This window comes from Nicotiana tomentosiformis, chromosome 7, assembly GCF_000390325.3.
Source record: "Nicotiana tomentosiformis chromosome 7, ASM39032v3, whole genome shotgun sequence".
NCBI lineage: Eukaryota > Viridiplantae > Streptophyta > Magnoliopsida > Solanales > Solanaceae > Nicotiana > Nicotiana tomentosiformis.
In genome coordinates, this window is record NC_090818.1 from 43,071,989 (window position 1) to 43,144,077 (window position 72,089).

Genomic DNA, 72,089 nt, shown 5'->3' on the forward strand with positions numbered 1-72,089 from the left:
AATCCCTAAAAAAGGGGATAACTTAGAATGTGTGTAGATTATAAGGATTTAAACAAGTCGTGCCCCCAAAGATTCTTTTCCACTGCCTAACATCGATCGCATGATCGATGCCACGACCGTCCACGAGATCCTTACTTTTCTCGATGCCTATTCTGGGTACAATCAAATCCAAATGAACCCGGAAGACCAAGAAAAGACTTCATTTATCACCAAGTATGGAACATATTGTTATAATGTAATACCCTTCGGGCTAAAAAATGCAGGAGCTACTTACCAACACCTAGTGAATAGAATATTCGAATAACAAATAGGTAAATCAATGGAGGTTTATATTGATAACATGCTGGTTAAGTCCCTGCGCGTAGAGGACCATTTGGCTCATTTGCAGGAAACGTTCGAGATTTTAAGGAAATACAACATGAAGCTCAACCCCGAGAAATGTGCTTTCGGGGTTGGTTCGGGCAAGTTCCTTGGCTATATGGTATCGAATCGGGGAATCAAGATCAACCCCGATAAAATCAAGGCCATCGAAGGCATCGCCGTCGTGGATAGTGTAAAAGCCGTACAGAGGCTAACTGGGCGGATAACTGCCTTAGGCCGATTCATTTCTATGTCATCGGATCGAAGCCACAGATTTTTCTCTTTATTCAAAAAGAAGAACAATTTCGTCTGGACCGCGGAATGCCAACAGGAATTGGAAGAGTTGAAGAGATACTTATCGAGCCCACCACTGCTTCACACTCCAAAGGCAGATAAGAAGCTTTACTTGTACATGGAAGTATCGGAAATCACGGTAAGTGGTGTCCTAGTTCGAGAAGAGCAAGGTACGCAATTTCCCGTTTATTATGTAAGTCGAACCTTAGGAGAAGCAGAAACTAGATATCCACACCTAGAAAAATTAGCACTTGCACTGATAAGCGCCGCCAAAAAGTTAAGACCATACTTTCAATGTTACCCAGTATGCGTATTAACCACTTACCCACTTCGTAATATTTTGCACAAGCCCGAACTGTCGGGCCGATTGGCCAAATGGGCCATCAAACTTAGTGGGTACGATATCGAATATCAACCTCGGACGACCATCAAGTCTCAAATTTTAGCGGACTTCGTCACCGATTTCACGCCAACCCTCGTACCCGAAGTTGAAAAGGAACTCTTGTTAAAATCGGGTACGTCATCGGGGGTATGGACCCTTTTCACAGACGGTGCTTCAAATGTGAAGGGAGCCGGGCTAGGCATCGTTTTGAAGCCGCCCACGGGTAGCACTATTAGGCAATCTATCAAAACTTCTAGGTTGACTAACAATGAGACCGAGTACGAGGCCATGATTGCAGGTCTCGAGCTAGATAAAAGTTTGGGGGCAGAAGTCATTGAAGCCAAGTGTGACTCTTTACTGGTGGTGAACCAAGTAAATAAAACCTTCGAAGTTCAAGAGGATAGAATGCAAAGGTATTTGGACAAGCTGCAGGTAACTTTGCACCGTTTCAAGGAATGGACTTTACAGCATGTACCTCGAGAACAAAACAGTAAGGTCGATGCACTTGCAAACTTGGGGTCATCGGTCGAGGAAGATGAGATCAGCTCGGGGACTGCTTCAACTCTCGAGCTCTGTGATCGAGAAAGGTCATGCCGAGATAAATTCTACAAGCTTAACCTGGGATTGGAGGAATAAATAAATTGAATACTTGAAGAATGGAAAGCTCCCATTGGACCCTAAAGAGTCGAGAACCCTATAAACCAAAGTTACCTGATTCACATTGGCTGAAGATGGAACATTATACAGAAGAACATTCGATGGACCATTGGCAATGTGCTTAGGACCAGGAGGCACCGATTATGTTTTACGAGAGGTCCATGAAGGCACTTGTGGGAACCACTCCGGCGCTAAATCACTATTTCACAAAATCATTAGAGCAGGATACTACTAGGATATCATGGATAAAGATACTAAGAAGTTTGTTCAAAAATGTGGTAAATGTCAAAGGTTTGCACCGATGATACATCAGCCTGGAGAACAACTCTATTCAGTCCTATCCTCATGGCCATTCATGAAATAAGGGATGGATATCGTCGACCCTCTTCCATCGACCCCAGGTAAAGCTAAGTTCATTTTATTTATGATTGACTATTTCTCTAAATGGGTTGGAGCAGATGCGTTCGAGAAAGTGAGAGAATAAGAGGTTATAGACTTCATCTGGGATCACATCGTGTGTCGATTTGGGATACCCGCAGAAATAGTATGCGACAATGGTAAACAATTTATCAGCAGTAAAGTGATGAAATTTCTCGAAGACCATAAAATAAAAAGGATATTTTCAACACCGTATCACCCTAGTGGGAACGGACAGACCGAATCGACGAACAAGACTATCATCCAAAACCTAAAGAAAAGGTTGAACGAAGCTAAAGGGAAGTGGAGAGAAATTCTACCCGAAGTCCTTTGGGCATATCGAACAAGATCGAAGTCCAGTATAAGGGCAACTCCATTTTTCTTAGTATATGACTCCGAAGCTTTGATTCCATTCGAAGTCGGAGAACCCAGTGCCAGGTTTCGACATGAAATGGAGGAATCTAACCATGAGGCTACGAATACTAACCTCAAATTATTAGATGAAAAACGAGAAGCGACACTCATTCGAATGGCTGCAAAAAAGCAACAAATCAAAAGGTACTACAATAGAAGAACCAACCTTCGCCACTTCAGGGTCGGGGACTTAGTCCTAAGGAAGGTCACCATCAACACTCGAGATCCTAATAAAGGGAAGCTCGGCCTGAATTGGGAAGGACCCTATCAAGTCCTCAATATAGTCAGAAAAGGGTCTTATAAACTCGGAACGATAGAAGGCGAACCACTATCAAGCAACTAGAACATATCACTTCTCAAACGATATTATTGTTAAGGTACGACTTTATCCTTTCTTTCGTTTATATATATTCGACGCTAACTCATTGCAGGAGTTCGACCAAAGACATCGAGACATCGGGTTTTAAAGTACACATTTCGCTCTTTTTCCCTTAGATCGGTTTTGATCCCAAATGGGTTTTTCCGGTGAGGTTTTTAACGAGGCAACAATTATGTGCTACCTAAGGACAATTCAACAGTATCCAAGACTTCTTTTCAATTAACCTCGAATACTGGAGGGCATCATCCTCGGATGTTATATTCTCGAGAATAGTACTTCATGTCAAATGGCCTCGATAGGGAAGCTTTGTAATGAGCCAAACTGTCAAGTGAACCGTGTCCATATAAATTAGTCGAACCCCGATGGCAAAACATGTGCACATGTGTAAACTATTCAAAGAAGCATTCTCTCTTCATTTAAACATTAAGTGTCTCAAAGAAAATCCTCTACTATAGAAACCTCATGCTTATGATATTGTGAGAAACGGCTCAAGAGCCAAAGTGCAAATATACACTCGGGGACTACCATCGATGATAGGCATATTCAAGTTATCTAAACTCAAATTCATAAGACCTCAAAGAGGCACCCCTCGATCTATAGGCCAAGTCCACCATTCTCGAGGACTGACATTTCTAATTAGTTCAAAATGTTATTGAGAAATAAGCTCAAGAGGCATACCCGGAGGCTACGGCCAAAATATATACCCGAAGGCTATGACCTAAATAATGTGGCTCAGAGACATCCGAATTTCGCAATAACGACATGCCTTCAAATTCTCTGAAAAATCGGTTAAAAAAGGCTACCCTCGGCAAATAATCAAAAGGGCTCCGATAAAATTAGCCCTCGAAAAACCTTAAGAGGTATCAAATTATCTTTAACATAAATGTGCTAAGGCACAAAAAGCAAAAGGGTTTCAACCGACATCGGACCCTCAAAAAACCCAATGGGTAAAAAAAATACATGCTAAGGCATAAAGAAATTTTTACTTATTCTTTTAAGCCGAAAGGGGGAAATAATAGCCGTCTTTTAGAGGCCATATGGTCCCAACCTAAAAGGGACTAAAGGCCAATACATTTAGAGTTCGAGACTTTGTTCTCACTCAACTCGGACCTAAGGGTTCCACTATTCCGAGTTCAAATAAAGTTGACTTGAATTTAGCCCAAGCATCTGCCATAAAATCTTAAGGGGTATGTTACTATAAGTTCGAAAATTACCCATTATAAGATAAAAACCTAAGGGTTTGCTCTATTCTAAATTCGAAACATACTCGAACTTAGTTATAAAAATAATGCAGTCATGGCATCGATCAAGCCATCCGAAATCTCGAGCAAATTATTGAGCTCGGGGACTCGCATTTGCGCGTCTAAAAAACTTAAGGGTTTATTCTAAAGTTCGAATTAGTGTTCACTTGATTACAGAGGTTGCAACAACAAAATTTTCATAAGGCAAAAACACAAAACACGTTTGAACATAAAACTGAGAAGACATTCAAAAGAAGTTTTTCTATTATATATTGGTAAAAAAGGTTATGTACAAAAAACCTATCAAGGTCTTACAAAAAGATAAATTAAGCCCTAACTACGGCCAGTTTCGACCACTTCTTCGGGAGCAACTTCCCCTTCAGGCCCCTCATCGGATCTGCCTCGACTGCTTTCTTCATCATCGTCTTCGTCATCGAATGAGGCAAGCTGGCTGGCTTCAGCTTTAAGCACTTTGGCTCGGGCTATCTCCTCGGAGAGGTCAAAACCTCGAGTATGGATTTCCTCGAGGGGTTCCCTCTAGGATTGACACTTGGCTGAGTCAATGATCCATTGCTCTCGGTCAGAAGCCTCACTTAGCTGCATTTGAGCAGCCTCAGCATCAGCCCGGTACATGATAATGGACTTGTCCGCCATGACTTTTGTCTTCTCGATATCCGCCTTGGCCTCAGCAAGACCGGTTTCAAGCTCCTCGATCCTCTTGGCTTGGGCCGAACTTTTCTCTTTGACGCCCCGAAGTTGAACCTCGGTCGATGATAGTTTGACCAAGGTAGTTTCTTTTTCCGCAGCCAGGCGATCCATATTTTCCTTCCACCGATCACAATCGGCCTTTACCTGATCGACTTCTCCCCGAAGCAGCTTAATCCTTTCAACCTTTTGTTGCAGCTGAGATAATGAAGTATTAGCCTCCACAATTGGGTTGAGTCCGTACTTTATCAAAAGGATGCTCCCTGCTTATCTAGCTCGGCCTCTTCCTCACGAGCCTTGGCCAAATCCACTTGAAGGTCCTTTATAGTTTCATTTTTTTAGCCACAAAGAAACTTCAGAGCGTTCCTCTCCTCCGAGACCTTTTGGAGCTCGGTTTCACACCGGCTGAGGTCAGCTCGAAACTTGGCGAAGGCTTATACAAAAAAGTAAAACACAAGTCAGATTTAGAGAAAACGAAAAAAAAATAGTAAAGAAAAGAAGTGCAGTAAACTGATTCTTACCCAAGATAAGAGACGTTACGCCTCTTCTAAAAGAATAGAAGCGTCACTGATCTCAGAGACATTATTGACTCCAGTAAAGTAATCCCGAAAGGGATCCCCTACACTAGAGCCTTCGCCTATATCATGGGTCTTCAACTCTCGAGCTTCCCTTAGTGCCTCCTCAGAAAAAGTCGGAAGAGAAGGCAAGTGACCTGCTGTCATGGTCCCGAGCAAGTCGCTCGAGACGCTCTGATCGATCTTTGGGGTCTCAGAACCGGCCCCATCCGGTGTAGTTGCAGATGACTGAGAAACGATCTCGACCTCTGGTAATTCGGGATCCTCACCCGATTTCTTTTTGGAAGCCTCCTCGACACGGGGCTTGATTTTAGCAGCCGCCGTCGGCTCAGAAGGTTTGGTGACCTCGACGGCCTTCCTAGGTCGGACCGTCAGTGCTGAGGCATTTTCCTCTTCTTCCTCTTCTTCGTCTCTCAGTTTTTGAACCTAGTCCATCGTGAGAGCACTAACTTTCCTCCTCACGCTTCGAAGTTTGGGCTTGGGGTCTTCGGACTGCGTGGAAGTTTTCCTCTTCTTGACTTCCCCCGGCTTCGGAACCGGGGACTTGGTTTCTTCCTCGCCACTTGAAGGCCTCAAAATGGCATCCTTGGTCAGGCCTGCATAAAAGAAAATTAGTGATGAATGAAGTATAAAAAGTGTTTTAGAACATGAAAAAGGAGATCCTTACCATGATTCTTGGCCTCCCATTTGCCCTTTGCCAAATCACTCCATGCGCGTTCGGTATAAGTGAAAGTTAAGGCTAACTTCCGAACCCAATCTTCCAGGTTAGGTACCGCTTGAGGCATCCAAGGAATAGCTGCATGTCGAAAGGGAATATTAGGCGAAATCGAAGAAGGTACGAAGAACAAAGTTTAAAAGATTACTTAATGTCGAAGTTCCACTCCTTAGAGAACGACATCTTCTCTTCCGGGATAATGTCGCGGGTCCTCACCCGTATAAAACGGCTTATCCAACCCCGATCCTTATCCTCATCGATGCTCGAGATCAAGTCCTCCGTTGCCCAGCGTTGGAGCCTAATTAGTCCTCGGTAGATTCGAGGCCGGTACAACCGCATGAGGTGATTTAGAGTAAACTCTACCCCCTCGGCCTTGCTAGAGAAGAAGCACAACATGATTACTATGCGTCATAGAGAGGGGTGGATTTGGCCGAGTGTGACCTGATATCTTTTACAGAGATCAATAATCACTGAGTCGAGGGGACCCAATGTGAAGGGGTAAGTGTAAACACTTAGGAACCCCTCCACATAAGCGGTGATGCTCTCTTCGGGAGTAGGAATTTGCACCACGACCTCGGGACCCCAGTTGCAGTCCCTCTTCACGGCCTCGAGGCGGCTCTTCTATATCGAACACATGTACGTCGACACATGCTCACATCGGCCCGGGATCGATGAAGGGTTTTTAACCTTGAAGTCAGATTTTAGAGTACATAGGCTGGGAACATATTCGTGGGAAAGCAGCTCCACCGGCGGTAAGGCGCCGGACGGCCGGGAAGAGGAGCAAGAAGCTTTCTCATTCTGCGGTACGGTCTTTGAGATTTTTTCCATTTGTATAAGTAAAGAAGAGCGACGGAAGATGAAAAACTTGTGGTTTCGGTGCTAACGAAGGTGGCTCTACAGACGGCGAAAAGGAAGAGACGAAAAGAGTGAGAATACTTAGAGGTTTGATTAGAGCAAAAGTAAAGTTTGATTCAATGAAGGAGCGGGTATTTATAGGTTCACAGCGACGGTTCGGTGGCATTAGTGGCCGACCGGTAACTGGCAGGCATTAATGATTTGGAGAACTGAACTGACGGGACGTTTCGATCACATCTGTCACTTACGTCATAAGAACGACGTCATGATCGAGGTTTCGAAATATCAAGGCTCAAACCGTTTCTTATCATTTTATTCCAAGAAATGCGAGGACTATCTGTATACGGTCGAAATCGGGCATGTCAAATTTTATAGGCACGAGGAGCTGCCTCGAGAGTAAACTCGTAATAGACCTGGCTCGAGCTCAATGGTAGAGTATGGAGCATGAAGATCGAAGTGCTCGCTGAAAATCGAGACCGAGCATGACCGACTTCGAGTAAGGCATAATAATGGAATGGCGAAATATTAGCAACCGACCGAAGATCTCGGTGGAAATCCCGGAACAGATCAAATCAAGCAATTATTGACATCAATCATGAGATTTGTTTCCGTTATTAGAATTGTACCTTATTTAGGATTCCTCTACTGTATAAAGAGGGACCCATTCATTTGTATGGGGGATTGGTTCACTGAAAAACATATACAAAAACGCTGCTCTCTATTTCACTTACTATCTATTACTGTTCATCATTGTTTATTTTCTGTTCTTTACTGTTCTTCTTACCCAACCTCGAGACCATCCCGAATCGAGGTCGAAAGCACGGCTAGAATACTGGTTTGATTTATTTTACTATTCAGATTATCTATTCAATTCTTTGTTTATCAATTTATATTGGATTAAATCACGTATCCTTAAAACCACTAAATAAATTTAATTGTTACTCGAATTTTAGGGTAATCAATATAGTAAGCACAATTACACGATGAATCTAATAGATGAAAATTCTAGGTTCTTTGTAGCTTGAATTATTAACTGTTCTGCGTGTTTCACCCATCCACTCCCGCCTAGAAGCACCACAAACTCTGGAAAAGAAAAACCGATTTATGTGTTTGTCGTTCTGTTGTTGAAAGATGGTCCTTCCCGCTTGAGTTTATAAAATTTTACATGTTTACTTTTCTGTTAAAAAAAAGAAAAAGAAATACTACTATACAGTAACTCTTGACTATTCTTTATTGTTTTCAGTAATGCCTTCAATTCTCTGAAACCTTCCCTCGATTAGAAGATGTTTTGCGAGTTTGAAAAACATGGGTAAAATTAACTCCTAACAAACAGAAAATTTTAGTGTTTGGCAACTAGAATCTTAATATGATTACATTTGTGTGAATGTACGATGTTTTAAACTTGAAATAAAAAACATATCATAATATTTGCGTGACTGTAAAAAAATTTTATTGAAAAAATAAATAAACGTGCCATTCTATTTAAACGAAATAATACAAAAATAGAAATATATTTGAACACAGGATGAATCTACATCATTAGTTATGGATTCAACAGAGTCCAATAGTTTTACCCCCAAATTGTGTATTTCTTAAAAACTCACTTGATATGTACTAATAAATAATCTATTACACACCGGATAGGTTGTCTCGTGCGAGAATCTCGTACCCATAAATTTAAACTTAATTAAAATCTTGACTCGGCCCGTGTTTGAATAACACGTGTAGGGCCGTGCATAATTTGGTTAATACCGAATTACCGTATCGAAATCGAAAATTTTGGTATTTGGTTTAAGGTTTTAAAAATTTTGGTATTAGGTATGGTATTAATTTGGTATTTAAAAAAATAATACTGAAATATTGATACCGTACCAAAATATATACCAAATTACATAAAACATATATTATTGATTATAAATACTAAGTTGCATAATACTATTATTCGACTCTTATTCTTGAGGCTGCCAAGATTCTTATTCTTTAGGCTGCCAAGTAGGTTAATGTGATGTTTCTATGATTTTGGGATGTTTCTTACTCGTTTACTAATGCTGCATATGTTGGATTAGTCCTTGTTATATTCTTTAAGGTCAGCAATTAGCTCTAAGTAAATAACAAGACATTTTCAATAATCAGATTTATTCTTTTATGTACTTTTTTTGCTGATTTTTGGACAAAGATTTTGTCAAGATTAGGTAAACTTAGAACGTTTTTATTTTTGTATTTGTGACTACTTTAATTAAGAATATTACAATTTGACTTTATGCACTAGTTAATATTCAAGCCGAATAAACCGAAGTTATCGTACCGAATAAACTGAAACCAAAAGAAGATAAGTTGAACCATACCGAATCTAATTAGGTATGATTTGGTAAAACATTTTAAAAAATCGAATACCAAATCAAAATATCTAAATATCATATCATACCAACCGATGAACACCCTGAACACGTGAACGGATCACCAAACACTGCCACCTTCTGATAGCAAAACATGATTTATAGCTCTTGCAAACGTGTTCCTAGCTAAGCCAAAAATACATTTGGGAGATGTTAATGTATCCAACTAATTAACACAAGCCTAGAAGGCAAATTAAGATTGACTTCAAAGAAAGAGAGAAATAAAAACAAGAAAAACGAAAGGACAGACGTTAATGGCTTATATAATTAAATCCAACTCAATCTGCGAGCAGGGCCGGCTCTAATGCTTTGGGCAGTGAGGTTATTATCTTAGACCTCAAATTTTGAAGGCCCCAAATTTATTTTAAATTATTATTATTATTATTATTATTATTATTATTATTATTATATATTATATAATTTATATAAATAATTAGAATAAAAAAAATATTACAGTATATTTTTTATTACTTGATTGAGGTTATTTTATACAATAAATTTATAAATTATGATAATTTTCTTCCCTCATTAATTAGTATATTTGACAAGAGTTGGTTGCTCTAGTGGTGAGCACCCTCCACTTCCAACCAAGAGGTTGTGAGTTCGAGTCATCCCAAGAGCAAGGTGGGAGTTCTTGGAGGGAGGGAGCCGAGGGTTTAAAAAAAACAGGCTCTCTACTCCAGGGTAGGGGTAAGGTCTGCGTACAAACAACCCTCTCTAAATCCCACTAATAAGATTATACTGGAATTAAGGACCTCCGAATATGATTTCGCCTTAGACCCCAACCCTCTCTAAATCCCACTAATAAGATTATACTGGAATTAAGGACCTCCGAATATGATTTCGCCTTAGACCCCGAGATCTGTTGAGCCGCCCCTATCTGCACGTCATCTTTTCTCTCTATCTTTTCAAAAGAAGTAAATTCGTCATAAAGAAGTGATGTTTTCGTTGTGGCCTTGTGGGCACAGCTGGATCAAAAGGTCATCGCGGCGTGCTGCATGTGTTAAATTTTTAATCCCTACTACAAGAAATAGCCTCTCCAGAAAAATAAAATAAATACTACAATAACAATAATTACGATTCAACCCAAACAAGTTGGGATCGTATCAGCGATATAAATCATCAATTCATTCTCTATGCTCAGCTCATTTCATCATCATTACTAAAATAATATAAAGTAAAAGTAAAATATTATTTATATATGTATATATATATATATATGAGAAGAAAGAAGAAAATTGGTGATCTTCTTGGATCGTTTGGTATGATAGAATTTATTTTTTCATATAAATATATTTTATGAAATATTCACTCCATTAATAGAGGTGGATCCAAAATTTATGAGTTCCTACAACGATTTTAAATTAATATACAATAATAAATGATCGTTTACGGTCTAATAGTTATAGATATTTAGTAAAAAAATTAATATATATATATATATATATAAGGATTAAGCAAAAGCAACTGAAGTCACATAAACCCAAATTTTACATGCTAGCTCCAATCTTTCATTAAACTTTAGTATTTGACTACCGAAAATGTTATTCAATGAAATGATTTTCCACCTATAGAGGAAAATGGCTATTTATTTTGACTATGGAATGTTTAGTTGAGAAGTAGTGGCAATGAGGTTACAGAAAAATAAAATGAGAATTATATATATATGTTCCAATTGATAACTCAAAGATACGAGAATTGCCTTCTTAAAGTGGACTTTGTACCCCTCGAGTTGCCAAATTGGTTTGGAGTGTGGTTAATCATACGGATGATTTGGGATCGATTCCCCCCTTAATACCTTCTGGGTTGAGTATGTCGCACAAGGTTTGCCTAGTGCGGTTTATATTCTCTGTGTGGTTTGCAGACTATTACACAGAGGGAGGTTTACCTAGTGCGCACAAAGTGCTCACCAGAGAGTACTCACCCGAAGGGTAAAGACTGTGCCAGAGATTGTAGCGGCTGCGAATTTTCCTCTTACCAAAAACAAAAAGTGGACCTTAGCGGCTGCGGGTTTCCCTCTCACCAAAAACAAGCCTTACATTTGTACTTCATCCATTATCATTCCAATAATTTATTAATTTGGAGCTTTCTGTACTCGTTATATTTTGTCAATAATGTTCATCCAATAATTTTCTGTATCTTCATTAAGATGTAGATCAATTTGAGTTGCTAATGGTAGACCTCAGTACTGTAACAGGTGAATAAAAGCTTCTGCTAATTAACAGTACAACTTTTAACTTGCACGACCAGCCTAATTAATCCTCATTATAATTAATTGGTTCTCTTTAAATCTCATTTGTCTGGCACTGTTATTTAAGCTATCATATCTCCTTAAATTTTAGGTACACCTACGTTGTAAATTTGTTCCATTCAATCTTTATAGACGCAAATCAAATTTAAAATGAATTTAACTCACATACACGTACACTGTAGAGAATTTTTATTCTATCAACTTAATTTAATTTGTTTTAACAAATTGTTTGACTTATTTTCAAGGTTATTATTCCACTTATTATGTACAATTAGTTACCTATAGTTACTTGTTTACCCTTAAAATCGGATAACAATTAAATTTATAAGTGATTTTAAGGATATGTGATTTCACTTGACACAAACTGAGAAATATAAAAATTGAAGTTAGAAATTAACTATAAAATGAAGCAAACCAATGTAACGCGCAACTTTAGCCCTCGAGCTAGGTCGCCCTCGAACCAACTGAGTATATTATTGAAAAACAAGAACTGAACAACTGAATAAAAGAGTTTAAGAGAGAAAACGTAATATATTGCTTTGTTATGCGTGTATCCCCGTACAAAATGATTGGAACCCCCTTTATATAGTGGAGGAGTTTTATATATGGTACAATTCTAAATACAGAAGAAAATTTTCTGATTGGCTAATCAACCGGTCTTGACTTGATATATGCCGAGATCTCCGCCACAATCCTCGCCCGGTCACGGATTTCTCGGCCTTTTGTTATTCGACCTAGCAGGCTTCCTTCGATCTCGCTAGATCCCTTTCCTTTTCGGTCTCGACCTTAGCTGCTCTCGATCTCGATCGATCCCCGAATAACGTGCTAAGCAATATTTATTCATGTAAAGATCCAATATAACGTGGGATTGAACTTCGGTCTGCCAACCCGGTTTTGATTAACCATACAAAATTGGGCAAGCACGATTTTGACCATATACAGATAGTCCCCTCGTTTTTTAGAGAGTAATGACAAGAAACGATTTGAGCCTTCGATCATGACGTAATCGCCGTGACATAAGCAGTAGAAGTGACAGAACTGTCTCGTCGGTACAGTTTCCCAGGTATGTAATACGCGTCAGTCGACAATCGGCCACTACCAGTTTTGAACCGTCGTTGTGAAAACGATAAATAGCCCCTTTCTTCATTATTTCAAACTTTACTTTCAAATCTTTTTCATTCCAATCTCCATAGTTTTTTGCCTTCTTCAAAGCTTCCTATCTTCAAATCTTTGAGTTTCTTTGCTTGTTTTTCTTAAAATACCAAATACTTCAGCCTCCAATCTTCTTTGCCCACAAAAATGAAATGGCTAAAACATCTAAAACTGTTTCACAGAAAGAGGTTGCTTCCTCATCTTGGCCGACCGGCGAGAAACCAGTGGTGGAGTGAAGAAGTTATTCTCGGGGTGTGTGTCATAGATTCCGATTTTAAGGTCGAGAAAACCTCATCGGTTCCTGGCCGATGCGAGCCAATATCGAGAAACATGTGCTCAATACCCGAAAGCCTCCTCGACCAGGTGAAGAAAGATTACAATTGGGGAAACAAAGAGGTTGTGATACCGGCACCAGAAGAAGCGATCACCACACAGGAGGAAGGGTTCCTTAGTGTTTACACTTATCCTTTCACGTTGGGTCCCCTCGATCTGACCAGGTGACCCTCGACCAAATTCACCCCTTTTTCTGGAGGATCGTGATACTGCTCTGTTTCTTCGTGAGCAAAATCGACGAGTTTCCCTTCACCCTTGACTACCTCATAAGATTATATAGCCCTCGACTCTATCGAGGTGGGCTAATAAAGCTTCAATGCCAGGCCATCAAGGCGCTCATCTCTAGTATAGATGAAGACAAAGATCGGGGCTGGATAGGCCGATTCGTTCGGGTGAAGATCACACACCTAATCCCGGCTGAGAGCATGCCATTTCCTGAGAAATGGAATATGAAGCGTAAGTATGATTCCGTCTTTCATTTTTGTTCGTTGTTTTTACTTCTTTATCCTTCTTTATCAGTGTTTTTCTCGATGCAGCAAATTTTTGGATGCCGGGTACGGTTCCCCACCTCGAAAACTAGGTTTAGAGCCTGGTTTCAACGTCAACATACGCCGAGCACGCAATGGCGCGATTTGTCAAAGGGCTGGTGGGAGGCTCGTACTAATGGTAAGCCTTCTTCTGACTTACCGATTTGCCTATCGTTCAAGTATCTTTTCAAACATGAGTTTACTTACTTTCTCCTTTTGTAGGTCTCGGAAAGGATACGACTACGAGACCCCTACCTGGTGATGAAGAAGTTTCACCACCTATTTCAAAACCGGCAAAGGAGAATAAGAGTAAAAGGGCCTCAAACTCCGAGAGTCAAAAACCCAAGAAGAGAACAGCCTGTAAACCCAATGGGAACACAATCCCGCTGACTATGGAGTCAGTCAAAAGACTAAGGGAATAAGAAGAAGAAGAAGAAGAAGGAGAATAATAATAATAATAAGAAGAAGAAGAAGAAGAAGAAGAAGAAGAAGAGAAAGAAGAAGAGAAAGAAGATGATTCTGGGCTGGTGGCATGTGCGCGAGCTAGCACCGAGATTCGGAGATCTTCGGAACCGGTGGAAGTTGATAGTGCTCCGTCTAAGCTTGATGAGGTCGATGAGGAGACTTCTGCCTAAGTCCCCAATCTGAGAGGAACCGAAGATGTTTTATCTCGAGGCGAAGAGACCGTTGAAGAGGCGGTGGATGCTGGTGCACAAACCAGGCTTGAGGCTCCCCAAGACGGAGGCGGCGCCCCAAAAGACCCACTTGGGTCAATAGAGATCGGAGACTCCCCCTCGTTTCCTTCATTTTTCGAGTTGATGATACGTGACGCTCAGGCCGTGGAGACTTGTCACAAGGAGGGAGCCCACGGAGAGGAAGATCCTTTCTGTGGTTATTTTGTTGGGGTAGAAGATGTCACCGATTTGAATGACTTGGATTCTCTGAAGAAGAGCTCGGGCGAAGCTTCCTCGAGTTTTAAACTGACCAATCAGTTTTCGGCCACTAGTGCCGATCTCGGGCGTAAGCGAATAATCGCTATCACGATTTCGGAGGATGCCTGAGTTCTTGCTGCACCCGTAAGGGTGGCTAGCTACCTCCGATCTTTGGTCACGGAAGAAGACCAAGCCCAGATGGACGAGGTGGGAGCGCCTTGTCTTTTCAACGAAGCCCAACATGCCCTGAACCGGGTAAGTTCATATTTTCTTTGTCAATTTTCATATTTGTACTTTTCTCCCCTTGTATAATTCCTTCTTTCTATTTTTGTAGGCTTCTGTGCTTCATCACGAGGCTTTCTTCCGATCCCGTGGGGAGCTGAGCCGCTACGTAGCCAAAAATCGAGGGCTTACTGAGGAGAGAGATGACTTCAAGCTTCTCAATGAGTAGAGAGAAAGGGAAGAAAAAGGACTTCGGGCTGAGCTGGAAGCATCTCAGAAAGAACAAGCTGATATGGCCGAGTAGGTAAAAAAGAATCTTTAAAGTTAATGACACTGACTCGGGCGTGGTGGCTAACAGATCGGTCCTACAGGTCCAGCGAAAGCTCGATGTGATCGGGCAGCTTCGTCAGGAAGTGGACGGAGTGAAAGCGGAGGCCGAGGAGTGGAAAAAGAACAAGGACCACCTTGCCTCAGAAAAAGGAAGCTGCCCGAGCTCAACTGGCCTCGGTTGAGACCCAACTCCGAAGCTTGAAAGAGAAAGCCTTGGTTCAAGCCAAGAAAATTGAGGAGTTCCAGTCTCGGTTGGGTTCATCAACTTCCGATCGAGAGAGGCTGGCCATAGAAGTTGCATCGGCCAAATCGGAGGTCGAAACTGCCAAGGCTAATGCTGGTGCAATAGTGGTCATCTATCGGTGATAAGTAGGGATTTTAGCCTATTAATTGCTCTCTTTTACTTGTGTTTTAGGCCAAAAATGCGTGAAGGTATTCCCAGAAACTAACTTAATATGCTTGCTTGCAAGATTGTTCAAAATGAGCCAAAGGAGCCATAATCAACTCATAAAGGAGTCAAAACTTGAACAAAACCCAAGACTGGGCCAAGAGGTATGGAACGCGGACCGCAACAAAAACGTGCGCCGCGAAAGTATCAACGCGGATGCGGCCATTATTTCGAGGTCCGCGATATGAAGAATCAGAGAGATGGTTTTTTGGGCACAAACATGAACGCGGACCGCGACAAGAAGATGCGGCCGCAAATGTACCACCACAGTCGCGATGGGAATTCCGCGGACCGCGGTTACTAAGGTTCATAGAGTGCATAATTCAAGTAAAAATGAGAAGGGCGGTCCGCGTCAAAGTTACACGGCCGCGGAAGTCTCTCACGCGGACGCGGTGGAAATTACGCGGTCTGTGAAATAAGGTTTAACCCAGGTCCAGATATGAAGAAACACAGACCGTGATCAGAATTACGCGGCCGTGAAAGCAAGTGTGCGGCCGCAGTCAGAATTACGCGGCCGCAAAACTTCCGCAGGGGTATTTTTATCTGAAAATTTCAACTTAGTATAAATAGATCTTTTTGTCAATTTTAGGTTATGTTATATTTTTGCTAAGTACGTGAGACGGCTAGGTTTTCCCTTTTGGGCAATTTTGTACAAGATTTACCTTATAACATTAGATTTCCATCTTTTAATTTAGTATTATGGATTATATCTTCTCTTTATCTTTGATTTCTGCTATTATTATGAGTAGCTAGACCCAAAGCTAGGGTTGTGAACCAACCCTAGTGTGGGTATTTAGCGGGTCTTGAATTTTAGGGTTTGATTGTTTATGGGTTAGTGATATTTAACCTAGTTTATGCTAGAATTGTAGAATTAGTGGTTGCAAACACTGATTCATGCCTTTGTGACTTAGGCTCTTCTTGAGAAAGAGGGACTAAGTCTAGGAAAACTAGGCTAACAAGGAATTAGGGTGAACTCAAGAAATTGATAGCCCCAATAAAAAGGTTAAACCTAGAGATAGTAATGCTCGACTTGAGCTAATATCACTTGTATTGCATGAATACCCATTTGGACTTGAGAAAGCCAAATTGGGCAAAATCACTCAAACTACCGAGAGATATAGAGTGAGTACTTGGGTGTGATAGCTATATTATGACCCCATTCAAATCAAACTCGCCCTAGATTCTTGATACCCGTTAGATATCCACCTAGGCGGAAGTCACTACCCTAGTCCTTTTAAACACTTGAAAGCTATCATCAAAAATATTGTACTTACCTTTAATATTAGCATACAATAGAAATAGAAGTAGAATCAACACAATCATGTTTGGAAGTGCAATTAGGAACAACACACATATCTAGATTTAGATAAATACCTAATTACAAATCAATTAACTCCCTGTGGAAATCGATCCCGACCTTGTTGGGTAAAACTGCATCGACCATCCTCACTACTCAATAGTGGTGTAGGTTTGGCACCGATTAACATTTGGCGCCGCTGCCGGGGAGTTAGATGGTTTTAGCTATCTATCTAACTATTTGTGTGTTTTATCTTTCTTTCCTTCCATTTTCTAATTTTTATGTGTCAATTGCTTTAGGTACCAAATGGCTTATAATGAAGCTCTCGGACATATTCCTCAGGGGGAGGAGGTAGATAAAAATGATGTGAATGAGGTCAACCTAGAACCTCAAGTACGAAGAAGAGGCCGCCCGCCTCAAGACAATATGCCAAACCCTCCCCCACCTCCTCCAAGGGCAGCACACCGGGTGCTACCTAATGAAGGCTACGCAAGTGCAATTGTCCCGCCCCGGATTCGGGCGGGCAATTTTCAAATAACCAATGTCATGCTGACTCTATTGGAGCAAAGAGGTTTCTTCACCGGAGCTCCACATCAGAACGCATATAAGCATCTCAAAGGTTTTGTAGACACATCCTGGGGGAGCAAGCAGACGAATGTATCTGAGGACGCTTTGAGATTGAGGCTTTTCCCATTTTCACTTAGAGGGAAGGCTTTGAATTGAATTGAGAAGCTTCCCAACCACTCCATCACCACATGGGATGAGTTGGCTAAGAAGTTTATTGCAAAGATTTTCTCTCCGGGTCATATGGGAACATTGAGGGATGAGATCTTAGCCTTTAAACAAGAGCCAAATAAACCCTTACATGAAATCTGGGAGTGGTACCGGACAATGATAAAAGAATGCCCCAACAATGATATGACTGAAGCAATGATCCAGCAAACATTTTATAGGTGTATCAACACAACCAACCAATGTGTGGTGAATCAGCTGGCAGGGGGTAACTTCATGAACACGCCATATTCAGAAGCATGTGAAATTCTAAATGAGATGGCGGACACCTCCTCAGCTTGGCAAAGTCGGGCAAACATTCCTCAGGGTGACCCTAATGTCATCCAACTTCACAAGGAACTTCATGATCACGGATAAGCCATATCAGAATTGACAACTACTATGAACTAGTTAGCAAAGGCTCAGTTTCAGCAGGTTCAGGGGCCAAAGCAAGTAAACGCCATGGAAGGAGTGAATGTAATGGTCAACAAGAGAAGACAGTGTGGTCAACAAGTGCAAAGCAATCAACAACAATTTGAGCAGAGTGGTAGTGGCTACAATCAAGACGATTCTTATGATGATCAAAGTGAGGAAGTTTTATATGCCAATAATTACCAAGGTCAAGGGAGCAATGCTCCAAATCAATAATGGAGATCACAAGGAAACAATCAAAATTGGGGCAACCAAAGCCAAGGGAATTGGAATAGTGGCAACAACAACAATCCGAACAATTGGGGGAACAACAACCAAAATTGGGGTAATTAACAAGGCAATTTGGGAGGAAACAATAATAGCAATTGGAGTGGCAACAATAATAACAATTGGGGAGGCAATGGAAACCAAGGGGGTTGGAGCAACAACAACCAAGAAAATCGGGGGTCGGGCTTTTAAAGGCCCCTGATGTATCAACAATCCAATAACCCGCCTCCATATCCGTATCAAGGGCAAAGTTCTTCAAACAATGAGATGGGGCGGATAGAAAGTATATTCAAGCAAATGATGGAAAGAAATACCGACTTCGATGCCCAAATAGCCTCCCACAATACTTCTATCCGCAACTTGGAAGTACAAATGGGTCAAATTTCTCAAGCATTGAATACTCGCCCTAAGGGGCACTACCAAGTGATACGGTAGTAAACTCGAAGGGTGGTAACAATACATGCCATGCTATGGCGGTGACCACAAGAAGCGGTAAAGGTGGAGATGCAAGTACCTCCAATCCAAGAAAGATTGTGAATGATGATTTGGTTGTGCAAGAAGATGATGAGATCCAAGCTAATGATGAGAATGTGAATGATGAAGTAAGGATAGATGTTGATGACAACGTGGAGGAGACACAAAATGATGTGAACCCGTCTAGGGAACACGTGATAGACATACCGAAACGGTAGTGCCCAAAGCCAAGGCCCCTTTGCCAAGGCCTCCTCCACCGTATCCTCAAAGGCTTGCAAAGCAAAACAATGAAAACCAATTCAAGAAATTCATTGATATGATGAAGAGTTTGTCCATCAATGTGCCATTAGTTGAAGCTCTAGAACAAATGCCGGGATATGCCAAGTTCATGAAGGACTTGGTAACAAAGAAGAGGTCAATGAATTGTGAGACGATCAAAATGACACATCAAGTGAGTGCCATTGTGCATTCCATGGCTCCAAATCTAGAAGATCCCTGTGCCTTTACAATTCCATGCACTATTGGTAGTGCCGATTTCGCCAAAGCCTTGTGTGATTTGGGAGCGAGCATTAATTTGATGCCATATTCCGTGTTCAAGACATTGGGTGTTGGGAAACCAAGACCTACTTCCATGAGGTTGTAAATGGCGGATCGGACAATGAAGAGGCCGCTGGGGATTATTGATGATGTTCTAGTTCGGGTCAACAAGTTCATTCTTCCCACAGATTTTGTGATTCTCGACTGTGAAGTTGACTATGGGGTGCCAATAATATTGGGGAGACCTTTCCTAGCAACAGGGAAGGCATTGGTCTATGTGGAAGCTGTGGAGCTCACCTTCCGAGTGGGTGATGAAAAAGTTGTGTTCCATGTGTGCAAGTCAATGACGCAGCCTAATAGCAACCAAGTATGCTCTTTTGTGGATCTTGTGACAGAGGTGATTATTGATGACACGAGTGCTATAATCAATGTGGAAGACCCTCTGGAAGCTGTGTTGTTGAATCATGAGGATGATGAGAAGGCAGGCTTGATAGAATGTGCAAATGCTTTGCAAGAAATGGGATCCTACACATATGGACCCCGTAAACTTTCCTTGGACCTTAAGAACCGGAAGACTATGCCAACAAAGCCCTCAATCGAGGAGCCACCAACATTAGAGTTAAAGCCTTTGCCTTCACACCTCAGGTATGGGTTCTTAGGCCATTATTCCACATTACCTGCTATTTTTTCTTCGTGCTTAACTAACATGCAAGTAGAATCCACCTTTGCGGTGCTTCAAAGAAGGAAGAAGGCAATAGGATGGACTTTGGCTGACATTCAGGGTATAAGCCCCTCCTTTTGCATGCACAAAATCATACTCGAGGAAGATGCCAAACCATCCGTGGAACATCAACGGAGGTTGAATGAGGCCATGCAAGACGTTGTCAAGAAAGAGATAATCACATGGCTAGATGCAGGGGTTGTGTACCCCATTTCGTATAGTTCATGGACTTCACCGGTACAATGTGTCCCGAAGAAGGGGGTATGACTGTGATCACAAATGAGAAAAATGAGTTGGTCCCCACCAGAACTGTTACCGGTTGGAGGGTATGCATGGATTATAGAAAGCTTAACAAAGTGACCCACAAAGACCATTTTCCATTCCCATTTCTTGACCAAATGTTGGATAGACTTGCCGGGCGTACTTATTATTACTTTTTGGATGGGTAATCTGTTACAACCAGATTCTCATTGCACCTGAAGACCAATAGAAAACCACTTTCACTTGTATGTATGGCACATTTGCATTCTCACAGATGTCGTTTGGTTTGTGTAATGCACCGGCTACCTTTCAGCAGTGTATGATGGCAATATTTACGGATATAGTGAAGGACTTCCTCGAAGTGTTCATGGATGATTTTAGTGTTGTGGGGGATTCATTTGAAGAATGCTTGGATAATCTTGACAAAGTGTTGGCCCGATGTGAAGAGACCAACTTAGTGCTTAATTGGGAAAAGTGCCATTTTATGGTCGAGGAGGGCATTGTCCTCGGCAATAAGATCTCAAAGAACGGTATTGAAGTGGATAAAGCAAAAATTGAAGTGATTTCAAAACTCCCTCCTCCTACTTCCGTCAAGGGGGTGAGGAGCTTTCTTGGTCACACGGGGTTTTACCGAAGGTTCATCAAGGATTTCTCAAAAGTGGTAAACCCCTTGTGCAAGTTGTTAGAAAAAGATGCAAAGCTTGTGTTCAATGATGATTGCATGAAAGCTTTTGAGCTTCTCAAGTATAGATTGACTACCACTCCCATCATTACCGCACCCAATTGGAGCTTACCATTTGAGCTCATGTTCGATGCTAGCGACATTGCGATAGGAGCGGTTTTAGGTCAAAGGATCAACAAGATATTTTATCCGATTTATTATGCAAGCAAAACAATGAACGACGCCCAAGTCAACTATACGGTGACCGAGAAAAAGTTATTAGCCATTGTCTTTGCCATGGAAAAGTTCAGGCCGTACCTCATGGGTGCCAAAGTGATTGCGCACACCGATCACATGACACTTCGTTACTTGATGACCAAAAAAGATTCTAAGGCTAGGTTGATGAGATGGGTTCTTCTTCTATAAGAGTTTGACCTTGAAATCATAGACCGAAAAGGGAGTGAGAATAAAGTGGCGGACCACTTGTCCTTCTTGGAAGAGGAGGGGAGGCCCCATGATGGCCTCGAGATTAATGATTCATTTCTGGATGAACAACTCCTCTTCGTTTCTTTGAATGGGATGCCTTGGTTCATCGATGTGGCTAACTTTCTTGTGACCGACATTGTCCCGAGTGAGCTCTTTTCTAACCAAAGGAGGAAGCTCAAACATGATAGCTTGGATTATTATTGGGACGAGCCATATCTTTTCAAGATTTGCAATGATGGTGTTATCCGGAGATGTGTTCTGGAAGAAGAGCAATTGAGTATTCTTGAAGCTTGCCATTCCTCGCCTTATGGTGGGCATCATGGTGGGGCGAGAACTGCTACAAAGGTCCTAAGCTGTGGATTCTATTGGCCTACCTTGTACAAAGACGCTAGCGAGCTTGTTAGGCGTTATGACGAGTGCCAAAGAGCTGGTGGAATTTCCAAGAAGAATGAAATGCCCCTCACCACTATTCTTGAGATTGATATTTTCGATGTGTGGGGCATCGACTTTATGGGGCCATTTGTGAGTTCATGTGGGAACACTTATATTCTGGTTGCTATTGATTATATTTCCAAATGGGTTAAAGCTGTGTCTTTGCCCAACAATGAGGCACAAAGTGTGGTGGCTTTCTTAAAGAAAAATATCTTCATAAGGTTCGGCACCCTAAGGGCTATCATTAGTGATGTGGGTTCTTATGTTTCAACAAAGCCTTCTACACTTTATTTTCTAAGTATGGTGCCAATCATAAGGTGTCAACCCCTTATCACCCACAGGCTAGTGGACAAGTTGAGGTCTCCAACAGGGAGATTAAGAGAATATTATCCAAGATTGTCAGTGCAAACCGGACTGATTGGTCAAGGAAACTTGATGATGCTTTATGGGCCTATCGTACAGCTTACAAGACGCCAATTGGTATGTCTCCGTACTGATTGGTATTTGGGAAAGCATGCCATATTCTGATTGAATTAGATCACAAGGCCATGTGGGTGCTGAATGTTGAACCTTGAATGGGATGTAGCTGCCAATCTCCGTGTAGAGCAACTAAATGAACTTCATGAGTTCTGGTTCCATGCTTATTCCAGCTCGTCCTTGTATAAGGACAAGATGAAGTACTTATATGACAAATATATCCGAAACAAATAATTCAAGGAGGGTGACTTGGTTTTTATATTCAACTCTCGGTTACGGATGTTTTCGGAAAAGCTCAAGTCAAAGTGGAGTGGCCCTTTTGAAGTGGTGCATGTAACTCCATTTGGTGATCTCGATTTGAAAAACAAAAATGGTGAAATCTTTAGAGTCAATGGGCACCGAGTGAAGCATTACTTTGGCAAGATTGATGATAGCCATGTAGTGGCCTTGATCCATTTCAAATGATGATGGTAACATGCGTCGTACCGCGACGTTAAATCAGGCGCTTCTTGGGAGGAAACCCATGTGTTTTTCTTTCTTTTGATTTTCTTCTTTGATTAGGCATTGTTTTGGCTAACTGGTTGTGAAGTGTATGTAGGAAGTGGTTGTGCAGTGCAGGATTTTGACTGGGTGTTGGAAGTTTGTGGACCGCGCCCAAAATTTCGTGGTCCGCATGAGCATTTCGCGACTTCACTTTTTTGTCCGCGGACGCGTACTCGAAAAGAGCAAAATGCCAACTCTTTGAAGTTGGACAGTCAAATAAATCCTTCAGAGATCGCGGCCGCGTTCCAATTTTTGCGGACCGCATTGAATTTCACGGTCGCGGCCAATATTCTGCAGGCCGCGCGCATGTGCTTGAAGCTGGTCTACATAAGGTAACATAGCGTGGACCGCGATAGAATTTCGCGGCCGCGCTCAGGTAAGGCGGTGGGTTCCATAGTTGATTAGTATAAATAAAGGTTCCTTAAACATTTTATACTTTTCGAACCCTAACGGTTCACCGCACAAAAAGCACTGTTCATCTCATCATGCTCTCAATTTTCATCTCATTCACATTAAGAGTTCATTTCCTACTACAATTTTACAACTGGTATGTTCAATTTCATGATGTGATTTTACCTTTTTCTTTTCTTTTCTCTTTGTTTTAATTTTTCTTTTTAGTTAGGGTTAGATGCATACCATGATCTTAAATTAATGCTTAATTGATACTTAAATACATGTGGGTAGTGTTTATATGCCTAATGGGGGATGGGGTTAGTAACTTTGCATGGTTAATTGAACTAATTTTTGCACACTTAGTGAAAACCCTAGTTATAAGTGTTCTTAGTACCGATCTTATTTGAATTTTGCGGTCGCGGTCCGCGATAGGGTAGGCGGCCGCGCTCATTTTTTTCACGGTTCGCGCTACCCCAGCTTTTTGTTACTAAGTGATTGCTAAGAGTTCACGACTGCGGTCACTTTTACGCTGTTCGCGGTTGGTCCTTCGCGGCTGCGTTCAAGTTTTCGCGGTTCGCGCTTGTGAACTTCAAAGAGTCTGTTAATTGCTTTCGCGGCCGCGTTCATATTTTTGCGGTCCGCGATTGGTCATTCGCGGGCACGTCTAATTTTTTACGGTCCGCGTGTGTCCAAGATCAGAGATTCAGTAGTCTGAACCTGACCTCTTCGCGGCTGCGTTCACTTTTTTGGGTTCGCGATGGGCATTCCATGGCCGCGTCCACTTTTTTGCGGTCCGTGTTGCCCTGTTTTGAGAAGCATTGTTATTCATTTCATCTATACTCCTTTAAGGCATGATTGAACCCCAATTCTAATTATCTTTCACTAATTGTGTGTTGTAGAAAATGGTGCGATCTCGTGAAGGAGCAGACAAATAAAAAGGGAGGGTAGAATCCTCCTGAGGCCGGGGCAAAGAAAGCAGTCTTTGCCCTTAGCAGCTCAAAGAATCATAAGCAAAAAGGCAAACGCTCACTAGACCTCCTGCCGAATCATTAGACACAAGTGAATATCTCCCATCCCGAGAGATTTCTGAGGGGGAATCTACACAACCTCAACAAGAGGCCCAATCACAAGCCTACCGCCTAATCAATGAAGCTACCTCCTCTTCTGGGTCGTCTGATGGCTCAGAGGGAGGTAGTGAGGCATCAGAGCCATCTTCCCTACCTGCTGCAACTCCGGCCTCAACAGCTGCTCCTATCAATGTAGATGAGGATGACGAGGTCCCGGATGACGGGAGAGGGGGTAATACCAATGTGGGTGGTCTTGCTAAATCAAGGAAGCCTGAGGTGTGGGCGGATAGATTCGTGAGAGAGAAAGCATACCTCAAATTCCGGGAATGGTGGCCCCAAAGGTTGCTCACCCTTGAGCGATAGTTTATAGAAAGAGATCTCCTACCTCACAATCCAAATGTCAAGAGACAGTTTGAGGAGAGAAAAGGGTGGAAGTACTTCACGAGCAAGGTTCCGGATGCCAATGAGTACCTTGTCAAGGAATTCTACGCAAATGTTGCCCACATCAAAAAGGGCACCACTGTGACAAAGGTAGGAACTTGAAGATACGGTTTAATGGCGACACCTTGAACAAATATGCCGGTTTTGAGGATGTGGAAGCTGTACAGTATTTGGAAAAGATGTCCCTAGATGAAGCAGCCCGACCTTGGCTAGCGGAAGTAATATCCATCCCTGGGACAACACCGGCCTGGCTCGCAGCTGGAGTCCCAATCGCCAGAAACACCCTCAGCTTTGAAGCCAAAGAGTGGTGCATATTTGTATGCAGTCGGCTTGATCCTAGCCAGCATGATAGTGTCATCCCACTCTCCCAGGCAATCCTAATAGCTTCCATCATGGCGGGTTATCCAATCAATGTGGGGAACCTTATATCCCACCACATCTCCAAAGCAACTGGAAAAGAAGAAAGGTCCTACCCCTACCCCAACTTCATCACTATGTATCTCAAGGTTCAAGGGGTAGAGGGGAGGCACTATGACACGAAGGTGAAGCCGAAGAAACCTTTCTCCTGGTATAGCCTCCAAGGACCGGACAACCCTAAAGCAAAGGGTAAAGATACTACCTCCACTGGCCAGTCTGAAGAGCCAAGGGTAGTGGTCACCGGGTCAAAGCCTTCCATAGCAGAGGGACCTTCAACTGCATTGCCTCCTCCTTCATCCAGGCCATCCATCACTGTGCCATTATCTGTGCTCTCATCTTCTACTTACCCCCAGACTACACTACGGATTTTCTCAGACCTTATCCAGCATCAACAACTGGATGCAGGCAGCAACATCAAAGTTGTTTGTCGTATCCAGTGCATTAGCAGCACAGTCAGCCCCAGCACAGCTTCAGGTACCTCTATCAGTGGAGGATTCATTGAAGGAGTTTCTGGACAACCAAAAGAAGCTCCTGGACAGCCAAAAGAAGATCCCGGAGACTTTGGATACTCATGGCAAGGTGATCAAGGATCTGGGCAAGTAGGTAAAGATGATGAGAAAGACTCAGGCCTCAAAGGAGTTAGTGGAGAAGCTGAAGAGGGAGGTTGAGAAGTTCACTTCTATTGGAGATATCCCACTTGAATTGCTTATGGAGGAGAGTGCCCTAGCAGCACAGGCAGACAGAGCTCTAGTTAGAGGATTTGTGGTCCCCCAGTCAGAGGATTTAGAGATCCAGTTAGAGGACCCGGAGGGAGCTGATGATCCTATGCAGTCCGAGGACCCCACTCATATTCCTGACCCCATGCAGACAGAGACCACATAGGGAGTTTTCTTTACTCTCTAACCCTTCCCTGATCTTATTTTGATATTAGCATTGAGGACAATGCTATCTTTTATTTGGGGGGTGGTCCATTTTGATTTGGTTATGATTTGATGACATTGGTATGTAATAACTATGATACTATTTTTCTTTACCTTTATTTATCGTTATTTTCACTTTCGTTATTTTTCACTTTTGGTATGTATATAACTGTACCATTCGATGTATATATTCATTTCCATTTTGTATATATTCGTTCACTCTATTATTGTGCATATTCATTTTACTTTCCTTAGTTTACTTCATAACTTCTTTCGAATTTTTCTTAATAACTTAGCTTTTTATTTCCTTTAGTAGCTTATTTTTGAGTTTTTAGCTTCTTTTTACATTTTGCGTGATCAGTAAGCCTTTGGTTTTCTTAATGCCACGGTTCTTTCCAAAGGTGGATGTTATATGAACCGGGTGGCCCTTCCCAATGATAGATGGCGTGACAACCTTCTTAAGGGATTGAGTCCGTTTTCTTTTTGCTTTGATATATAGTATTAATGAATAAAAGTGTTCAAGCAGGCTTCACTTGATACTAACACATTTACCTTCGACCTCATGGTTAGAGACAAGTTGATTGACAAAGAATAGCTCTAGTTGTGTCCTTTAGACTCTTGAGTTGACTAAAACAATCATCGAGTGGTTTCTTTGAGCCATTTGTGATCTTCAATCTTAGCTAGGGTTGTTGTGGGCCCTCGACTCTGTTCTCTTTAACAATCCAGTATCTTGAGAGGTGAGGTATTGAATTGCAAGTCCAAGTCCCGTGCCAATAAGTCTAGAACTTGCCCTAAATGTTTGTCTAGGCGAAATTCTAAGTGTAGCTTGACTTGAGAAGTGATTGTAGGCTCTCCTTGGTCCAATTTGAACTTTGAAAGCTTCCGTAGCCTACCATTATGATATCCCTAGTCAAACCCTTTGAGCCTAAGCCTTTTTCATTCAATAGCCACATTACAAGCCTTTATCCGTTTTATAATGACCCTCTCTTGGCACCCAATCTTTTTTTAGCATTCATGATGAACAATTGCCAAAAGCATAAGTTTGGAAGAGAGACGAGAAAATTGAAAGTGATAAAAGGTTAAAAAAAAAAGAATTAATGAAAAGGAAAGGCAAAGAAAAGGAAGAAAAGCCAAAAAGAAATATGTCAAAAAGAAATAGAAGCTTGAAGGGATTCAAAGAACATAATGATGAAAGGCAAGGAATGATGAGAAAAGGAGAAAAATGATTGTCATGAGTAAGAAAGAGTAATGGTTTGTCTCTCTAGTTCCCCTAAGGAAGAAGAAACATGACTCAAAGAGTCAATAAAGTATGAGCCGAAATAAGAAAATGGAGTGCTTAAGGAAAGATGAAACCATCATAGTTTGTTATGTCCTACCTTGATCCAAAAGCCTTCATTACATCCCTGCTAAATCCCTATATGATTTCAAGTTGAGTGAGCTTACATTAGTGGTGATTTACATAAGGGGCAAGCTTAGGGTACTTAGAGCCGGACTTGTGGCATTCTTTTGAGAGTGATGAGCACACTTCTTCACAATCCTTGTTTTGAGTGTTACATTCTAAAAAGTGAGATTTGCTCATGGAGAGTAGAGGAGGAGGAGTTTGGGATCTACAATGACCTACGTGAGAGAGCGAGCTTCCTTGATGAATTGAGTCAACTCTTGATGCTCTAGTGTCACATTAGAACTATGGAACTCAAAAGGTCATAACATGACGTTGTTGATAATTCATTTGTGTTGAGGGTAATTGTTAGTCCCAGTTGATGCTTGATGAAGTCACCTTAGGCCAGCTGAAATATCCTTTTCTTTTTCTTGTGGATGTGGGAATTACCTTATTTGCTTGAGGACAAACAAAAGCTTAAGTTTGGGGGAGTTGATAAGTATGAATTTTAGCCTATTAATTGCTCTCTTTTACTTGTGTTTTGGGCCAAAAATGCGTGAAGGTATTCCTGGAAACTACCTTAATAAGCATGCTTGCAGGGATTATTCAAAATGAGCTAAAGGAGCCATAATCAACTCATAAAGGAGTCAAAACTTGAACAAAAACCAAGACTGGGCCAAGAGGTGTGGAACGCTGACGCGACAAAAAAGTGCGGCCGCAAAAGTATCAACGCGGATGTGGCCATTATTTCAAGGTCCGCGATATGAAGAATCAGAGAGATGGTTTTTTGGGCACAAACATGAACGCGGACCGCGATAAGAAAATGCGGCCGCGAAAGTACCAGCATGGCCGCGATGGGAATTCCGCGGACCACGGTTGCTAAGGTTCAGAGAGTGCATAATTCAAGCAAAAATGAGAAGGGCGGTCCGCGTCAAAGTTGCGTGGCCGTGGAAGTCTCTCACGCGGACGCGGTGGAAATTATGCGGTCCGCGAAACAAGGTTCAACCCAGGTCCTGATGTGAAGAAACGCATACCGCGGTCAGAATAACGCGGCCGCGAAAGCAAGTGTGCGGCCGCGGTTAGAATTACGCGGCCACAAAACATCCGCAGGGGTATTTTTATCCGGAAATTTCAACTTAGTATAAATAGATATTTTTTTTAATTTTAGGTTATCTTATGTTTTTGCTAAGTACGTGAGGCGGCTAGGTTTTCCCTTTTGGGCAATTTTGTACAAGATTTACCTTATAACATTAGATTTTCATCTTTTAATTTAGTATTATGGATTATATCTTCTCTTTATCTTTGAGTTTTGCTATTATTATGAGTAACTAGACCCATAGTTAAGGTTGTGACCCAACCCTAGTGTGGGTATTAAATGGGTCTTGAATTTTAGGGTTTGATTGTTTATGAGTTAGTGATATTTAGCCTAGTTCATGCTAGAATTGTAGAATTAGTGGTTGCAAATACTGATTCATGCCTTTGTGACTTAGGCTCTTCTTGAGAAAGAGGGACTAAGTCTAGGAATACTAGGCTAACAAGGAATTGGGGTGAACTCAAGAAATTGATAGCCCCAATAAAAGGGTTAAACCTAGAGATAGTAATACCCGACTTGAGCTAATATAACTTGTATTGCATGAATACCCATTGGGACTTGAGAAAGCCAAATTGGGCAAAATCACTCAAACTACCGAGAGGTATAGTGCGAATACTTGGGTGTGATAGCTATATTACGACCCCAATACAAATCAAACTCTCCCTAGATTCTTGATACCCGTTAGATATCCACCTAGGCAGAAGTCACTACCCTAGTCCCTTTAAACACTTGAAAGCTATCATAAAAAATATTGTACTTAGCTTTAATCTTAGCATACAATAGAAATAGAAATAGAAGTAGAATCAACACCATCATGTTTGGAAATGCAATTAGGAACAACACACACATCTAGATTTAGATAAATACCTAATTCCAAATCAATTAACTCCCTGTGGAAATCGATCCCGACCTTGTTGGGTAAAACTGCATCGACATCCTCGCTACTCAATAGTGGTGTAGGTTTGACACCGATCAATCGGGCTGACGCTGAAGCTGCTCAGGTTCGAGTAAAGAAGGTTGTCGGAGCTGCTCAGGCTTTAGCAAACAGGGTTGCCGAGCATGCTAAATGCCAGTCTCGAAGGGAGACTCTCAAGGTCCATGCTCGTGGCTTCGATCTTACAGCCAAGATCGAGAATGCTAAGGAGCTCAAAGTTAAATCCAGAGTGTTGGCCTTTCCTAATGATGATGATTTTGGGAGTATGAGCGGATCTGAAAGCGGAGAAGGCCTCGAGAGCGAAGATGCTGCTAGCGGAGAAGACTAAGTCCTTTAGGATTAGCATTTTTTGTGTTTCTTTTAAGACCGTTTTGGTCTTTTGTAGAGAAATTTGATCGGGCCATGTTGCCTTTGTAAATTATTTTTAACGTGTGTATATATATATATATATATATATATATAAACTTTCTTCCTTTCTGCCTTATAAAATTATGAAGTTGTATTCTAAGGTCTGAGGTTTAGATAATTTGATTGAAACCGAACTAGTATAGCTCTTAGGCTTTACGATCGAGTGAGTGCTTGCTCAAACTCTAAGTAAGGTAACCTTTCGGTTTTTTTATTTGAGTGAGGATGGTCTCTCGAACTCAAAGCAAAAACAGCCCTTAGATTTTGGAATTAGGCCGATATAGCCTTTGTAAAAAGATTGTTTATGGCTTTCTCCCATTTTCGGTTTGAAAAGGTTTTTTATCATTTGTATTTGCAAAACTTTTAATGCCTTAACATGCAATAAGGAACTGTTCGGGAGTTCGAACAATTTTGTACTCATTAGAGTTTTCGAGGCTTGATATTATCAAAGCCTTTTATGATTTTGCCGGGGGTAGCCCTTTTAACCGATTTATGAGGGAATTTGAAGGCCTATTTTGTTACGGAATTCGGACGTTTCTGAATCGTGTTAATTCGGCCGTAGCCTTTTTAGTTCGGGATTTGCCCCTTGGGCTTATTTTTCCGTTTTACTTCGAGCTTGCCTGAAGTGTCAGTCCCCGAGTGGGGTGGTCGTGGCCTATAAATATCGAGGGTTGCCTAAAAGGTCTTATGATCTCGGAGTTTTAATGATTCGATCTCGTTTATTTTTCGGACGGCAGTCCCCGAGCGTGGGGTTAATTATCCGAACTCTAGTTATGGTCGGCCCTTAAGCCTGTTTACATAATAGATCGAGAGTATAAAATTGTAGAGTAGAAAACTTTTTCTAAGGCATGAGATATCGGCAAAGAAAAATACTTCTCTTTATAAATGATTATACATGCGTACATGTTCTGTGCCAAGGCTCGAACAAACTACGCGGGCACGGTTCGTTTGACTGTTTGGCCCTAACAAATTTTCCTATCGAGACCCTACTGCTATGAAGTAATTTCTTCGCATCAAAGTTGACATTCGAAGGCAATGCCCCCTAGTATTCGAGGTTGATTGTAAAGAAACCTTGGATACTGTTGAATTATTCTAAGTTAGCACGATCAATGGTTGCCTCATTAAAAACCTCACCGAAAAACCCATTTGGGATAAAACCGGTCTAAGAGAAAAAGAGTGTAACGCGTGCTTTCAGACTTAAAGGCTTCTTGTCGAAGAATCTATCGTTGTTTCTGGTCGAACACCTGCAAGGTTAGTTTAAAATATAAATGGAAATGGAAGGAGTCGTACCTTAGCAGTAGTATCATTTTAGGTGCGATACGTTCCAATTGTTCAGCAGTTGTTCGCCATTTATCGTGCCGAGCTTGTAGGATCCTTTTCCGACGATTTCCAGAACCTGGTACGGTCCTTCCCAGTTTGGACCCAGTTTCCCTTCATTCGAATTTCGGGTGTTGAGGGTAACTTTTATTAGCACCAAGTCTCCGATGCTAAAATGTTGAAGATTGGCTCTTCGATTGTAGTATCTTTCGATCCGCTATTTTTGGGTGGCCAATTGGATGAGAGTGACTTCGCGTCTTTCGTCCAACAATTCTAAGCTCGTATGTATGGCTTCGTTATTTAACTCCTCTGTTGCATATCAAAACCTGATGCTAGGTTCTCCGACCTCGATCGGGATCAGAGCTTCGGCGCCGTAAACTAACGAGAACAGTGTTTCTCCGGTACAGGATTTCGATGTTGTGCGGTATGCCCATAGATTCTCGGGTAGTATTTCTCTCCATTTTCCTTTGGCGTTGGTCAATCTCTTCTTAAGATTTTGGATGATGGTTTTGTTGGTCGATTCGGCTTGTCCATTCCCGCTGGGATGATAATGTGTTGATAGGATCCTTTTGATCTTATGATCCTCGAGAAATTTAGTTACTTTGCTGCCGATGAATTGTTTTCCATTATCACATAAAATCTCGGAGGGCATCCCGAATTGACATATGATGTGGTCCCAAATGAAGTCTATGACTTCTTTTTCTCTGACTTTCTCAAAAGCATGTACTTCAACCCATTTAGAGAAATAGTCAGTCATAAATAAAATAAACTGAACTTTACCTGGGGCTGACGGGAGAGGGCCAACGATGTCCATTCCCAATTTTCATGAAGGGCCATGGGGAGAGGACCGAGTGGAGTAGTTCCCCAGGTTGATGAATCATGGGCGCATGCCTTTGACATTTGTCACATTTTCGAACGAACTCCCTTGCATCCTTTTCCATATCGGTCCAATAGTACTCTGCTCTGATTACTTTGTGGACCAGCGATTTGGCACCAGAATGATTTTCACAAGTGCCCTCGTAAATGTCTCGTAAGATGTAGTCGGTATCTCCCGATCCTAAACATATTGCCAACGGTCCATCGAACGACCTTCTAAATAGCGTTCCATCTTCGGACAAAGTGAACGGTGCTGACTTTGTGTGCAGAGTTCTCGATTCCTTTGGATCCTATGGAAGTTTCCCGTTCTTTAAGTACTCTATGTACTTGTTTCTCCAATCCCAGGTTAAACTCGTGTAGTTTATCTCAACTTGCCCTTCTTCGATTACCAATCTCATGAGTTGTACGACAGTCCCCGAGTTGAGTTTGTCATCCTCGACCGACGAACCTAAGTTTGCAAGAGCATCAGTCTCGCTGTTCTGCTCTCTACATGTTGCAAGGTCCATTCCTTAAATCGATGTAGAGTCATCTGTAGTTTATACAGGTACCTTTGCATTTGGTCTTCTCGGACTTCAAAGGTCCCGTTCACTTGGTTTACCACGAGGAGGGAATCACACTTAGCCTCTATGACCTCTGCCCCAAGCTTCTAGCTAGTTTGAGACCTGCAATCATGGCCTCATATTCGGCCTCATTGTTAGTCAATTTTGTAGTTCTGATAGACTGTCTAACTACATTACCTGTGGGTGATTTTAGTACGATGCCTAATCTGGACCACTTTGCGTTCGAAGCACCATCTGTAAAGAGGGTCCAGACTCCCGAAGATGTACCCAATTTATCAGTAGTTCTTTTTCAACCTCGGGTACAAGGGCCGACGTAAAGTCAACCACGAAATCTGCCAAGATTTGAGACTTGATGGCGGTTCGGGGTCGATACTCAATATCGTACCCACTAATTTATACGGCCCATTTGGCCAATCGACCTGAAAGCTCAGGTTTGTGCAAAATATTTCAAAGAGGATAAGTTGTTACAACACATATTGGATGACATTGGAAATATGGTTTTAGTTTCCTTGAGGCGCTTATTAAAGCAAGAGCTAATTTTTCTAAGTGTGGATATCTAGTTTCGGCCTCACCTAAGGTCCGACTAACATAATAGACAAGGAATTGCATACCTTATTCTTCTCAGACCAGGACTCCGTTACTACTATCTCTGAGACTGCCAAGTACAGGTAAAGCTGTTCGTCCACTTTTGGGGTGTGAAGCAGCGGCGGGCTCGATAAATACCACTTTAGTTCCTTAAATGCCTGTTGGCATTCCGGAGTCCATGCAAAATTTCTCTTCTTCTTAAGCAGCGAGAAGAATCGGTGGCTCCTATATGAGGATCTCGAAATGAATTGTCCTAGGGTGGCTATCCGCCCCGTCAGCCTCTGCACGACCTTTACATTATCCACTACCATGATATCCTCGATAGTACACCATGAAACCAAAAAACTTGCCTGAGCCAACCCCGAATGCACACTTTCAGGGTTGAGCTTCATACTATACTTCCTCAGTATATCGAAAGTCTCATGCAAATGCTTTAAATGGTCATCTGCTCACAGGGACTTAACTAACATATCATCAATGTAAACTTCCATTGATTTTCCTATTTGTTCTTCGAACATTCGTATTACTAGGCATTGATAAGTTGCACCAGCAGTTTTTAGACCGAATGGCATTACATTATAACAGTAGGTACCGTACTTAGTGATAAACGAGGTCTTTTCCTGATTCTCCGGGTTCATCTGTATCTGGTTCTACCCGGAGTAGGCATCGATAAAACTGAGAGTCTCGTGGTCGGTCGTGGCATCGATCATAAGATCGATATTAGGTAAAGGAAAAAAATCCTCGGGGCATGCTTTATTCAGGTCTTTATAATCTACACACATTCTAAGTTTGTTTCCCTTTTTAGGGACTACCACTACATTTGCTAACCATTTGAGATACTTTAATTCCCGAATGGATCCTATTTTGAGAAGTTTGGTTACCTCGTCCGTGATGAAGGCATGTTTAACCTCAGACTGGGGCCTTCATTTTTGCTTCACCGGGTGGAATTAAGGGTTCAGGCTCAGTTTGTGAGTGGTAATTTCTAGTGGGAACCCTGTCATATCGAGGTGGGACCAAGCAAAGCAATCCATGTTAGCTTTAAGGAAATGAATAAGTTTTTTCCTAAGCTCTGAGGTTAGCCCTGTGCCCAGGTATACCTTTCGTTCGGGCTGATGCTTGGCCAGTCTGACTTGTTCCAATTCTTCGTCCATCGATTTGGTGGCGTCGGAGTCATCGAGAATTATGAAGGATCGAGGGATCGTTGTGGGGTTGTAAGATCCCCTCTGCATCCTCGTCATTGAAAGACAAGGTCCCTTCCGGTACGTAGTCTCGAATCTGCTTTTTCCTCGTGTTCGACACCTTGGTGCGTTTGAATACGAGCCCCTGAGGAATATCGATCCCTGCAACAATCATGTGTATCACGTGCTATGGCTCTTCTTGCTCAATCAGTCTGTTTGAATCTCTGTTCTTGAAGTGGTTTTTAGCCCGATCGCTTAAGAATTCTCGAAGATGCCCTTCGTTGAACAAACGGGCTACCTCCTCCCTCAGATGTATGCAATCTTCTATTCTATGACCATGGGTGCCATGATATTTGCACATTTAATTAGTATTTCTCTAGGACGGATCAATCTACAGAGGTTGGGGCCACCTGTTGTCTTTGATGCGCCCAATGGGTGATACAATAGGTGATGTATCAATGTTGAAGTTGTATTCCGATAGTCATGGTGCTTCTTTGGGTTAGACATTTCTGTCAAAACCGCTCTTATTCATGAGCCCTTGAGAGCTCTATCCTCGATTATTTCTTCTATCAATTCGAACGGGGTTGCATCCAGGCCCGTTGTTTTTTTGATCTCCACCGTATGGCTGATCGATCTTTGTTTGACCGTGGTTCCAGGTCAATATCCCTTTTAACTCTGTCGATGGTCGTGTTTGGATAAACGGACCCGGAAGGAGCCCTCAACTGGTCATCCTCGACCCTAATATTTGATTGGTACCGATTGTGCACATCAGCCCAGGTTACAGCTGGATATTCGATCAGGTTCTGCTTTAACTGTTGTAAGGCTATCGAACTTCGTATGTTTAGGCCTTGAGTGAAAGCCTGAATGGACCAATCATCGGTGACTGGGGGAATATCCATACGCTCCATTTGGAACCGAGATACGAACTCTTTGAGCATCTTGTTGTCTTTCTGTTTTACTTTGAAGAGGTCCGATTTTCTAGTCTCGACCTTTATCGCTCCGACGTGTGCTTTGACGAAGGAATCTGCGAGCATTTTAAAAGAATCAATGGAGTTAGGTGGCAAATTATTGTACCATAGCATCGCCCCCTTTGATAAAGTTTCTCCGAATTTCTTCAGCAGTACAGATTCAATCTCATCGTCCTCTAGATCGTTCCCCTTTATTGCGCATCTGTAATAAGTGACATGCTCGTTGGGGTCGGTAGTTCCATTATACTTGGAAATTTCTGGCATGCGAAATTTCTTTGGAATGAGCTTAGGAGCCGCGCTCGGGGGGAAGGGCTTTTTTACGAACTTCTTTGAATCCAGACCCTTCAAAATCGGTGGTGCCCCCGGAATTTGATCAACTCGGGAGTTATATGTTTTCACTTTTTTTGTCATTCGCTTCAATCTTCTTCTCCCCCGATTTAATTTTCTTTGTCAGCTCCTCGAACATTTTCAAGATAGCGGGGTCGGTCCCTGACTCATTCACATTTGACCTCCTCGGCACTGGTTCGGCCCTGTGAACAACTTCATGTGATGGCTCGGGTTCGACCAGACCCTACTCGGTGCGTGGTTCTGATTTTGAAGTTATGTTATTGCAACTTGTTGAGCCTGCAACATTTCGAATATTATTCGAAGGCTGATTCCGCCTTCTTCATCGCCCTGTGCGTTCTGACCGGCTGATCGAACGTCTCTGCGGATGCTATTTTCGGGGTCGACGCCCAGATTTGTATTCAGGGCAACATAGGAACTGGCGTCGATGGGGTCTGCAACTGGTACTCCCTCGAGATCAACTGGAGGCACTTCATTTCCTGGGGAGGCTACGTTGTGGTTTTCACCATGAAAACCAAGACCATTGTCGATGTGTGTGGGTACTGCTTGAGAGTTCGACATGCTGATCCTGGAATCAAAAACGTTAACAAGAACATGTGTAAAGTAGTGTGTGTTATGAAAATTAGCACCAGGCTATCAATATTATCCTTAGCCACACGGTGGGCGCCAAACTGTTTACCCTTAAAATCGGATAACAATTAAATTTGTAAGTGATTTTAAGGATATGTGATTTCACTTGGCACAAACTGAGAAATATAAGAATTGAAGTTAGAAATTAACTGTAAAATGAAGCAAACCAATGTAACGCGCAACTTTGGCCCTCGAGCTAGGTCGCCCTTGAATAAACTAAGTATATTATTGAAAAGCAAGAACTGAACAACTGAATAAGAGAGATTAAGAGAGAAAACGTAATATATTGCTTTGTTATGCATGTATCCCCGTACAAAATGATTGGAACCCCCTTTATATAGTAGAGGAGTTCTACATATGGTGCAATTCTAAATACAGAAGAAAATCTTCTGATTGGCTAATCAACCGGTCTTGACTTGATATATGCCGAGATCTCCGCCACAATCCTCGTCCGGTCACAGATTCCTCGGCTTTTTATTATTCGACCTAGCAGGCTTCCTTCGATCTCGCTAGATCCCTATCCTTTTCGGTCTCGACCTTAGCTGATCTCGATCTCGATCGATCCCTGAATCACGAGCAAGGCAATATTTATTCATGTAACGATCCAATATAACTTGGGATTGAACCTCGGTCTGCCACCCCGGTCTCGATTAACCATACAAAATCGGGCAAGCACAATTTTGACCGTATACATTACTATTTTCTAGATAACTTGATACTTGATAGTATGAATTAAATTATTTTACACTACTAGTTAATACAATTAAACTCATTAAGAATTAGTGTAATTGTGCCTTTTCGTGGTATACTAGCGTTGGTCTCCTCTCACATGGAGAGATAAGTATTTGTTAGAATCGGAAACCCGGGTAGTGCGGAATATAACCAAACAACGGTATAATGGCAATAACAAAGACAATGGAAGTTGATAACAACGACAATTAAAGTAGATAAAGAAGACACAAATTTAACGTGGTTCTGTCAAAGTGACCTACGTCCACAAGCGGAGAGGAGCAATTTACTATAATAATAAGAGTACAAAAGAGAGTATAAAATTAGAGTAAACACTCTAATTAATCCCAAATACCCTAAGAGAATAACCTCACAAGATCACTCCAAAGAAAGGGTTCACACAAGTGCTTCCCAATACTAACTCTCATACAAAATACTCTTAATAAAGGAGGAAAGGAAGAAACAAGAATTGAAGACAAGTCTTGTTGGTGTGTCTAAAATGAACTAATTGCCTTCCCTTTTATAGTCAAAAAAGTCATGATTTGGTAGCTAGCTGACAAAAAATCCGTAATAATATAACAATTACACCATTAAAAAAAGATATAAAACTTGCATCACGTATTAATCGCGTGATATCTCCTTCTCTCCTCTCACCTTAAAGCTAAAACTTCATGCTAATATAGCATGAAGTTGTTTCACATTGAAGCTAAAACTTCATGCTAATGCATGCTGAAGTTATTTATCCTACAGTCTACAGTTTTGTCATGAGTTTTATCCGAAACTTCAGTCTAAACTTGATGAAGTTATTTAGTTCATTTGCTAAAACTTCAGACTAAACATGCTTAAGTTATTTAGTTCATTTGCTAAAATTTCAGACTAAACATGCTTAAATTTTTGTCCTGCAGTATGTAATTTTCTAATGAGTTTTTGCTAATGCATGCTGAAGTTATTTAGTTCATTTGCTAAAATTTCATACCAAAACATGCTGAAATTTTGTCATGCAATCTATAGTTTTGTCATGAGTTTTATCCGAAACTTCAGTCTAAACAAGCTGAAGTTTTTTAATTCATTTGCTAAAACTTAAGACTAAACATGCTTAAATTTTTGTCTTGCAGTATGTAATTTTTTAATTAGTTTTTTTTAATGCATGCTGAAATTATTTAGTTCATTTGCTAAAATTTCATACCAAAACATGCTGAAGTTTTGCCCTGCAATCTACAGTTTTGTCAATAGTCTTTTATTAAAGAAGGGCAAAATCGTCTTTTTAAAACGCTTTTAACAAAAAAATAAATACGAATGCAAACAGAAAAACAAAATGAATATAAGTTAAAAAGGGGCGATTAAACAAGGCGCCCCGTGCAATTTTTACTTGAATCTATTGGACCCCTTAATTGTATTCTCGTTAAAACTAACTTTAGTTTAAATGAACCTCTAGTATATTCCTTTTGTTAGGTAAACAAATACAACTAGTGTAAGCCATTTTTCCATTTTCTTTTTTCTTTCTGTTTCTTTATTTTTTATTTTTTATTTTTTTAAATACTTTGCCTTTCGAATCTAATAGATGGAGTATGAACCAAGAAGGAGAACTGACGGTAAAGGAAAATAAATTCGCATACATCAAACATATTTTATTTGGTTCTAAGAAGAAAAGAAAAAGACCTTTGAATTTGCAAGGGTTTAAACGCACTAGCAGCGGTTCTTTTTGAAAATCTTTTAACTCACTCGTTAAGGCGATTCATTAGCCAAGATTCACGCAGGAGAAAGAGACCAGCCCCTTTGTTCCCTTGATTGACTTCAATCGACAAATGTTTTGGCAAACTTAAAGATATATGTACCGATATAGTTCCTATTGTTCAATATTAAAGAAATAATAACAAGATAGATTTCAAAAAATTATAAATTATAATTTGGATTGATATAAACTAAAATTTCTTATTTTTTTCGACATTTAGCAACAACGAAACATGCTTATTACTTAATAGAAATTATTACACCCTTATGTAAATGGGAGGTCAAAGCTTATGAGACCTAATACACATATGGTAGAGATTAAATTTGTAGTTTAATGGTTGCAATTGCATCCTACATCACTTTAGTATAAGAGTCTAATTTCGGCTAAGGTCCTTTCTTTCAGTTCCTTTACTCTGCTCTGCTTATTAAAATTATAGTTTACTATTTGCAACTCTACCTTATATCACTTAGCTAGATATAAGGTTCAAATCTCAATTGTTGAGGGTGTTTCTTTGTTCTTTTTGCCCCTTCTCCTTCTTCATGAGCCTACTCTTTAAAAAAAGTTAAAGAAAAGGAACAGAAAAAAAAATGTAAAATTTGTTGGGTAATGTCTGACTAAATATGGATTAATAACATTAGAAAAAGGATAGAAATCGATTAACAATTACTCCACCATATATACTAAAAACCCAATAACTTCAAGCAGCAAGCATAGTCTGTTAGTAAATTTACTATTATCCATTATCAACTTCCATTTGTTCCTCAAACAAAGACAGATAACGCCACCTAAACCCAATAAAAATAGTTACGGTTGTTTCCGGCATTAGTTTTCTACTCGCTAAATAAGAAAAGCATCTTCCCCAAAAACCCCGCACCCCCCCCCCCCCCCTAAACATTACACAGCTACTTCACAACTCACCACACGACATCATCTCCATTCTTCTTCCTCTTTCCCCAACAATCCTACCGCTTCTTTAACACACTCTGTAGACCCATAATCATCAGATCTGAAGTTCCCAAAGTTTAAGCCCCACATTTCAATACTGTCTGATCTCTTCCCCCATTTCCCCAAATACCCACCAGATGTTTGTGTAATTGACTCTAAGAAAAAAAAAACGGTTATTTGTGGGGCATTTTCATATCCCAGATGGGAATGCCTGCAAAACGATGAGCAAAACCAGAGACGAAGAAGAAAACGAGGAGGGCCAGAGCTTTCACGACTCACTTGACCGTTTACTCTCTTCTACTAACACGTCTTGTTCTTCCTCTCCTTCTTCTGACAACGAACAAGACGATATTAAAGATCTTAGTTTTAACTTGGGTTCCCCACTAAATTATGGTGTTCCGGACCCACTCCCTGTTCCTCGGTTTCCCATGGGTGTCTCCAACAACTATGATGTTTGGATCTCTGAACCCTCCTCCGTTGAAGAACGCCGTATTCGCCTCCTCAGTCAGATGGGTCTCAGCCGTGACCCTTCTCTCCTCCGCCACAGACCTTCACTCTCACAGTCTTCAGCTGCCGACTACGGTGCTGCTGGCGACAGACCGGAGATTTTCGGCAGATCGGTTTCAGCTAATCATTTAGTTGCTGCCGGCGGTGATGAGGGTATTTCTAATACTAGTATTAATAACAATTACAAAAATACTGGTATTATTATTAAGAATAGTAGTGCTTGTGGGTTCGTTCGATCAAAATCGGACAGTGATCGCAATTCCTCTAATTGTTCCACTTCTTCTTGTTGTCATTCAGTTAATAAAGCTACTGAAATTATTTCCATGAATTCTACTGCCTTGTCATCATCAGTACAAGTAAATATGGTCAATGGGGTTGACGGTATAGCTGTACATAATAATAACAGAAACCGTAGTAGAAGTCTGTGTGAGGATCTATTGTGTAATGGTGGAAATGGATCTCCGAAGAAGAAGCCACCCACAGGAAAAATGAGAACTGATAATGGGAACTTTATTTTGTTGGAAAATAGTGAGGTGGAGGGAGGGTTGGTGGAATTGAAAAATGGAGATATTGGAATTGAAGAGCAGAATGTGTGCACAATAAAGAATCTTGATAATGGGAAGGAGTTTGTGGTTAAGGAAGTTAAGGAAGATGGGACGTGGAAGAAAGTTAAGGAAGTAGGTACAGGAAGGCAGTTGACAATGGAAGAATTTGAGATGTGTGTTGGGACTTCACCAATTGTTCAAGAACTGATGAGAAGGCAGAATGTAGAGGATGGGAATAAGGATACTTTGGATTGTAATAATACGAATGAGGATGGTGAGACTGGTGGACCGAAGTCGAAGAAGAGGGGAAGTTGGTTGAAGAGTATCAGAAATGTGGCTGGTGCTATGACAGGTCATAAGGAGCGGCGGAGCAGTGATGAGAGGGATACATCGTCTGAGAAGGGTGGCAGAAGGTCTAGCTCGGCAACAGATGATAGTCAGGATGCTTCTTTTCATGGGCCTGAAAGAGTACGGGCCCGGCAGTATGGCAAGTCCTGCAAAGAACTTACTGCACTGTATAAAAGCCAAGAGATACTGGCACATAATGGTTCTATTTGGACCATCAAATTTAGTTTGGATGGGAAGTATCTCGCCAGTGCTGGTGAGGACTGTATAATACATGTCTGGCAGGTAACTGAATCAGAGAGGAAGGGTGACCTATTGCTGGATAAGCCAGAAGATGGGAATTTAAATCTCTTGCTTTTGGCGAATGGGTCTCCTGAGCCAACTACATTGTCACCAAATGATGGCCACCTGGAGAAGAAAAGAAGAGGAAGATTGTCTATAAGTCGAAAATCAGGGAGCTTTGACCATGTTTTGGTACCGGAAACTGTTTTTGCGCTTTCAGAAAAGCCTATCTCTTCATTTCAGGGGCATGTGGATGATGTTCTTGACCTCTCATGGTCCAAGTCTCAGGTTAGCTGACACTCTTTATTTTTATTCTTGGGCACTTTCTGGACCCTTGACTTCCCTACATAAGAATTAAGCTTTCTTTACATTCATTGATGCTAAACAATTCACTAATGTGAATATGGCAATGCAAAGTTATCTGTACCTTGTCAAATCTCTGTGGATATTTTACTACCTATCTAATAACAACATAATTTAACAGTAAGTCAGTAGGAGTACATGGCTTGTAATAGATGAGAAGTCGAAGTTGATTGTTTCTATTCAGACACAATAAAGATGATTCTTTCGGTCTGATGTCAGATAGTCAGTGTTTGTATTTTATCAAGCAACATCTTCCACTTGCCTTCTCGTCACCTGAAAACAAGTACATTTGATTAAGTTTTGCAATTCCATTTACCGCTGGTTGAAGTTGACGGATAACTAATTCAGGGATTGAGTGGTCTGCTGAATAATAGATTTCTGTCATTGTGGACCTAGTAGTATGCAACAATCCTCACTTTACCATGGAAGATTTGCCGAAGGTATACGAGGATTGGTTCCTTAGGTGTTCTAAGATATCATGAGTTGCTTTATGTGTGAGTGCACAAAATGACGAAATGAAGAGTCATTTAATCTTTTTATAAGATATAGATGGTGGCCGGGCTTGACACTGTATGTCACTCTATTTATCTGGAGGTATCTGAGCTTTTTAATACGTATAAGTGATGCTTCTTAACCGACACATTCAGTTGGAAGGAAAACAAGTACTTCTCTTTTATCATAGTTACTTTGTCTTCACCCATGGGTAAAAGGTTGATACCAAGAGACTAACAGAGCTTGATTCTATCCCATCATTCAGTATCTTGTGTTAAGCTTTGAGCTTTCCCTAGTTGACTCCAGTTAGTACTTTTTCAATTGTTTCTTTTATGACACAAGTGAATATCTTGTAATTAGAATAAATGGCTGTGGTTTAATGAACAAAAGGGTTGATCTGGCTCCTTATCAGAAAGAAAAAAAAGAAGAAGGGTTGATCTAGCTTGTTTTATATCAAATGGTTGCATTCTGTTGTGGCTTGTGCTTTCTTTTTATTACATAAATTAGGTTGCACCTTTTAATGTAAATTGTATAGGGAAATCTGGCAGGTTTAGAACGAGACAGCATAATCACTAACTTTGGACCATTTTCTTCGTTGGTTCTGAATATTATCCAGATGGCAGTTTTATGGTTATAGATGCTGGACAATTATTTAAAGTAGCATAATTTAATGGTTCTGATAAGTGATAACTAGGAACTCTTGGAACATATGTTCCTGTTGCTTGTTAAAATTTGTGTTGTTGGAGCCACATGCCATTATGTTCCTTGGGTTAATGAGCTAATTATGGTATCTGATACATTCAATCATTTTCCTTCCACAGCATTTGCTTTCATCGTCAATGGACAAAACAGTGCGGCTTTGGCATTTGTCTAGCAAGTCTTGTTTGAAGATCTTCTCACATAGTGATTATGGTATGTGTATTCACTCGAACTCTTATTTTCACCCTTCTGCTCCCCTCGGGGCAGTATTTTCCTTTAATGAATTTGCATAGCAGTGTTTGTTAAGAATATCAGAAAGAACAAAAATTACCTAGAAATTACCTTGAATAGCTGTTACGTAGGCTGGAACTTTTTCACTAATTGACTGATTGCAGTGTGCTCTTGATTTGCTTTCTTTGACACAGTAACCTGCATCCAGTTTAACCCTGTTGATGATAGATACTTTATCAGTGGATCACTAGATGCTAAGGTTCGCATATGGAGCATTCCTGAGAGGCAAGTTGTTGATTGGAATGATCTGCATGAGATGGTAACTGCTGCTTGCTATACACCAGATGGTCAGGTGAGACTGTTAAACATAGAGCTTGCCATGGTGTTATGTTGAACCAACTGGAAGATGGCAAAAACTACTTAGAATTTGCATCCTTCCAATTTTAGTTGCTAACTGTTTTATTATTGTTTGAAGGGTGCATTTGTTGGTTCATACAAGGGGAGTTGTCGTCTTTACAACACATCAGGTTTGACTTATTGTTCCTCTTGTTTCCTCCCCCCTCTTTTCTCATCCTCCTTTAGAGGAAAATTAAGCACTCTGCATGCTGATATTTTCGACCTCTCTGTTTCCAGATAATAAATTGCAGCAAAAAGCTCAAATCAATCTGCAGAATAAGAAGAAGAAGGCTCACCAGAAGAAAATTACTGGTTTCCAGGTAATTCTTAATTGATTTATGTTAGGTGCACTGGTTTTTTGCCTCACTTGATCTTTAGTGCCTTCTTTTTCTCCACATATTGTTTTTCCAAAACTCAAAAGTGCTATTCCCTTCTCTTGTTAACTGGATATTATGGTGCATAATGTGTGTATAGATGCATATCTTTCAAATAACCAATGTAGATTCTTTAAATTCAAGCAGCATAATTTTTTAAAGGTTCTTTCTAGATAGATGAAGAAAGATACGTTTTTGTGCATGATGGGTCAAAAGCCAAAAGTAGTGAATTAGGGCAGGACCAAGGTAGTGCCTATAGGCTCCTTATGTCTTTATTGGCTGTACAGATTGAAAGCTGGCACTCTAAGATGTACATCCACTAGTCCCTTCTTCCCAATTAAGATGTGCTACTTTAACTTCTTAAAGGTACTTTAAGGTAAAATACAACTCGGGCCAAAATGGAGCTAAAGTTGAATCTTCGGAGACTTGAACTACCTATGCTACTCTTTGGATTGTAGGAAAATTCTGACCAACTCCAAATAGCAAGTAGGACTAACATATACAACAGATGGAATAGTTGGTTTTGTCTGGATGAGTTTGCTTTATGACCTTCACATATTCTTTAGTTGCTGATAGTTTTTAATGAACAGTTTGTGCCAGGGAGTACATCAGAAGTGCTTGTAACATCTGCAGACTCGAGAGTTCGGGTGGTTGATGGTGCTGATCTTGTTCACAAGTTCAAAGGTACATTTAAACTGCTATAATTACTATTTAAATCTGGTCTGTTGCCGATTGAAGTTTATAGATAGTCCCACTTGACCAATTGTATATGACAGTCTAAAGCCGGAAAATCGGTTCTTTTCCATCATACACAATTGTGATTGCACAACTTATGATGGTTTGTAGAAGCTGTATGTTCCTCTCATGCACCTACCTGAACTTGAGCATCTCATTCTTTTGTATGCTCTCCCTTCTTTCACTCTGTAAAATCTGGGTGACAGAGAATGGAAAACAGTTAAAACAAACTTATACATATTTGTGTGTATCTGATTGCTGTGATGATTTATAATGTGAAATCGTATATAAAAAAGCAGCCCGGTGCACAAAGTGTCCCGCCTTCATGCAGGGTCCCCGGAAGGGCTGCACCCCAAGGGGGCGTGATATAAAACCAGAGGGAAAAGCATGGTGTAGAATGCAAGAAAGAACACTAAATGAGAGTGCAAGAGTTTCAATTTCTATCCTAGTCCATAGCTTTTCTGAAAAGATGGCGAGTTATTAAAGTTACAGCATTGCTTTATGTTAAAGATATTGTTTACTAAATAAATAATGGATGTTGTAGAAGGTAAAAAATTAATAATGGATGTTAGTACTTCAGTCTTCAGCTCATTGTATTAGGAAGATGTACAAGATTTAATAACTAACATATGTAGGACAGTTATGACATGTTACTGCAAGTCTAAATGCTGTTGCCTCATGCTTTTTGTCAATCATTGCTTTGAAGTGAAAGAAAGTTGTCATTTTATTGTACTTTACCTGTTTGAAATATTGAACTTGGTTGTGGTCTTGTAGATACTGTGAGTACGAATTGTGCTCAAATATGAAATTGCATAGAAAAGATTATAAATTCTTTAGAACTTATCAAAAAGATATGTTAGTTTTTTGAATTGCTCGGGACAGTACTATTTAAGTATCCTGGGTTTCTTCTGATCGAATCAGTTGGTGCATTTAGTAATAAACGCAAGCAACAAATAATGAGGAAATGGTTAAGATATTTCGCATTGAGTAGGACATGACCGACTCTCTCACTTCACTTGGTGGTCCTTGTTTTCCTCGCATAACCTGCCTGCTACTGTTTTTGTTGGATAGATAATTGCCTCTACTCATGTTGAAATTTACCTATTGGATGTGAAGATGTTTGAAGTCTAATCTAAAGATCTGCTTAGATTTTCCTTAAAAAATACTTTATCAAAAATAGGAAAAGAAAAGGAAGGAGTTCCTTCTAGACGGAGAACAAATCTTTGAGATTCAGTGATCTTCTTATTGTGTCCCTTCTGGTGCATTCTGTTGGTTTCATTGCGTTTGGCCCACTCTGATGTTTCGTTAAACTGCGTTAATATACATTCAGGAACCATATCCATGGTCTTTTAGATATATTGGAATTGTGAGATGTTCGTCATCCTGCACAACTTTTTACTTTTCAGTTTCATTTTTTTCTGCTATCCTAGTGATGAGTTTGCATCAACTATGACAGGTTTTCGCAATACAAACAGCCAAATCTCAGCTTCTGTGACTGCTGATGGTAGATATGTGGTCTGTGCCAGTGAGGACTCACATGTCTATATCTGGAAACATGAAGGTGATTCTCGGCCAAGCAGGGACAAAGGTGTTACTATTACACAGTCATATGAGCATTTCCATTGTCAAGATGTTTCAATGGCCATTCCTTGGCCTGGCATGTCTGATAATTGGAGATTCCCTTATTCCTCCTCTGGGGAACAGAATGGGCATGCTGATCGTCTCGATGAGGTTTCCACTGCCAACCATCCACCTACGCCAATTGAAGAGAATGGCAACGAGTTCTCACCGCTGACATCTGGCTGCAGTAACAGTCCTCTTCATGGAACTTTAAGTAGTGCCATGAACAGCTACTTTTTTGATAGATTCTCAGCGACATGGCCCGAGGAAAAACTCCTGTTAGCTACTAAAAATCGTAGTCCTCGTGTCAGCATAGACGCCAGTGTTGACTTCTCCAACGGTTCAAATCACACCAAGTCTGCCTGGGGTTTGGTCATTGTAACCGCAGGCCGAAGAGGGGACATCAGGACTTTCCAAAATTTTGGACAACCAGTCCGGATTTAGAGGGCCGAAAAGGAAGTCTCAGAGAGTTGATCATGATTCCACGCTGCTATAGCCAAGTTTGCGAAGTTTGTACAGATATTGGTGAGATTTGTAATGTTAGTGATTTTTCTTTGTTTCTTGTGCTCGTGCCAGTGGATCTGGGACTAAAATAGGACTCTGCCTGACTAGGCATTGTGAAGGGGATAAAATTGGAGGGGGGGGAGGATAGATTATCTGGATATGGGATTATAGAGAAAACAAAAAAAAAAGAAAAAGAAAAAAAGATACACCTTGGTTAGAAATCGATGGTATTTCTGTAATCTGCAATTGTAGAGTTGAGAATTGTGAAAGTTCATTGAATTGAAACGAAATTCTTTGAGAATTCATTCAACTTCAAGCTGGCTGTGTATACATAAAGTCAGTGAAGCTCGAAGTGAATGGAACATCGTTGTCAGCATTTCTTGTTAATATTACGTTAGTAAATGTAGAGAAATATGTATGATATTTGGTCTGTATGAATCATTTCTTACACAGCAAGATTTTGCCTTGCACTCCTTTTTCCGTCTCTTCTGTCTTTTTGTAGTGTTATCGTACATACTATAATTTGATTATAAAAAAAAAAAGGGGACCAAAAAAGAAGAAAAACTCTTAACACGTATGAAAGGGGTGTTTGCCTTGCTGTCGTTGATGCAAAATGGGAATGAAGGCAAAGATATATTCTCTTTCGCACTTGTATTAAACAAGACAGTTCACATCACCAGCAAATTTGAGTCGTTAAATGAAAAGAAAAAGATCGTCAAGGATTCAGTATATGTTTGACGATTCAGCCTAATACATCTACACCAGGATTCACGATTCATTATCATTATGCTCACATTCTGGAAAGACGATACTTTCCAACTCCAGATTTCAGATTTTCTAACTTGGACATGAGTCTTCTACCTGACTTGATGAGTTCATTCACAACTGCTCTCTGAGAACATAAATTTTAAGGATGCACTATTGTATTTGTTAATTAAGGTATTGAGGAGTTAATTAAATTACCATATGGGAGAGGGATATGGTAATGGTACCTTTACAAAGATGTTTATTTAAGAAAGAACATGACCACAAATACAAGTCATTTGGAATTTTAATCTGCAAACAATCAAACAGAAAACTAATAAAAAACAAAGACGGAAACAGTCTCAGCATAAATATATGTGAAAAAACACTAGAATTTCAACAAAAGTTAAGTTGAAAGGAATAGTAACAAAAGCGCAATGGATCCAGGAGTGAAAACATAAATATATTTAAGATCCCCCCCCCCCCCCCCCCCCCAAAAAAAATAGAAAAGTACCTCCTTGAATTTGGTGAGAAAGTCAGCATATAAGTGATCATCACCACTGAGCTTTGCGGCAACAGCGCCAAGTGCATAAATACACCAATAATACGATTCTAAGCTTTTATTCTTCTCTCTCTTTTTTCCCCAAAATTCTATACGAATTAATCATGATTAAGCTGGAAAAGACATATTATTAGTTCTCAATAATGTTAGTGTGATCCAAAGATAATTCAGTTTCCTGGCTAACGTATTATGCTAGCGTTTGGACATACATTTGATTGAAACTTACAAAAAATAAATTTTTAAAGATGAGATGAAAAATAATTTTTGAAGATTGAATTGTATTTGGACAAGCATTTTACTTGAAAATAATTTGAAATTTTATGAGAGAACAATTTTTTTTGGATACTTGTAGAAGCTAATAGAATAAGTACAAGAAGTAACCAGAAATGATAGGCCTTTGCATATTTGGAAGAGTTAATGAAGGAGTCAAATGATATACATCCACGTTAGGCCTTTGCATATTTGGAAGAGGGAAATTTATAGGATATAGCATTACTACTTTGCCCATGACAAGTTCATATTTGGGACAAAACTAGTACTACTAGTATTCAATATTTTCTTAAGGAAATAAATAGGTTAGGGAAGCTACCTAGATTAGAGGTGCAGAAAAGCCAACTATATTCATGTGCCCGCCCTTCCAAACAGAAACCATCACTTCCAGTACAAACACAGAGGTAATACATCCACATTAGGTAAAATATATACATGGCTGATTCTACGGCATATTCTGTATGTACAAAACTAGAGTTCATATGCAGGGAACCTCGTTTCCATTGGTTCTATCATGTCGAGAAAGAGATAAGCCATTCCTCCAATTCCTTCAAACAAAGAGTACGGGCGATCACCTCCATGCATAACTCCCTCTGATATAAGTGTTTGAGCTCTAGCATGTAGAAAGCATGCAAAGGCCTTCGCCTTGTACAAGTACTCCACTTTACCTGTCAAACGATATAGTGAAAGAAATACATAGGAGTTCCCACTAACACCATGACAAATTCCCACCCGTTTTAGCAGGCCCCGATTCCAAACCACCTCAGCCGCTTCTGCAGCTGCCTGAAGAAACTCATCAATGCTGAAAACCTGAAAATTTATAACAGATGAGCAGATGATTCGGATAGTTTGGTGAAGGAGATTGAAGGATCAAAGTGAAACGAGCACAAGGATTAGGCAGTGACTTGCACCATCCTAAACAAAGTCCAACTTTCAGCCACAGCATAATATAATTTGATCTTCCTGTCAACTTTTTAATAAAGAGGAGAGTATTGTGATATAGGCTAAGTACTAGATAAAGTATCACGATTAGTACTCCATACCTTAGCTGCTTTGATTAGGGTAAGGGCAACACCTGGAGCACCATGGCACCAATGCACAAGTCGGTCAGATTCACTTCCTTCACTTGAGGGGTAATTTCCACTGGGAAAATGATTTCGGATCATGTAATGCAGTGTGTCCTTCACATCCTCGACCTCGTCTGCTTTCAGTTCCATGTCCATAAGTACATGCATTATCCCAGCCAGTCCATGAGCAACACCCCAGTATTTTTTTTCATGCCATTCATACATTAGAGGACATCTTCCTTTCCCCAATTTTCGTCCGGACTTTATTACCTCAGCAACAACTGCTTGCTGCATAAAAAGTTGCAACCAAATTAAGAGGCCATTATAATGAGGTATAAGACGCAAAAAGTGATTAAATTTGTGAAATTTCTTACAATTTGGGTCGGAGATATTGTATCTCTACCAATATTCTTGTTTAAGAATGAACATGCCCACAAGAAACCAGCTCTCCCATACAACAACTCATTTGGAAGATCTTTAGGAAGCTCAATCTGCATTTATAGACAGATAATGAGAGACAATTGACATCAACAGAAACACCACTATGTGGAACAATGAAAAGGACATAATGATGGAATATGAAAACCGGCGTAGCTAAGGCAGGAATATCCACCTCTTTGAATTTGGTTAGATAGTAGTCGCACAATTGTTCATCCCCACTGTGTTTGGCAACAACTGCACCAAGAGCATAAACACCAGCCTGTCCACATATGAAGGTCACACGCCTGCAGTTTCACAAATTACAGTTCAACTTATCCTCATGTATTTTACCTTAAAAACTTTGATATGCTGGAGATCATGAAACAGAAACTTCTGTTAATGTTTTGGTCGGAACATTTGACTAGTGCTGACTTAAGATTTCTTTTCTAACCCAACTATCAGAACGACTAAAGAGGAAAGAGAAAATGCAGAACACCAACAAGTAGACCAAATCATAACCAAAAAATTAAACGCACGAAGAGAGAAAGATAGATCCTTTTTACTCAATAAATAGAAGGACTAGTGACTCACAAGCAAATTTGCTCTGTAAAACTTGTAAAACTAGTGACTCACAAGCAAATTTTCTCCGTAAAACTTGTGACACCAAAAGCCTTACCCTCCAATCCCCATTAATCAACAAGAGGTCCTACCAATTGTTAGACAGCACTATAATTGATGGTCTTCCCTATCCCATATAACATTAACCATTCTCTTTATATTTACACATTACATAACTATAGACTGCATAAATTAAGACAAGATATTTAAACTCACTAAAGAATAGTAGGAATTTTAAATTATAATTAGAACTAAGGATTTTAGAAGAAAGAACAGAATAAACAAACAGATAATGGATATTCTACACATATCCATTTCCTCATCCTCTATTCAACTTCTTCGCCTTTAAATATCCTTCCTATTTTGGCCAATCCGCATATGTATGCGGCTTGATGATCATTTGGAAGATTTCCAGTCATATACTAACTCTTTAAACCTCAATATGTCTACTTGTCTATCAATTGACTTATTGTGAGAGTACTAGATATCATCCACATGGGTCATTGACAATAAAGATGACTTTCCATGCAGGGTAATTAAAACCACAAGAAATGTTCTCATTTTTCTTTAGACAAGACAAATCAAATTTAAGCTCAAAAAAGTTATGTCTCCCCTCGCGAATTGCGCAGGGAGACAAATGAGGAAAGAGGGGTTACCCAGAACCACGGGAAGCAGAGTCGCAAGCCTTGATAATATGAGAACAGAGAGCAAGATCATTGTTGTCACTAGTAACTTGGTAAGCTTTAAATAGCAAAAAAGCAGTTCCCAAAGCTCCGGTATAAAGTGTATAGTCACTCACACGTCCTCCTTTAGATACCCACGTTTCCTTCACAATCTGAAACATACCACAACAAAATCAATAAGCAAAAGGAATTTACACAAACACCTTGTAGGCACTCGATACTTGGGTCGAAAATAATACTCCCACAATTGCAATTCATGTGAACTTTTTGCTTTTTAATTGATTTTAAAAAATGATCCTTTCTAAATTTAAAACTACACAAATTTCAAAATTCTTTTATTTTTTTAAAATTTATGTCAAAGTCAAATAAATTCACATGAACTGAAATGGAGGAATTGCTTCGTACCGTTTCTTTGAGGTCGAGAGCAGCCCTTTGGAGCTTCTGACAAACGGTTCTATAGGGCAAATGAAGAAGCTTCAACAGCGGATCTTTTGCTCCTAAGGGAAATGACTGTTGTACTGTAGTTTCATCGACGAAGACAGGTATGGTGTTTGGAAAGTAACGGTCAGCCATCTCTTTGATAGCTCTGTCTTTTGCATAGCAGGTTCCCGTGTATAAAAAAGTTACTACTCACTCCGTTCCGTGTATTTAAAAAGACTCTAAAATTATGAAATTTGTAATTTTAAATATTTTATAGTAGTTTATTTTTACGGATTATATAGAACTGATTGACGAGTCTGATGACAATGTTAACGATAGGTTAAAGGTTTGGAGGTAGACTGTCACGATCCAAAATCCTAATCTGTCGTGATGGCGCATATCTTATTACTAGGCAAGCCGACAACCTCAATAAACCACAATTTCTTTCAAGTTTGAAAACATAATATTTGAATTCAATAGAAAACTTTACAATTACAGATACAAAACACTCTCAAAACCCGGTATCACTGATGTACATGAGTATCTAAATGAATACAAAGTCTGACCGATAAAAACATTGTCTGAAAATATAGAACAATACAATAACTGAAAGGAAGAGAGACAAGGTCAGCGGGCGCCAAGCAGTTATCTTGATAGTCTCCAACTGGTAACACACTGAGGTCTAACAGTCGCCGTGTCCGGAAGCACCTGGATCTGCACACGAGGTGCAGAGTGTAGTATGAGTACAACCAACTCAATAAGTAACAAGACTAAACTCTGGGCTGAAAGTAGTGATGAGCTCCTCAGGTACAATCCAGTATGTAAATAACGGTACAGAAATGTAGGCATGCTTTTAAGTTCAGCAGTTAAACTCAGTACAAGTAAGATAGATAAATACTGCATGATACGAGGGATATGACATCTAAGTGGAAAACCTTGTGTACTTCTGATCACTAATCGCTCAGTCACTCGGTACTGTTTATGGCCAATCCAGCCCAAGGATATTCCATCTTGTATATATATACATTGACTGACAGTCAGTCACTCAGTACCGTATAAGGTCAATCCAGCCCTGGGGTAATTTATCCCAAAATATAAATATTTCGGACAAGATCCATGTCTAGGGAAATTCATCACACTTATAAATAAGTAAGGCAAATCCATGCCCTGGGAAGTCCATCTCGTATATATAAATCATCTACGCTCACAGTGGGGGGGGGTGGGGGGTGCAGACTCCGGAAGGGCTCCTTCAGCCCAAGCATGATATAAAGCCGATATGGCCTGCTGCAGGCAGGCAGCCCCGATCCATATAATGATAAAGCCTATAAGGCCTGCTACAGGCGGGCAGTCCCGTTCCATATAATAATAATATATATAAAGCTGATATGGCCTGCTGCAAGTGGTCAGTCACGATCCTATAAATATCCTCACATTTATGAACATGACTGAGTATGAAATATACATTTTTAAAGCAATTAAATTCAACAGCAACACAACCATGTGGGTCCCAAAATATCGGCACGTAACCAAATCATGATCTTTAATACAGTCTCAGTTCAATTTCCTAACACGTGGAGAATATTCGGATAATAACTGTAATGACCCGGCCGGTCATTTTGAGAGTTATAGCCCGTTTTCCCCATTTCTACTTCTTTTTGTGTTATTCAGCTATATTATGCTATATCGGGTTAGTTGGTTCGGGACCAGAGTGGTTTCAGAGTGAATTGAGACACTTAGTCTCTTAAGTAGAAACTTAAGTTGGAAAAATTAACCGGATGTTGAACTATATGTAAACGATCTCGGACTTGAATTCTGATGGTCCCGTTAGCTCTGTTAGGTGATTTTTGACTTAGGAGTGCGTCCGAAATGTGATTTGAAAGTCTGTGGTAGAATTAGGCTTGAATTGGCGAAATTAGTAATTTGACGATTTCAGTCGGCAGTGAAAAATTTGATATCGGGGTCGGAATGAAATTCCGAAAGTTGGAGTAGGTTCGTAGTGTCATTTGTGACGTGTGTGCAAAATTTTAGGTCATTCGGACGTGGTTTGGTTGGTTTCGACATCGGTTGCCGAATTTGGAAATTTAGAAGTTCTTAGGCTTGAATCCGAAGGTAATTTGATGATTTGATGTTGTTTTGAGCGATTCGAAGGTTCGACTAAGTTGGTATGTTGATATATGACTTGTTGGTATTTTTGGTTGAGGTCCCGAGGGCTTCGGAGTGATTCCGGAAAGTTAACGGATTTGTTGAAGTTGAAAATTGCAGCTGAAGTTGCTACTTCTGCTATTTCCGCACCTGCGAAAGAAACGGTCGCAGGTGCGAGGCCGCTGGTGCGTGTGGGGAGTGCGTAGGTGCGGGCGACGCTGGGCCAAGGCTGGGAATGCAGGTGCGAAGAATTGACCGAATCTGCGAGCCCGCATGTGCGAAGCCTTGAGCGCAGACGCGGAGATGAGGAGTGTGGGCTGGTTTCGCAGATGCGCACCTGGGACCGCAGATGCGAGTCCGTAGGTGCGAGGAAGGGGTATGCAGGTGCGGAAGCTAGGTGATTAAGTGAGTTGCGCAGGTGCGGTCGCGCAAGTGCGAGAAAATGGTCGCAGGTGCAAAAAACCTGGGCAGAAACCATAAATAGAACCCTTCGCGAAATTTGGTCATTCTTCACAATTTCAACTCAGTTTTTGGAGCTTTTAGGAGAGATTTGAAGAGGGAATCAAGGGGATTTCGTTGAGGTAAGTTACTTGACCCCTAATATTTGTATATATGGTAATTTTCTATTATTTTAATCATGGTAATTAGTGAAAATAAGGGGTTAGGGCTTGAAATTTTTGGAGAGTAATTTAAGGATTTGAAGGACCAAACGATGTCGGATTTTGGTAAATTTGGTATGGTTAGACTCGTGAGTGAATGAGATTTCTAGTTTTATAAATTTGGTCGGATTTCGAGGCGTGGGCTCAAGGGCCGGGTTTGAGCCAATTTCGGGGTTTGGTCTAATTTTGTAGTTTTTCTTGTGGAATTCATCCCATTAGCGCATATTGATGGTATTGTACTGATTGTGAATAGATTCGGAGCATTTGGAGGCCGAGTCCAGAGGCAAGATCATTGCGGGTTAGAGATTTGAGCGGTTTGAGGTAAGTAACGATTGTAAATCTAGTCCTGAGGGTATGAAACCCCGGATTTCATATCATTTTATTATTTTGAAGTGACGCACATGCTAGGTGACAGGCGTGTGGGCGTGCACTGTTGGGGATTTGTGACTTGGTCCGTCCCTTAACAACTGTAAAGTTGCATACTTTGTTGAAACCATTTGATACATATATGTTTTAGAAAGAATTTCTGTAAATTGGGTTGAATGCCATGTTTGGGCCTTGCGCCAATGCTGTTTGGACCCTTAGGGGCTGTTTCTTACCATCCTCTCACTGTTTTCGATTGAAAATCTATACTCAGTCATATTTATATTTGTTTACCGCATAACTCAGTTTTATGACTCTATTTTGATGCATATAAATGTTTTGGGCTGAATGCCCTGTTTTACTTAAATGCCCGAGTGGCTTGAGAGATTTATGACTGAGTGAGGCCGAGGGCCTGATTGTGAGGATATGTGTGGATCGGGGCTGCCCGCCTGCAGCATATTTATGACTGAATGAGGCCGAGGGCCTGATTGTGAGGATGCGTGTGGATTGGGGCTGCCCGCCTGCAGCATACTTTATTATTATAGTACGTGAGTTATCCGTGCAGATTATAGCGCTTGGGCTGAAGGAGCCCCTCCGGAGTCTGTACACACCCCCAGTGAGCGCAGGTACCTACTGAGTGCTAGTGCCGAGTGCCGAGTGCTGAGTGACTGGGAGGGAAGAGTGACTGTGAGGTATGCCCGAGTGGTAAGAGTGATTGTGAGGTATGCCCGAGTAGCAAGAGTGATTGTGAGGTATGCCCGAGTGGCACGAGTGACTGTGAGGTTTGCCCGAGGGGTTGTATATGAGTGATGTTTTGCCCGAGGAGCTGTTTATGATTTCATCATTTTTGCTCACCTTTGCATTGAGCCTTTGTTTGAAAAACTGTTGGAAAAATGTCTTTAAATGATTTTTACTGGAACTGGGTTTAAACGAAATGTTTGATTCAAATCCTGATTTTTAAGAGCATATGGTATTTTACTGAGATTTCCTGATATGAACGTTATATGCTATATTGCTCGTCACTATTGCTCAGTCTTTATTTATTGTTGTTACTTACTGAGTTGGCGTACTCACGTTACTCCCTGCACCTTGTGTGCAGATTCAGGTGTATCTAGATACGGTAGCGGTTATTGAGTGTTCTAGTTGCAGATTTTCTCGGAGATAGCAAGGTAGTTGAGTGGATCGGTTTTGTAGATTATTGACCAAGTAGTGTGATTTCTTATTTGAAGGCTCAACACATGGTTGAGAAGGGTTGCCTATCTTATTTGGCTTTTGTGAGGGATGTTAGTGCAGAGACTCCTGTCATTTATTCTGTTCCGGTGGTACATAATTTTTCGGATGTGTTTCCTGCAGACCTACCGGGCATGCCGTCTGACAGGGATATTGACTTTGGTATTAATTTGGTGCCGGGCATTCAGCCCATTTCTATTCCACCGTATCGTATGGAACCGGCGGAGTTGAAGGAATTGAAAGAACAGCTTTAGGAACTCCTCGATAAGGAGTTTATTTGGCCTAGTGTGTCACCTTTGGGTGCATAGGTTCTATTTGTGGAGAAGAAGGATGGTTCCATGAGAATGTGTATTGATTACAGGCAGTTGAACAAGGTCACAGTTAAGAACAAGTATCATTTGCCTCGTATTGATGATTTATTCGACCGGCTTCAGGGAGCGAGGGTGTTCTCCAAGATCGATTTGAGGTCCGGTTATCACCAACTGAAGATTCGGGATTCAGATATTCTTAAAACAGCTTTCAGGACCCGATATGGCCATTATGAGTTCTTGGTGATGTATTTTGGGCTGACCAATGCCCCAACAGCGTTCATGCATTTGATGAATAATGTATTCCAGCCCTATTTGGACTCATTCGTCGTTGTATTCATTGATGACATCCTGGTGTACTCTCGTAGCCAGGAGGAGCACGCTCAGCATTTGAAGATTGTATTACAGAGATTGAGGGAGGAGAAGCTTTATGCGAAGTTCTACAAATGTGAGTTTTTGCTCAGTTCAGTAGCATTCTTGGGGCACGTGGTGTCCAGTGAGGGTATTCAAATGGAGCCGAAGAAGATAGAGGCGGTGCAGAGTTGGCCCAGACCATCCTCAGCCACAGAGATTAGGAGTTTTCTTGGTTTGGCGGGTTACTACCATCGCTTTGTGGAGGGATTTTCATCTATTGCATCGCCCTTGACCAAATTGACCTAAAAGGGTGCTCCATTCAGGTGGTCGGATGAATGTGAGGAGAGCTTTTAGAAGCTCAAGACTGCCTTGACCATAACTCCAGTGTTAGTTCTGCCATCAGCTTCAGGTTCTTACACCGTGTATTGTGATGCCTCGAGGATAGGCATTGGTTGTGTTTTGATGCAGGAGGGTAGAGTGATTGCCTATGCCTCGCGCCAGTTGAAGACCCATGAGAAGAACTATCCTATCTATGATTTTGAGTTAGCAGCCATTGTTCACGCCTTGAAGATTTTGTGTCATTATTTGTATAGGGTTCATTGTGAGATCTATACTGATCACCGGAGTCTGTAGTATCTGTTAAAGCAGAAGGATCTTAATTTGCGTCAGCAGAGATGGTTGGAGCTTCTTAAGGACTATGATATCACTATTTTGTACCATTCGGGGAAGGCCAATGTGGTGGCCGATGCTTTGAGTCGCCGGGCAGAGAGTTTGGGGAGTTTAGCATATCTTCCAGCAACAGAGAGACCTTTGGCATTGGATGTTCAGACCTTAGTGGGCCAGCTTGTCAGATTAGATATTTCGGAGCCTAGTCGGGTATTGGCTTGTGTGGTCTCCAAGTCTTCTCTTTATGACTGTATCAGGGAGCGTCAGTATGATGACCCCCACTTGCTCATTCTTCAGGACAGGGTTCGGAGAGGTGATGCTAGGGATGTGACTATTGGTGATGACGACGTGCTGAGAATGTAGGGCCGGATATGCGTGCCTAATATAGATGGGATTGGAGAGTTGATTCTTGAGGAGGCCCACAGCTCGCGGTATTCCATCCATCCGGGTGCCGCGAATATGTACCAGGATTTGAGGCAGCACTATTGGTGGAGGCGGGTGAAGAAGGATATAGTTGGGTTTGTGGCTCGGTGTCTAAACTGTCAGCAAGTTAAGTATGAGCATTAGAGACCGGGAGGCTTGCTTCAGAGATTAGAGATCCTAGAGTGGAAGTGGGAGCGGATCACTATGGACTTTTAGTTGGGCTCCCATGGACTTCGAGGAAATTTGACGCTATTTGGGTTATTGTGGATCGGTTGACCAAGTCCGCGCACTTTATTCCAGTTGGTACTACTTACTCTTCAGAGCGGTTGGCTGAGATTTACATCCGAGAGGTCGTTCGCCTGCATGGTATCCCAGTTTCCATCATTTTAGATAGGGGTACTCAGTTCACATCGCAGTTTTGGAGGGTCGTGCAGCGAGAGTTGGGTACTCAGGTTGAGTTGAGCACAACTTTTCACCCTCAGACGAACGGGCAGTCCGAGCACACTATTCTGATATTGGAGGACATGTTGCCTGCTTGTGTCATTGACTTTGGGGGTTCATGGGACCAGTTTCTGCCACTCACAGAGTTTGCATATAACAACAGTTATCAGTCGAGTATTCAGATGGCTCCGTACGAGGCTTTATATGGGAGGAGGTGTAGATCTCCGGTTGGATGGTTTGAGCCGGGTGAGGCTAGGCTCTTAGGTACAGACTTGGTCCAGGACGCATTAGATAAGGTGAAATTAATTTAGGAGCGGCTTCGTACGGCGCGGTCTAGGAAGAAGAGCTACGCTGATAGGAAGGTCTGTGGTGTGTTTTTTATGGTTGGGGAGAAGGTTTTGCTAAATGTATCACCCATGAAGGGTGTTATGAGGTTTGGAAGAGGGGCAAGTTGAGCCCCCGGTTCACTGGGCCTTTTGAGGTGCTTAAGAGAATAGGGGAGGTGGCTTATAAGCTTGCCTTGCCACCCAGCTTGTCGAGTGTGCATCCAGTGTTTCATGTTTCTATGCTCCGAAAGTATATTGGAGATCCGTCCCATGTTTTGGATTTTAGCACGGTTCAGTTGGAGGGTGATATGACTTATGATGTGGAGCAGTGCCTATTTTGGATCGGCAGGTTCGAAGGTTGAGGTCAAAGGATATAGCTTCAGTGAAGGTGCAATGGAGAGGTTAGCCTGTAGAGGAGGCCACCTGGGAGACCAAACGGGAGATGCGGAGCAAATATCCACGCATATTCGAGACTCTAGGTATGTTTCTAGACCCGTTCGAGGAAGAACGAATATTTAGGAGGGGGAGGATGTAACGACCCAGCCGGTCATTTCGAGAGTTATAGCCTGTTTTCCCCATTTCTACTTCTTTTTGTGTTATTCAGCTATATTATGTTATATCGGGTTAGTTGGTTCGGGACCGCAGTGGTTTCAGAGTGAATTGAGACACATAGTCTTATAAGTAGAAACTTAAGTTGGAAAAGTCAACCGAATGTTGACCTATGTGTAAACGATCTCGGATTTGAATTTCGATGGTTCTGTTAGCTCCTTTAGGTGATTTTGGACTTAGGAGTGCGTCCGGAATGTGATTTGGAGGTCCGTGTAGAATTAGGCTTGAATTGGCGAAATTGGTAATTTGACGATTTCAGTCGGCAGTGGAAAATTTGATATCGGGATCGGAATGAAATTCCGGAAGTTGGAGTAGGTTCATAGTGTCATTTGTGACGTGTGTGCAAAATTTGAGGTCATTCGGACGTGGTTTGGTTGGTTTCGGCATCGGTTGCCGAATTTAGAAATTTAGAAGTTCTTAGGCTTGAATCCGAGGGTAATTTGATGATTTGATGTTGTTTTGAGTGATTCGAAGGTTCGACTAAGTTGGTATGTTGATATATGACTTGTTGGTATTTTTGGTTGAGGTCCCGAGGGCCTCGGGGTGATTCCGGGTGGTTAACGGATTTGTTGAAGTTGGAAATTGCAGCTGGAGCTGCTGCTTCTGCTATTTCCGCACCTGCAGAAGAAACGGTCGCAGGTGCGAGGCCGCTGGTGCACGTGGAGAGTGAGCAGGTATGGGCGACGCTGGGCCAAGGCTGGGAATGCAGGTGCGAAGAATTGGCCGCATCTGCGAGCCCGCAGGTACGAAGCCTTGAGCGCAGATGCGGAGATGAGGAGTGTGGACTGGTTTCGCAGATGCGCACCTGGGACCGCAGATGCGAGTCCGTAGGTGCGAGGAAGGGGTACGCAGGTGCGAAAGCTGGGTGATTAAGTGAGTTGCGCACGTGCGGTCGCGCGGGTGCGAGAAAATGGCCGCAGGTGCGAAAAACCTGGGCAGAAACCATAAATAGGACCCTTCGCGAAATTTGGTCATTCTTCACAATTTCAACTCGATTTTTGGAGCTTTTGGGAGAGATTTGAAGAGGAATCAAGGGGATTTCGTTGAGGTAAGTTACTTGAGCCCTAATACTTGTATATATGGTGATTTCCCGTTGTATTAATTATGGTAATTAAGGATTTCAAGGACCAAACGATGTCGGATTTTGATGAATTTGGTATGGTTAGACTCGTGAGTGAATGAGCTTTCTAGTTTTGTAAATTTGGTTGGATTTCGAGACGTGGGCTCGGGGGCCGGGTTTGAGCCAATTTCGGGTTTTGGTCTAATTTTGTAGTTTTTCTTGTGGAATTCATCCCATTCGCGCGTATTGATAGTATTGTACTGATTGTGAGTAGATTCGGAGCATTTAGAGGACGAGTCCAGAGGCAAGATCATTGCAGGTTAGAGATTTGACCGGTTTGAGGTAAGTAACGATTGTAAATCTAGACCTGTGGGTATGAAACCCCGGATTTCGTATCATTCTATTATTTTAAAGTGACGCACATGCTAGGTGACAGGCGTGTGGGCGTGCACTGTTGGGGATTTATGACTTGGTCCGTCCCGTAGCAACTGTAAAGTTGCATACTTTGTTGAAACCATTTGATACTTATATGTTTTAGAAAGAATTTCTGTAAATTGGGTTGAATGCCATGTTTGGGCCTTGCGTCAATGCTGTTTGGACCCTTATGGGCTGTTTCTTACCATCCTCTCACTGTTTTCAATTGAAAATCTATACTCAGTCATATTTATACTTGTTTACCGCATAACTTAGTTTTATGACTCTATTTTGATGCATATATATGTTTTGGGTCGACTGCCCTGTTTTACCGAAATGCCCGAGTGGCTTGAGAGATTTATGACTGAGTGAGGCCGAGGGCCTGATTGTGAGGATATGTGTGGATCGGGCTGCCCGCCTGCAGCATATTTATGACTGAGTGAGTCCGAGGGCCTGATTGTGAGGATGCGTGTGGATTGGGGCTGCCCGCCTGCAGCATACTTTATTATTATAGTACCTGAGTTGTCCACACAGATTATAGCGCTTGGGCTGAAGGAGCCCCTCCGGAGTCTGTACACACCCCCAGTGAGCGCAGGTACCTACTGAGTGCGAGTGTCGAGTTCCGAGTGCTGAGTGACTGGGAGGGAAGAGTGACTGTGAGGTATGCCCGAGTGGTAAGAGTGATTGTGAGGTATGCCCGAGTAGCAAGAGTGATTGTGAGGTATGCTCGAGTGGCACGAGTGACTGTGAGGTTTGCCCGAGGGGCTGTATATGAGTGATGTTTTTGCCCAAGGGGCTGTTTATGATTTCATCATTTTTGCTCACCTTTGCATTGAGCCTTTGTTTGAAAAACTGTTGGAAAAATATCTTTAAATAATTTTTACTGGAACTGGGTTTAAACGAAATGTTTGATTCAAATCCTGATTTTTAAGAGCATATGGTATTTTACTGAGATTTCCTGATATGAACGTTATATGCTATATTGCTCGTCACTACTGCTCAGTCTTTATTTATTATTGTTACTTACTGAGTTGGCGTACTCACGTTACTCCCTGCACCTTGTGTGCAGATTCAGGTGTAGCTAGACACGGTAGCGGTTATTGAGTGTTCTGGTTGCAGATTTTTTCGGAGATAGCAAGGTAGCTGTTTGCCGATCGCAGCCCCTGCTCTTCACCCTCTTATCTTCCTCTAGTTGTATTTAGCTATTTTTCAGGCTGAGTTATCCTTGATATTGTTAGACAGATTGTAGAAGATGCTCTTGACTAGTGACACTCCGATGTCGGAATTTTCTTTTCCGCACTTCTGTTTTTCTTTGATTTGAACTCTTTAAATGGAGGTTTTATGTTAAATAATCTTGAAATTATCTTTGAAATGAAAATATCGGTTTGTTTTGGAAATGAGTCGGCTTGCCTAGTTCCACGATAGGTACCATCACGACAGAGGTTAGTTTGGGTTGTGATAATAACATGATTCTTTAATTTTACAACTCCATAGAATTTATTTAAGTCACAATTTTTATGGTGCACGCCCACACGCCCGTCACCTAGCATGTGCGTCACCTTCATACAATTCACATAACACATAATTCATGAATTTATACCCTCAGAACCAAGTTTAGAAGTGTTACTTACCTCAAACCGTATAATTTTTTATTCCGCTATGCCTTTGCCTCGCGAATTGGCCTCTGAACGCCTCGAATCTAGTCACAATTAATCCCTTTCAGTCAATGCAAATCATTGGAATTAATTCCATATAAAAATACTAATTTTCCAACAAAATCTGAAATTTAACTAAAAAATCACCCGTATGGCCTACGTCTCGGAACCCGACAAAAATTATAAAATATGAACGCTCATTCAACCACGAGTCTAACCATACAAATTTTATCAAATTCCAACATCAACTTGATCTCCAAATCATCAAATCTTATTTCCAAATCCCTAAGTCCAAATTTCCGATTTACACCTCTAAAATACGTAATCTAGTCGGATTATTCGATGATAATTCAATATTATGGAGTAGAAATGATCACAAGTGACTTACCTCAAGTTTTTCGTGAATGTATCTCTCACAATCGCCCCAAAAACAGTGCGTGAAGGTCCAAAAATGGCAAAACTCGGAACCCCTTCGAAATGTATACTGTCCAGGGGTTCCGCACTTACGACTCACTTAGCCGCTTCTACGGTCTCGCGGGTGCGAGAAACCAACCGCTTCTGCGACTGCTCCCACTTCTGTGGACTCACTTATGCGAAGAAGCGTCCGCTTCTGCGGTTTTGCTCAGCCTCCCTTGCCTCCGCATCTGCGACCTTGGTGTCGCTTCTGCGGACTCGCTTCTGTGAGATTCTGTCCGCTTCTACGGACTTCCTGCTTCTGCCATGCCAGGCTCGCTTCTGCGATCTCGCATCTGTGAGCCAAATTCCGCAGGTGCGATTGCATCAGAAGGCAAAAATTTCCAGATTTCTTCCAAGTCCAAAATTTAGTCCGTTAACTATCCAAAACTCACTCGAGGCCCCCGGGACCTCAACCAAATACACCAACAAGTCCTAAAACATTATACGAACTTAGTCGAATCCTCAAATCACATCAAACAACACTAAAACTACGAATCATACCCCAATTCAAGCTTAATGAAACTAAGAAATTTCAACTTCTACATTCGATGCCGAAACCTATCAAATCAAGTCCGATTAACCTCAAATTTTGCACACAGGTCATAAATGACATAACAGATCTATTTTAATTTCCAGAATCGGATTTCGACTCCGATATCAAAAATTCAACTCCCGGTCAAACTTCCAAACTTAAATTTTTATTTTAGCCATTTCAAGCCTAATTTAGCTACAGGCTTCCAAATAAATTTTCGGACATGCTCCTAAGTCCAAAATTACCATTCGAAGCTATTGGAATCATCAAAACTTTATTTCGGGGTCATTTACACATAGGTCGACATCCATCCAACCTTTTCAACTTAAGTTTTAAACTTTGGAACTAAGTGTTCTCATTCATTCCAAGACCTCACCGGACCCGAACCAATTACCCCGGTAAGTTATATAATAATTGTAATGCACAAATTGAGTAGTAAATGGGAGAACTGGGTTATAATACTCAAAATGATTGGTCGGGTCGTTACATAGACTAAAGGTGTTCGGTAGAGCAGGATAAAAATAGAATACTTGGAGTGCAAGTTTTGCGATGCAACTCACGAGGCCGACCAGTGGCGGACCCAGACTTTTATGCAGGCGGGTTCAGATAGAGACTAAACCCTCGGCTGCATCCGACAGTAGAAGCACTACCAAGCTTAACAAATATAGTTTACCTTACTGCTCTTTGTTTCGTTTCATAACAAAACCTCCAAACAAAGTTTTGCTCGCTATTCTTTTTTTTCGTATTTTGAGGTCGCCTTTATAAAGATAAATTTTAACAATTTTTTATCTATGTTTTTAAATTTTATAATTTATTAAATTTTTAACAATTTTATTTAACAAACAACAATTTAATCGATAACAAAATAATAAATTCTACTTATTTGTTTAAATTTTACAAATTCAAAATTATTTTATTTTTACAAGCTAATTATTGCAGTCAATAAAAAATAGAAGAGAACTATAAACTAAATTGGATTAATAACTTCTTTAATATAAGAATTTTGGAACTATGATAATATGCTAAATTTAAACAAATAAAAAATACGTGTTTTGTAAACCACGAGAAAGAGGCAAGCAGAATACTTTAAAAGATTTCAAATAAGCAAGTGTGAAATTGAGATAGGAGAAGACTCTAACATAAAGAGAAAAAATTTATACAGATAGCAAGTGTAAACCTTCGCACTCTTGATGACCCCGCTTGAACCACTGCACCACCTTTCACTTCTTGTCAAGAGGGTTCAACGTTTATTATTTAACTTCATTTTGGTGCTTGAAAAAATAATTTAAATATATAAAAATAGTATATTGTTTTTACAAAGCGGGTTCAACTGAACCCGCTTGAACCAATGTGGGTCCGCCCCTGAGACCGACGTGAAAGTGAAGCTCGATACACAAGTCATTCCTAGGAGAGTAAGTTTCAAGTATCTGGGATCTATAATACAAGTTAATATGGAGATTGATAAATATGTCACACATCATATTGGAGTATCTGGGGTCTATAATACAAGTTAATATGGAGATTGATAAATATGTCACACATCGTATTGAAGCGGGATGGATAAAATAGAGGCTCGCATCCGGGATCCTGTGTGATAAGAATATACCACCGAGTATTGAAGATAAGTTCTACAGAATGGTGGTTAAATCGACTATGTTGTAGGGGGGCGGAGTGTTGGTTAGTCAAGAACTCTCAGATCCAGAAGATGAAAGTAGCGAAAATGAGAATGTTGAGATGGATATGTGCGCACACCAAGAGAGATAAGATTAGGAATGAAGATATTCGGGATAAGGTTGGAGTAGCCTCAATAGTGGACAAGATGCGAGAAGTAAGGCTGAGATGGTACAGACATGTGAAAAGAAGATGCATTGTGCACCAGTGAGGAGGTGTGAGAGGTTGGCCACGGTGGGTCTTAGGAGAGGTAGAGACAGGCCGAAGAAGTATTGGGGAGAGGTGATTAGGAAGGACATGGCGCAGATGTAGCTTACCGAGGTCATGCCCCTTGATAGGGGTGTGGAGGTCGAGAATTACGGCATAGGATTAGTAGGTAGCCGCAAGTTTTCCTTTTCATATCAGTAGTACTAGTAGTATGCTTGCTTTCTCTTATTCTTAGATTTCTAGTAATACATGTTTGCTTCAGTTATCCTATTTTTCTTGTTGTTGTTACTTCCTATTTTTTTTTGTTGTTGTTACTTCTTCTTTTCCATGGGTTCGCCACTATTATATTTCTTTTTAGTCGAGGGTGTAGCTATCGAAAATAGTTTATTTACTTTCACAAGGTATGGGTAAGATCTGTGTACACACTACCCTCTCCAGACCCCACTCGTAAAATTACTGGGTATGTTGTTATTGTTATTATAAATATTTTGTGGTATTTGTGATTAAAAGTTTTAAAAATTTATGATTTTTAAATATTCACAATTTTATAATTAGTAAGTCGTAAGTAATATTTAAAATTTTATTATTAATTTTTACTAGTTTTCAATGAACTAAAAAATTAGGATTTAAGGTTAGCAAAATATGAAAGAGATAAGGCAGGTGAATCACAAATACTGCTTGATAATAAAAGAAACACACAGAAAATTGACAAAGGCAAAAGCAGTTTGTATATGATTAAAATCGGGCCCACCCGATTTTACTATTTGACCGAGACTGGGAGATTGCATCGAAGGACGGCCTCGTAACGGATCAGACTAAATCACGAAGATTAGGTACTAAGTTCAGAACCGAGGTACCTGTCGAGATCGAGACTAGTAGCGATCAAAGCCAAACAAGATAGACATTGAGCAAGACTGGAGATAGCACAATAACAGAAAGGCGAGATATCCATGACCGGTCGAGAATCACGGCGTAAACCTCGTTGACTGGTCGAGGATCGTGGCGTAAATCTCGGAACGGATCAAATCAGAAATGGTTAATTAGCTAGTCATGGGATTTCCTTCTGTAATTAGAGTTATACCATAAGTAGAACTCCTCTACTATATAAAGGGGAGTATTAACTATTTGTAAGACACATTATTCTCACATAAAAAAACCAATATAACACTCTCTCTTTAGCTTATACTCTCTTGTTTATCAGCTTGCTTTATTTTTAACTATTTTGGTATGAATCAGTTCGAGGGCACCCTAGTTCGAGGGTTGAATTCGGTTTCAATATTGGTTGGCTTTATTTTATAGTTCATTTCTGTTATTAATCTTCATATTTGTCTATTGGTATTAAGTGAAATCGCGTATCCTTAGAACCTCATTAAAAGTTTAATTGTTATCCAATTTTAAGGGTAAACAGTTTGGCGCCCATCGTGGGGCTAAAGATAATAGTGATTGCTTAATACTAATTTCGATAACACACACTGCTTTACACTTGTTCTCGTAAGAAACTTTGTTTTCAGGATAAACATGTCAAACTCACAAGCAACACCTACACACGGTGACAACAACCTCGGATTTCACGGAGAAAATGATAACATAGCCACCCCAGGAATCAAGGTGCCTCAGGCTGACCTCGAGGGAGCACCAATCACAAATCCCATCGATGTCAGTTCACATGTCGCCCTAAATGCAAATTTGGGCGTTGAGCCCAAAGGTAGTATACGCAGAGAAGTTCGATCAGGTGGTAGAGGTACGCAGGGCGGAGAAGTGGTAGAGTTAGACTCCAATTAATATTCGAAATGTTACGGGCTCAACAAGCCGCTATAGCACAACTACAAAATCAACATCGAACACCGAGTAGGATCGAATTAGAAGTCGTTCAAAGGACTGAGCCTGTGCCGGAAAGGTTGAATGCGAACGAATCAGGGACTGACCCCGCCATTATGAAAATGTTCGAGGAGCTCACTAAACGGATTGAATCGGGAGAAAAGAAAATCGAGGCAAATGACAAGAAAGTAGAGACGTACAACTCCCGGGTTGACCAAATACTGGGGGCACCGCCGATTCTAAAGGGTATGGATTCAAAGAAATTTGTACAGCAGCCTTTCCCTCCAAGTGCGGCACCGAAACCCATTCCGAAAATATTTTGAATGGCAGAAATTCCTAAGTATAACGGGACCACCGACCCTAATGAGCATGTCACTTCTTATACATGCGCAATAAAATGGAATGACTTGGAAGACGATGAGATTGAATCTGTTTTACTGAAGAAATTTGGAGAAACCTTGTCGAAAGGAGAAATGATATGGTACCACAATTTGCCGCATAATTCCATCGATTCCTTCGCCATGCTTGCAGACTCCTTCATAAAGGCACATGCCGTAGTGATAAAAGTTGCAACTAGGAAATCGGACCTCTTCAAGGTGAAACAAAAAGACAACAAAATGTTGAGGGAATTCGTATCTTGGTTCCAGATGGAATGCATGTAACTACCACCAGTCACAGATGATTGGGATGTTCAAGCCTTTACTCAGGGTTTGAATGAATGCAGTTCGGTGGCATCACGACAGCTAAAACAAAATTTAATTGAATATCCAACGGTAACCTGGGCCGATGTACATAATCGGTACCAGTCAAAGATCAGGGTCGAGGATGATCAATTGGGGACCCCTTCCGGTTCCGTTTATCCAAACAGGCACGTCGGCAGAAATCAAAGGGATACCGACAGAGAACCCCGGTCGAACAAAGATCGGTATCAACCATATAATGCAGATCATAGAAACAGCGGCCCATGACGCAATCCCATCTGAAATGATCGAAAGAACAATCGAGGACAAAGCTCTCGAGGGCTCATGAGCAAAAGTGGCTTCGATAAACATGTTGATCCCACAGAAGCACCACGATTATCAGAATACAACTTCAACATCGACGCATTAGGTATTGTGTCAGCCATTGGGAGAATCAAAGATATTAGATGGCCAGACCCCTACAAACCGATCCATCACAAAGAAACCCCAATCAAATATGCAAATACCATGATACACATGGTCATAAAACTGAAGACTGCAGACAACTAAGGGAGGATGTGGCCCATTGTCATCTTCGAGAATTCTTGAGCGACCGAGCTAAAAACCATTTCAGAGACAGGGTGCAAACAGGAAAAACGAGCAGGAAGAACCGCAACACGTGATTCACATGATCATTAATGGAGTCGATATTCCATAAAGGCCCGTGTTCAAACACATTAAAGTATCCATCACCAGGGAAAAACGAACTCGAGACTATGTGTCAGAAGGCACTTTATCATTCAATGATGAAGAAGCATAAGGGATCTCACAACCCCACAATGATGCTTTGGTAATCTCTATCATTATGAATAAAATTCAGGTTAAACGTATTTTAATTGATCCAGGAAGTTCGGCCAATATTATTCGATCGAGGGTCATGGACAGCTCAGCCTACAAGATCAGATTGTACCCGCATCTCGGGTTCTTAATGGCTTCAACATGGCGAGTGACACAACTAAAGGTGAAATCATCCTACCAGTAAATGTAGCCAGAACTGTTCAAAAAACAAATTTCCATGTGATGGAGGGCGATATGAGATACAACGCACTGCTCAGAAGACCCTGAATTTACAATATGATGGCCGTCCCCTCAACCCTTCACCAAAGGCTGAAGTTCCCAACACTGGATGTGGTAAAAACAGTGTATGGGGAATAGCATGCTGCCAAAGAAATGTTCACGATGGACAAAGTAACACTGGTATCGACGCTTTCATCGACAAAGGGATCGGAGTCCAAAGGAAAATATGAGGCTAAATAGCAACCACAGCCACCAGCCTCGACTCGGTCGGAGAAATAGGGAACGGACGAGGACGATGAATACTGGACCCCTCAATCCTTCATAATCCCCGAGGATTCCGACGCCACCAAATCGACAGTCTAAGAGCTGGAGCAGGTCATACTGATTGAGTATTTACCCGATCGAAAGGTATACCTGGGTATGGGGTTAACCCCCGAACTCAGGGAAAATTTCATTAAATTTCTTATCAATAATATGGATTGTTTTGCTTGGTCCTACCTAGATATGACAGGAATCTCACCGGAGATCACTACACATCGACTGATCTTGGACCCGAAGTTCCGCCCGGTAAAACAAAAGAGAAGGCCTCAGTCCGAGGTAAAACATGCATTCATCAAGGACGAGGTAACCAAACTTCTTAAAACAGGATCCATTTGGAAAGTAAAATATCCCAAATGGTTAGCAAATGTAGTCGTAGTCCCTAAAAAGGGAAATAAACTTAGAATGTGCATAGACTATAAAGATGTAAACAAAGCATGTCCTAAAAACTCTTTTCCTCTGCCGAATATTGATTGCATGATCGATGCCACGGACAGCAACGAGATCCTTAGTTTTCTCGATGCCTATTCCGAATACAATCAAATACAAATGAACCCGAAGAATCACGAAAAGACGTCGTTCATCACTAAGTACAGTACCTATTGTTATAATGTAATGCCGCTTGGATTAAAAAATGCTGGTGCCACTTATCAATGCTTAGTAAATCGAATGTTCGAAGAACAAATAGGTAAATCAATGGAGGTTTATATTGACGATATGCTAGTTAAGTACCTGCGAGTAGCGGACCATTTGACACATTTACAGGAGACCTTCTATATACTAAGGAAATACAACATGAAGCTCAACCCGGAGAAATGTGTATTCGGGGTCGGCTCTAGAAAGTTCCTCGATTTTATGGTATCAAATCGGGGGATAGAAATCAACCCCTATAAGATCAAGGCAATCAAAGATATCACAATCGTGGACAATGTTAAGGCCGTTCAAAGATTAATAGGGCGCATAGCCGCCCTAGACCGATTCATCTCGAGGTCCTCAGATAGAAGTCACAGGTTCTTCTCACTGCTTAGAAAGAAGAACTGTTTCGCATGGAACCCAGAATGCCAACGAGCATTGGAAGAATTAAAGCGGTACCTCTCGAACCCGCCACTGCTTCATACTCCGAAAGGGACGAGCGACTCTACTTGTACTTAGAAATCTCAAAAATTGCGGGTCCTAGTTCGAGAAGAACAAGGTAAGAAATTCTCTGTTTACTATGTTAGTCGAACTCTAGGTGAGGTCGAAACCCGGTACCCACACTTAGAAAAATTAGCGCTTTCCCTAATAAGTGCCTCTAGGAAATTAAAATCATATTTTCAGTGTCACCCGATTTTTGTGGTGACTATTTATCCCCTTCGCAATATTTTGCATAAGCCCAAACGTTTGGGCCGATTGGCCAAATGGGCCGTCGAGATCAGTGGATACGATATCGAGTATCGACCCCGAACGACCATCAAGTCTCAAATCTTAGCGGACTTCTTGGTTGACTTTACGCCAGCCCTCGTACCCGAGGTCAAAAAGGAACTATTATTAAAGTCGGGTACATCATCGAGGGTGTGGACCCTCTTCACAGACGACGCTTCGAACGTGAAGGGGTCCGGGCTAGGCATCGTTTGGAAGCCGCCCACGGGTAATACAATTAGACAAGCTATCAAAACTTTAAAGTTAACTAAAAATGAGGCCGAGTATGAGGCCATGATTGTAGGTCTCGAGCTAGCTAAAGGTTTGGGAGCAGAAGTCATCGAGGCCAAATGCGACTCTCTGCTTGTGGTAAACCAAGTCAACAGAACTTTCGAAGTTCGAGAAGATCGCATGCAGAGATACTTGGACAAATTATAGGTAACTCTACATCGGTTTAAAGAATGGACCATACAATATGTGCCTCGAGAACAAAACAGCGAGGCCGATGCCCTTGCAAATTTGGGGTCATTAGTCAAAGACGGCGAGATTAGCTCGGGGACTGACGTACAACTTTCAAGGTTAGTAATCGAAGAAGGCCACGCCAAAATCAACTCCACAAGTCTGACCTGGGATTGGAGGAACAAATATATCGAGTACCTAAAGAACGGAAAGCTTCCATCGGATCCTAAAGAATGAAGGACTCTACGTACAAAGGCTGCACGATTCACACTGGCCGAAGATGGAACACTATATAGAAGGATGTTCGATGGACTATTGGAAATATGTTTGGGACCAGGAGATACCGACTACGTCATACGAGAAATCCACGAGGGCACTTGAGGAAATCATTCTGGTGCCAAATCATTGGTTCATAAAGTCATCAGAGCAGGATACTATTGGGCCGATATGGAAAAAGATACAAAAGAGTTTGTTCGAAAGTGTGACAAATGTCAAAGGTATGCACCGATAATTCACCAGCCCGGAGAGCAACTCCACTCGGTCTTAACCCTATAGCTATTCATGAAATGGGGAATGGATATAGTCGGCCCTCTGCCATTGGCCCCAAGTAAAGCTAAATTTATTTTGTTTATGACTGACTATTTCTCTAAGTGGGTTGAAGCGCAGGCTTTCGAGAAAATTAGAGAGAAAGAAGTCATAGACTTCATATGGGACCACATTATATGCCGATTCGGGATGCCTGCCGAGATCGTATGCGACAATGGAAAGCAGTTCGTCGGCAACAAAGTGACAAAATTTCTCAAAGATCACAAAATAAAGAGGATCCTGTCGACGCCATATCATTCTAGTGGGAACGGACAGGCTGAATCGACAAACAAGACCATCATTCAAAATTTGAAGAAAAGATTGAGCGACGCTAAGGGAAAATGGAGAGAAATATTGCCCGAAGTCCTTTGGGCGTATCGAATAACGTCAAAATCCAGTACGGGGGCAACACCATTCTCTTTAGTATATGGCGCTGAAGCTCTGATCCTGGTTGAAGTCGGGGAACCCAGCGTCAGGTTTCGATATATAACGGAAGAGTCAAAT

The 72,089-nt window shown here is 41.1% G+C and overlaps 3 protein-coding genes across 3 annotated transcripts; 2 read left to right on the top strand and 1 right to left on the bottom strand.

The window, feature by feature from the left end:
* Positions 1-21,585: 21,585 nt before the first annotated feature.
* Positions 21,586-24,947, top strand: LOC138895538 (uncharacterized). Its single transcript, XM_070180238.1, has 4 exons — positions 21,586-22,176; positions 22,266-22,404; positions 24,523-24,680; positions 24,768-24,947. Exons 1-4 carry the CDS (start codon positions 21,586-21,588, stop codon positions 24,945-24,947), a joined length of 1,068 nt encoding a protein of 355 aa, XP_070036339.1.
* A 14,683-nt stretch (positions 24,948-39,630) lies between these two features.
* On the top strand, positions 39,631-47,251 carry LOC104109879 (uncharacterized). Its single transcript, XM_009619252.3, has 7 exons — positions 39,631-41,824; positions 43,213-43,303; positions 43,516-43,673; positions 43,797-43,848; positions 43,955-44,037; positions 44,682-44,775; positions 46,283-47,251. Exons 1-7 carry the CDS (start codon positions 40,079-40,081, stop codon positions 46,888-46,890), a joined length of 2,832 nt encoding a protein of 943 aa, XP_009617547.1. The 5' UTR covers positions 39,631-40,078; the 3' UTR covers positions 46,891-47,251.
* A 1,466-nt stretch (positions 47,252-48,717) lies between these two features.
* LOC104109880 (lanC-like protein GCL2) lies at positions 48,718-51,950 on the bottom strand. Its single transcript, XM_009619254.4, has 6 exons — positions 51,720-51,950; positions 51,288-51,466; positions 50,207-50,318; positions 49,968-50,084; positions 49,570-49,881; positions 48,718-49,336 (listed from the first exon to the last, which is right to left on the bottom strand). The coding sequence occupies exons 1-6, from the start codon at positions 51,885-51,887 to the stop codon at positions 48,998-49,000; spliced, it is 1,227 nt and encodes a 408-aa protein (XP_009617549.1). The 5' UTR covers positions 51,888-51,950; the 3' UTR covers positions 48,718-48,997.
* Between the last annotated feature and the right edge of the window lie 20,139 nt (positions 51,951-72,089).

Bases quoted from the DNA above. Each gene is read 5' to 3' on its own strand.
- LOC138895538 (XM_070180238.1), top strand. From the start codon at position 21,586: ATGCCTTGGTTCATCGATGTGGCTAACTTTCTTGTGACCGACATTGTC. The intron at 22,177-22,265 runs GTGGGTTCTTAT...TATCACCCACAG, and splicing joins TAAGGGCTATCATTAGTGAT to GCTAGTGGACAAGTTGAGGT. The intron at 22,405-24,522 runs GTATGTCTCCGT...CTGATGGCTCAG, and splicing joins AGCTTACAAGACGCCAATTG to AGGGAGGTAGTGAGGCATCA.
- LOC104109879 (XM_009619252.3), top strand. From the start codon at position 40,079: ATGAGCAAAACCAGAGACGAAGAAGAAAACGAGGAGGGCCAGAGCTTT. The intron at 43,304-43,515 runs GTATGTGTATTC...TCTTTGACACAG, and splicing joins CTTCTCACATAGTGATTATG to TAACCTGCATCCAGTTTAAC. The intron at 43,674-43,796 runs GTGAGACTGTTA...TATTGTTTGAAG, and splicing joins GCTATACACCAGATGGTCAG to GGTGCATTTGTTGGTTCATA.
- LOC104109880 (XM_009619254.4), bottom strand. From the start codon at position 51,887: ATGGCTGACCGTTACTTTCCAAACACCATACCTGTCTTCGTCGATGAA. The intron at 50,319-51,287 runs GTAACCCCTCTT...GTGAAACTGCAG, and splicing joins TCTGCTTCCCGTGGTTCTGG to GCGTGTGACCTTCATATGTG. The intron at 49,337-49,569 runs GTATGGAGTACT...ATAAATTTTCAG, and splicing joins CCCTAATCAAAGCAGCTAAG to GTTTTCAGCATTGATGAGTT.